The 61677-nt window shown below is 34.0% G+C and overlaps 5 protein-coding genes and 3 long non-coding RNA genes across 12 annotated transcripts; 3 read left to right on the top strand and 5 right to left on the bottom strand.

Moving 5' to 3' along the window:
• Window positions 1-1343: 1343 nt before the first annotated feature.
• On the bottom strand, window positions 1344-4344 carry LOC138125066 (uncharacterized). Its single transcript, XR_011157334.1, has 2 exons — window positions 1654-4344; window positions 1344-1605 (listed from the first exon to the last, which is right to left on the bottom strand). It is a non-coding gene; the product is annotated as an uncharacterized lncRNA (long non-coding RNA).
• Window positions 4345-12597: 8253 nt separating this feature from the next.
• Window positions 12598-27580, top strand: Fatp3 (Fatty acid transport protein 3). Its single transcript, XM_069040326.1, has 8 exons — window positions 12598-12833; window positions 12885-12994; window positions 22519-22907; window positions 22970-23406; window positions 23459-23654; window positions 23705-24053; window positions 26697-26787; window positions 27214-27580. The coding sequence occupies exons 1-8, from the start codon at window positions 12831-12833 to the stop codon at window positions 27523-27525; spliced, it is 1887 nt and encodes a 628-aa protein (XP_068896427.1). The 5' UTR covers window positions 12598-12830; the 3' UTR covers window positions 27526-27580.
• Window positions 14117-17895, top strand: LOC138125062 (uncharacterized). The gene is made up of 2 exons (XM_069040323.1): window positions 14117-14319; window positions 14782-17895. Exon 2 carries the CDS (start codon window positions 14782-14784, stop codon window positions 17818-17820), a length of 3039 nt encoding a protein of 1012 aa, XP_068896424.1. The 5' UTR covers window positions 14117-14319; the 3' UTR covers window positions 17821-17895.
• Window positions 27572-30726, bottom strand: LOC138125063 (Bardet-Biedl syndrome 2 protein homolog). Of its 2 annotated transcripts, XM_069040324.1 has the most exons (11): window positions 30665-30718; window positions 30270-30444; window positions 29810-30223; window positions 29418-29600; window positions 29144-29366; window positions 28858-29102; window positions 28574-28756; window positions 28156-28524; window positions 27947-28110; window positions 27750-27898; window positions 27572-27693 (listed from the first exon to the last, which is right to left on the bottom strand). In XM_069040324.1, exons 2-11 carry the CDS (start codon window positions 30393-30395, stop codon window positions 27593-27595), a joined length of 2157 nt encoding a protein of 718 aa, XP_068896425.1. In that variant the 5' UTR covers window positions 30396-30444; window positions 30665-30718; the 3' UTR covers window positions 27572-27592. The 2 variants fall into 2 exon arrangements, 1 of the variants encoding a protein (XP_068896425.1); XR_011157333.1 differs by having other exon boundaries at window positions 27750-27905; window positions 30270-30726.
• A 3473-nt stretch (window positions 30727-34199) lies between these two features.
• Window positions 34200-35016, top strand: LOC138123245 (uncharacterized). The gene is made up of 2 exons (XR_011156748.1): window positions 34200-34461; window positions 34543-35016. It is a non-coding gene; the product is annotated as an uncharacterized lncRNA (long non-coding RNA).
• Window positions 34696-51219, bottom strand: Swim (Secreted Wg-interacting molecule). 4 transcript variants are annotated; one of them, XM_069037864.1, is made up of 8 exons: window positions 51072-51219; window positions 38684-38840; window positions 38377-38557; window positions 38161-38328; window positions 36821-37009; window positions 36439-36773; window positions 36159-36310; window positions 34696-35289 (listed from the first exon to the last, which is right to left on the bottom strand). In XM_069037864.1, the coding sequence occupies exons 2-8, from the start codon at window positions 38838-38840 to the stop codon at window positions 35122-35124; spliced, it is 1350 nt and encodes a 449-aa protein (XP_068893965.1). In that variant the 5' UTR covers window positions 51072-51219; the 3' UTR covers window positions 34696-35121. The 4 variants fall into 4 exon arrangements, with proteins under 4 accessions (XP_068893965.1, XP_068893961.1, XP_068893964.1 ...); XM_069037860.1 differs by having other exon boundaries at window positions 38377-38587; XM_069037863.1 differs by having other exon boundaries at window positions 38377-38587; window positions 38684-38854; window positions 51072-51199.
• A 6604-nt stretch (window positions 51220-57823) lies between these two features.
• On the bottom strand, window positions 57824-58234 carry LOC138123307 (uncharacterized). The gene has a single exon (XM_069037947.1). The coding sequence runs from the start codon at window positions 58232-58234 to the stop codon at window positions 57824-57826; it is 411 nt and encodes a 136-aa protein (XP_068894048.1).
• Window positions 58235-58381: 147 nt separating this feature from the next.
• On the bottom strand, window positions 58382-60264 carry LOC138122928 (uncharacterized). The gene is made up of 2 exons (XR_011156654.1): window positions 60077-60264; window positions 58382-59962 (listed from the first exon to the last, which is right to left on the bottom strand). It is a non-coding gene; the product is annotated as an uncharacterized lncRNA (long non-coding RNA).
• Between the last annotated feature and the right edge of the window lie 1413 nt (window positions 60265-61677).

The raw sequence follows: 61677 nt of genomic DNA on the forward strand, positions 1-61677 counted from the left end.
AACACAAAGTGATTCTGAGTGCTAGCGCACGAACCATCGAGACAGGCCACATTTTACCAAATAGGAAGGAAACTGGTGGGGCTCCCCGGACGGTACGCACTGTTGAAAACGAAGAGGCTATTTTATATGCCTTTGAAGAAGGTACCGAAAGCATTAGAGAAGTTGCACAGGAATTAAATATTTCGAAAATTTCTGTAAATCGAGTGATGAAGACTGAAAGACAACATCCGTATCATTATAAGCGTGTGCAACATTTGCAGCCAAAAGATTATCCTGCCAGATGGGAATTCTGTATATGACTTTTAAATCTAGAAGAAAACGCCCCAAATTTTGTTTCTCGGATTTTGTTTTCTGATTAATCGACTTTCGGGAGACAAGGATGCTTTAATGCGCATAATTGGCACATCCGGGCGGAAAAAAATCCACATGACCACATGCTCTATTTCCAAGAGCATTTCAAGAAAGATTTTTCATAAATTTGTGGGCTGGTGTATTAGGGAATCGTGTGGTATGTCTTAGGGATGGGCGATATACATCGATGTTAGCCGAACATCGATGTTTTCATTTCAATCTTCGATATTTTGACATCGATGGTATTCTTTTTCAAACGTCAATATTTTATCGATGTTCGTAATAAAACATCGAACATCGACAAAAAAAAAAAATAAAAAACAAACAGGAATACAGTTTCCAAGAAATAAATGGGGGGCACTTTGAGCACTTGCTCTGATTGTATTTATTTTTCGTTTCGTGATTCCTTTTGGCAATGTTGTTTCTGTTGTTATCATTATACCATTTCTCCTTTTTTTTTAACATACCTAAGTTCACGCTTTATAATAAACAAGGTTTTTTTCAGAACCGCCATTTGTTATTTTATTTAACAAACTAAAACTTGATTAAGATGATGGCGAGTGTGATATCTTAAATAACATCTGCCTTAACATAAAGCTTGTTTGACACGATGCTAAATTTTGTAGAAAATTTGTTAGAAAATGAGAGAGACTCTCGATCAGGACCAATGAACGATCAGGATCATAGTCTGTCTTTGTCAGATCCTGATCATTCATTGGTCCTCTCTCATTTACTAGTAAATTTTCTCAAAAATTTAGTATCGTGTCAAACAAGCTTTACATGTTGATGTTGACACTTTAGCGGACATGTCATTCTGACATTATTTAATTGTGACAATTTATAAACTTAGCAACCGATTTTATTCACATTAACACCTCAGAGTTCCCTTTCTGGAATTGGTGGATCTTAGATGTATCACAACTCTCTTATATGTACAAGCCATTAATTGTTCTTCATTTGCATTTTTAGAATTATTTTCTCTGGGGCGCGAGTTCTGGGACACTTGTATATTTAGATTTACAAATAACACACCTTAACACTGTAGTGTTCTCTAAAAACAATAATTTCAAATTCAATAAGTAGTCCCTCTGCCACTAGCTCCTATTCCACCCATTGCTGAAAGGCCTGCAAACGTTAGCACGCTTCATGGGTTTATTCGAATTCTCACCGCATAACCGATTTTTTGGCATCCTGATGGGGCGGCAGCGCTTTACTCTGCGCCTTTGTCTTCTCCGTCACCTTAATTTAATCCACCTGCAAGCAATCAGTTAAAAAGGAGACAAAAACCGCGCGATCAGTTACAGCTCTCTTGTACTCCTAGTCCATGATCTCCTTGATCTTCTGGTGATTGGCTTGTTGATTTTTCAGTCTGTTCTCCCAGTAGTGGTCGTTTTTCTTTAATTCCGCTAGAATGGCTTGTCGAAGTTGTACTGAAGTTACGCTAGGTTTGTAGAATGTAGATGAACATCGGCTGCACCGGCGGAGGCTGCTGCGGGGGTGGCTGTTAGAAAGACGGTTCGGGTGCTGCCGGCCTCGCCTCTGCACGACACAACAGTATTACAATGGTATTATGTAATCAACGACGAGAAAGACATTCATTCATTCATTTTAAAAAATGAACGTTTCTTTCCCGTATCGATGACCTATGATAATGAAGTATTAACAGGATCTTTGTCGATTGTAAATGCCTTTGCAGACTTTTTCCAAAAATCGTATGTAATTTCTCAACCTTCTGATTTGGAGATGTTAACGCAGAATCCTACTCTTTTCATCAACGAATTCGATGAGGAAGCTGTGTATAAGGCTCTACGGAAAGTCAAAGATAAATCTAGTGCAGGTCCTGATGGTATTCCAGCGTTTTTATTGAGGGATTGTGCAAGTGCTTTTGCCTATCCTTTGACCGCTCTCTTCAATCTTTCACTGAAGACAAGCACATATCCTGCCTCGTGGAAAAAGTCCTTGATAAGTCCTATACATAAAAAAGGCAAAAAATCAGAAGTAGAAAACTATCATCCTGTTACGCTACTTTGCAATTTTTCTAAGGTCTTTGAAACTGTGCTCCACAATATTATTTTAAACCACACTAAACAGTTCACATCTAATATACAGCATGGTTTTTTGCCTGGGCGATCTGTTAATACGAACTTGTGCTGTTTTGTGCAATATGTCAGTGAGTTTTTTAATATGAAGTATCAAATAGATACTATCTACACAGACCTGCGAAAAGCCTTTGACACTGTTGATCACTATCTTCTGCTAAGAAAATTCAATGGCTTATACATATGTCTGCTTAGATATTCTATCTAAATAAATGTGATATTAATTACCTAGGTAATATTAAAAATTTTGCTTCAAATATGCGAATGAATATTGTGTGAATTAAAGTTACGGTTGGCTTCAAAAAAACGGGAACTGTCAGAAAAAGTTCTGTCAAATTTTATTAAATTTTTATAGTTTGAAACGGCCTTTTAGAATTTAGGTTAAAAAACTGAACGTATGTGTCAGAAATACTGCTGTCAAACAAGGCACAAATTGACATAAATTGACAAATTAAATTTCCAATTCACATTAGGTCAAATTTTATTTCCCCTTTTTTTTGAAGCCATATGAAAAAAAAAATCAATAATTTTAGATTAACAGAAACAAATTGCTATGTTTAGAAATAATATTTTTCGAATTTTCATTAATAGGTAAATTTACGGCTTTTATATTAAAATTAGTTTAGTTCGAAAAGTTCGGAATAAATTCGATAGAACTGTAGTTTAGGTGTTTAGGTAGTGAGAAGATCTATTAGAAAAAGGAGGAAAAAGTGGGACTTATTGAAAAAAATATTGATGACGTCGTTATTAGGAGATGAAAAGCTGTCAACATAAGTAAAGTACTGAACAATATGCACTTTTTACAAACAAAGTTGACCTCTTCGATGATTTTTCTCAGATATTAATAGTTACAGTTTTATCGGAGCCGAGGGCTTCCTTAGCTACTGCTGGCAGACATCGATAAACTATCTCTCTCGTACCTATGTATACGCATAAGACTTTTTTGTCGCACTTATTTAAAATGTTTATTCGCGTCGGGTTATTATTTAAAACCCTCGTATTAGTCTGGCTCTTTTGCACATATTTTTAATATCAATTAATAAATCTGCCATAAAAATTTCAGACTGCCTAAAGTATATTTTTTGCGTATACTAAAAAAATGACTTTGGGGCAGTCGGGTTGTACTTTAAAACCGTCCAAATAATCTGGCATTTTTATTTCTGTAATCTATAAATGTTAAACTAAAAAATCAATATAATTTCAAGTTGCCTAAAGTATGTTTTTTGGGATACATTTTTTGCAAGTTTCATATGCTGCGCAGTAGTAAAATAACCGCAAACGCCCTTAGCGACTGTCGATTCCAGATTCACTAACTTTCAAATAGTACATTTTTTTAAATTTCTGATTGCCTAAAATACCTTCTCCAAATTCGTCATCAGCTCTCGGACTATAAAGTCAGCGTGTTTGCTCTATGCAGATGACCTGAAATGATTTGTTCGTCGTGTTCTGAAAATAGGCTCTCTCTTAATGTCGGTAAATGTAATGCTGTGACTATTGCATTAAAAGGTAATATACCTACAGGGTGGACCATCGTATGGCATTTTTTAAATTTAACCTATTTAAAATGGTCAAAAAAAGATGAAAATTGGAGGAAATGATCTTCAATTTTGATACTACAACATGGCATAATTATTTTTTTGGAAACAAAATTGATGTGAAAGTTGATTTTGATAGCAATTTATTATCAAATTATTAAAGCTATCAGTTTTTTTTTTCTTCCACTGCATCTACGTAATGCGTACATTATGATGATATGCAAAACGGAATTTAGATTGGTATAATAATTGAATAAATCGAAATATTAAATAATGTCATGCAAAACACTTTTATTTATGGCCGAGTTCTTAAATGACAACCCTCGTCAACTGGTGTCAGGCTGATTTACAACTGTCCCCAGTAAAAGTGGTTCTGAGCTATGAGTAATAAGATCCAGGCCCGTACTTGAATCTTCTATTTTTGAATTGAATTTTTGAAAGTGACTGATTGTTAAAATAGTTTTGCTTACTTATTCAATGCTAAGCATCGAAGAACGAATTACATTTAGCTAGTTATTTTACCCGCTTATTAATCCAGGTAAAAACAAGATTAGTTGAAAATTTAAGTAGCCACTATTTAAATCATATCTACTCAAGGGTATTTTCTCGGTTTATTAGATTTGTTAAGTACTAGAAAAAAGGATTTATTTGAATTTTGAAAATTTACCTGCTTGCTGTTCTTTTAAGAATTTACCTGATTGTAACAAAATGTTTAGTTCACCCGTACCATCTGGAACCACACCAAGAGTTGCATGGTGAAGATTTTGCAAATCGAGTGACTTTTTGCGAATGAGCAGAGGAAAAAATCCGGAATGATGAACATTTTTTTGAAAGAGTTGTGTTTACCGACGAATGTTGTGTGAAAAATAGTAGTGCGGTAAATAAACACAATTTACACTATTGGGCAATACAAAATCCGCATTGGATGAGAGAACAAGACATCTAAATTCGCTGGTCCTTTAATGTCTGGGGAGGTGTTGTCAACAATAGGATTGTGGGGCCGTTTTTTTTTGAAGGGTTATTGAATTGTGAGAGATACACCACCTTTTTGCAAGACGAGCTAAATGATTTGCTAGATGCAATTGTCCCAGTAAATGAAAGGTTTCGGTTGTGGTTCCAACAAGATGGAGCACCTCCACATTTTAGTCGAACAGCCCGGGAGAACAGCCAGTTTGGAGAACATTGGATTGGTAGGGGCGAACCCATACCTTGGCGAGCGAGATCACATGATCTTACACCACCAGATTTTTTCTTATGGGGTGCCATCAAAGAACGTGTTTTCCGGGAGAGGCCGACAACAAGAGATAATATGAGGGAAAGACTAATTGCCGCCTTCCCCGAATTTAATGATCTGAATGTTGTGGCTACCGTTCAAGCAAATTTTAAGAGACGCTTGCGACTTTGCATCGAACAGGAAGGTCATCATTTTGAACATCTAATGTAAATAAAATAAATTAAAAATCAACTATTTGTTTATTTTATCTGAATCTGATTAACAAAAAAATTTTAAGTCCGGTCCTGAAATAAACACTACCCTCGGCTCGTCAGAAGTACCTTTTGTGATTTATGGTTGGTTGTAATACTTTACAGCGGGCATTGTGAACGCAAATTTGTTGCGGACAGAAGTTACAGCAATAAATCCCTTATACTTTCCCGACAAAAATCACAAAATCTCAATTAATTTAAAATCAATGGTTCCTATCAAATTTTAAATTTCGGGAATGCATCCTCCATAATATTTTAAATGTAATTATTAAACGAAACAAAATCCTTGATTAATTATTTAAGTCTAAACATGGCCTACTAAATCTGAACTGCGCTGCGCTTATTACGGCCGTAACAAAGCTCGGATTTTCAATGGAGCAATTGATTCCGCTAACCTCAAAAAATTCACCCTTAACCAACTCCATCTGTTAGCGAAATAGAAAAGAAAAATGTAATTTGAATTGAAATTATCCAATCACAATCACGTAACGTGTTTATTTTGTTAGGTTAACACTTTCTATTTTGTCATTTTGACGCGAAATAAATTTTCACGAATACGTTTCATGAACCTAAGAATACCTAATAATTACAATAATCAAATTATGAAACATAATATTTATATATAAAAATGGAATTGCAAAATCTGAAAATGGATAGAGCACAGTAGAAAAATTAAAAGTAAAACTATCTATCTGCAGGAAGACAATACCTTTCTCGTAAGTTTATAATTTTAGAACCTTCCTACTTGTGAGTTTATTCTGAATGGATTTCGTTTTTATGTAATCTGTTTTTTTTTTTATAAACAAATGTTTAAAATTGGTTTCACTACTAATTGGATAATAACTTTACAAATTTTATCTTTGTGTTTATCACAGGTAAATATGGAATTCTGTATTAAATGTGGATGCAAAGTAGTAACCAGTGGTTGACAAGGATTTTTTGGAATTAAATATGATAAAACTTGTGTGGCAATATTAGCCAAGTCTTTTAAAAGCCCCACAAATTTACCGACCCCACGGTCTTGAAGCCAAACTAATCGTAACAAGGGTCCTGGAGTTGCTGTAGATAATAAAGAAGAAACATGTATTACAGTGAAATGTTTCATTTAGTTTTTTTTTATAATTTTATCAATTTTGGATTTGGTTTGGAGGTTGCTGGGAATTTGAAAATAACTGTTGTTATTTTCTCCACATGCAACGCACTATTTTCCCATGTTAGTACTTCAACCTTGATGAAATTCAAGGAAATTTAAATTATTGTGGCAATTTAGTTGATTTGTAGTTTAATATCTTTAAAGAGATGGCGCTAGTTAAGGGTAGATTTTTTGAGGTTAGCCGAATCAATCATTCAGCTAGTTTGTTACGGCCGTAATAAGCGCAGCGCAGTTCAGATTTAGTAGGCCATGGTCTAAACTATCCATAATTTCACTTTCTATAGATATCATTGATAAATCAGTTAAACGCTCTTGTGATATGCTTGATCGTAAGTAATTAAATAAATTATTTTAAATTAATTTGAGTTCGGAAAAACTCCTTTCCCCGAAGCCACTGATACTAGAGGTGTAGTGTGTAGTGTAGGATATTCTAAAACAACAACCACAATGTTTGAAAAAGTGTCATTAATAGTAGTTTATTTGACGAGTTTCTGTGTAAATTGGGCCTTTTCTGGCACGCGTGGACCATTTTAAAACGCGAGTGAAACGAGCGTTTTAAAGGCCCACGAGTACCAAAAAAGGCCTAATTTACACACGAACGAGTTGAATACAACGTTTTTTTGTTCGACGAGCCCCTTAAAGGCTCCAAATCGCTTAAAACCTTTAAAATTAGCTTGACGTTTCGTTTTGACAAATTGTGACATTTATCAAAATCCGTTCACATAGGAGAAAACTTCAAATTCTGACAGTGTCGAACAAAAAATTATTTTGATATAATTATGAAGTTTAATAAGTCGTGAGGAGATAGGTATTGTTACGTTATTGTTTATTCTTTTGTTGAAACAACAACTATTTCGAAAGAATGATTGGCCCTCTGTCGGTGCATGGTCACTGTCGTCGCCTCGAAACTGTTGAAAATGAGGAGCAAAAGGCTTTGGACTTGCCCGGAAATCGGGAGAAAAACTCGATAAACTTGAACAATCGTTTATACCTCTAATTTAACAACAAGATAATGCCATCGATATCATTTTAATCTTTACTCAATTTTAAATGCAAATCTGTACAATTTTTTCCTCTTTTCATTGTTTTAATGCGTTGACGTTATGGATAATTTTAAATATTTCATTATTCTCGTTTAACAAAATAAACTTGAGTGAGCAAAAAAAGAGAAATTTAAAATTATCTTTAGAGGTATTTATTGGTTCATCATTAGCTTCATATTCAAAATTTTCTGACATCTACAATTAATATTTAAAATTCAAATTTAAGAATATTTATTATTGATTAGATTTCATTTAAATAAAATAATCAATTGATAAGGCAAAATTTAAATAAATTGAATTACGCTGCAAACTTTTACAATATTATAAATACCACTTATATAGGTTTAGGTACCTTTGAAATATACTTTTTTACACAAAATACAAATCACAATACCCCTCGCTTGCAATCAATTCTAGTCGATGCTGATGCTGACGATGTCTATTTGTGACGTGAAAATAAAATGAATACAGGGCCCAAGACGGATATTAATGGTGCAAAGTGTTTTTTTTTTCCAAAATACGTCCATCTGGTTTTTATTGCTTTATGGTCCTTTAAAGTCTAAATACGGTTATTGAGGACGAACAACCTGGAAACGTAGTAGTTAAAAATATAGAGTACTAAAATTGGTTTTAAAAATTCAAGTCAAACAAACGTTTTATTGAGAAAAAAAATTTCAAAATTTTTTTTACTAAAATCCCTAGCAAATAGTTTCAGTTATTTCATGTAGTCACGAATCATTGCTGTGATAAAGGTAAAATATGTAAGTACCTATGTATTAAGAAATAATTGTCAAATACTTTATGTGCTTGTTAAAATAAAATATCGCAGTGACAAGACTAAACCAGATTTAACTCAAATTTAACTCAAGAAAAAGATTACTTTGATTTATGATTGAAGAGTAGGTGGACGCAAAGCCTAGAACTACATTTGTGCATACTTACAGTACATATTTAGTTTCTTCTCTGTTCTATTCCATTATTTGAATTCATGGCTTACAGATGTGTATAATGTGGTGCATACTTGTAAACAAAATTTGCAATCTTTTAAAACATTAAAACATATTTAATTTATTAATGTTAAAAGAATCGAAAAAAATAACATCTGGAAATAATATTGTTTGTAGGTAAAACTTAAAAACAGTAAAAGTTTCCAACTGACCCTTTTGCAAATTAATATCACATACAGAGTGTTTTTTAAATACTAGTGCAAAAAAAACTGAGTCATATGGAGATTCTAAAGAGTCCAGTGTAAGACTTGATTTTTGCCCAAGGGCGTTATCCCTCAATATTTGATAATTCATCGATCAGACTCATCGGTACACATTAAATTAGACAATCTCAGCTACAGTCATACGCTAATCTACAATCGGACTCACCTCCACCTCATTCAGTCATTCAAAGGGTAAAGCACAGGTCCGGACTCGGGTTTGCTCAATGGGACGGTACAAACATGTAAATGATAAACACCTGACACATCTGTCGCGAATCAAGGTCATACAGTGACTCACCCGGGGGATTCCTCCCCCTAGCTTCTATCATGATGAGGGGCTCGAACCACGGGCGTCGTCTTCAGAGCGCTACGTTCCGGGATTGCGTTGGATGTTCTAGTAGCACCTGTAATAGCCCCGTGTGCAGTTTGGGGTGCACAGCCCGCCCGCAGTCTCCACAGAGGAAGACCGCCACGGCCAGAGTATGAGCCTACAACCCACTTCCATACGTTACTATGCCCCCTCAGTACCTGGGGACCGGGATGACCTCATAACCTTTTAATCAAGCACGTATGATCGGTGCATTTGGTTGCCACCACCAGCCGTCTCTACGAAACGCGCCCGGTCAACGGCCTAGCCGTGTCATGAGCCAAAGGTGCCCCACCCGGACATCCGGTGCTCAGGAATCATACCATGGTATAGGGAGGTTTTACGCATTAAGGTACTGATCTATAGCCCAGGTTGCCCAAACCTGCTATCACCCAGTTACCAACACACCTGGTAACCGTATCTCTATTCACTACACCATTTCCGGATCACAATTATTCACCTGCCGTCACTCCCGTACTCGTACCTTGGACAGCCCGTCGGTTTCAGCTGCCAAGCCCACACTGACTCTCTCGCCTGTGGAACTGTTAAAAATCACCCCCGAGTCAAGGACCTTTCAGAACATAATTTATGAGCCACGTGTTTGGGGTGGAAGAGGTAGTTTTTCTGTTGCGTTTTTAAAATTCTCTTACACCAGTAAACATTTTTTTTTTAATTTAAAACGGTAGGGATAAACTAACCCTGTCTACGCCACAGACGCAACAATAGCAAAAAATAGTAAACCATAACAACCCGACAATGCTACATAAACAAAAATACAACAAAATTATTATTGCTGCTTGCCAACCCCAATTACGTTTTTAGTTATCTTTAATTTAGCAGCGTACTGACAATTTTAACCAAAATTTAATTTATTTTTATCTCGAAAACGAAGACTTTTATTAGATAATTTTTTGTGTATGAGTTCTACTCATCCTCACCTATTACCAGTCTTTTTTTGTACTAGCATTTAAAAAAGAGCCTGTATATTTGAGTGACACTTTTACTAAAGCCTTGGCCTACACTGCGTTAAGTGTTATGCTTAAAGTAGTCATCCGATTCACGAGACTCAATTGACAATAAATAAACTTTTGTCATTTATATTTATATCAAGCTTTGCATTCTAATGTAAATGTATTATAGAATTTAAATTAAGAAAAAAGTTGAAAACAATAATGTATTAACAGGTAATAATGAAGTGTTTACAAATTAATTAGTGAGGTAACACACTCACATTGTTCAACTGAATGAACAATTTTCAAGCAACATATTTTTTTATAGTGATTAGTTGACATTAGCAATGAAACTGGAAATTGTATTGACATAAAACATAAAATATTTGTTCACACCATGTCCTTTGGTATGCTCGGAACCGCCGACGAGAATAATAGGTCTAAAATTGCGTAGTGTTAAAATTGCACTAAGTTAACAAGGGACAAAGTTCAAATTTAAATTAATCAATTGGTTTCATCTTTCGACAAAATTTATTTTAGTTACGGATCATACGATTTTTAACTACATTATTATTAAATTGTTCTTCATTTTCTCCCTCCCGTTAACATTTCCTCTCTAGGATATTTCAATTGCGCTCAAGGAGGCCGTCGCAATCTTACACCACTCAAAAATTTTCGTCTCGTGTCTGAAACTGGACGATTGTCTTCGGATTAATTTAAAATTGTAACATTAAATTGTAGCAGTAGTGTCCTCGAGACACGTGAGGTTCAGGAAAATTAGGCACGAATTATACCTGACTCGTTTATTTTTTATTCACATTTTGTAATAATGTGCAGAGTTCAACCTGAACCTTGAAATTTTTAATGTAATGACTGTTGATAAAGTTTTAACAATTTCCACCGCCATGATAAGCAAAGCGCTTTAGTTATATTTTGTCATTTAAATTAAAAGGTGGAATCGCAAGTTCTTATAAAATACATAATATACAGAAAGGTAAGTGCCAAAACAAATTTTGATACGAGTCTGCGTGTTTGTTTATTGTGTTTATTAAATTTTAATTATTGGTTTTAACAAAGTTCACTTAATAAAAAAAATACATATTAAAAATTGAAATAAGGATTGCAGAACTTCTAGTGATAATATTAGTTTGGTCTAATAAGGCATAAGAATAACCTAAATAAGAATAAGAATAAATAATTTTTGGTTAGAAGTTATATAACAAACATTGTTAAAAATATTGGAACTGATTAGATTACAAAATAGAAACAAATCATATCTTATTTGTGACCTTCTTTTTATTAATCTAACTTGTAAAAACACTCGATATAATATTTTGAACTTTTGGGTGTGCCTATATTTTTTTTAGATTTGATTTGGTTAATGAATTTTAAACCGAATAATTATTTCGAAAAATAATCTTTTCAAAATTTAATGGCGATTACTCAACAAATTTCAAATAAACTAGGTACTTTAGTTTTTACACATGTTGGCTTTTTATATATATTTTTTTTGCATAGAAAAGAAAATGAAATTCTCTTCGTTTTTGGTTGCGGATTATCTTTAATAGTAAAGTTAGTTATTTTTTGAAAAGTTCTCAACAATGTTAATATTTTAGAAAAGAGAATTATTTTTAAACCAGAAATTTTCAAATCAACTGATGTCAAAGTTTAAGATACAGAACAGAGAAAAAATTCAGTTTTTCATTTCAATTAAATTGATTACCACTATGCACGTGCACTCAACGTCAAACTAATTACTTAACTGATATGATGATATTAAAAAAAGCAACCGGTTATTAGAGTAAAATTTTTCTTGTCAAGGTTACAGTAATTTTTCATTATAACTCATCGTGCTTTTTAGTTTCAATTGTAGATAAAATATTCACGCGCACGTAGTGTAATACATCTCGCAAGTCTTAAAACAAAAGCTACTCTCGTGTTCTAATTCTCTCTGATTCGTGACTAATTTTATCTAGTGGTTTTAGGTAGTTTTACGTACTTCTACTGTAATATACATACTACATATTTTAAAACGATTGTAGTTTTTACCAACTAAATGTTACAATATGACTCAATTTTGCATATTTCAAACATTTTTTTTGCATTGAATTATTTTTTATTATGCCAATTTTCGGAAATGTTATTCCCATTAGAATATTTTGAATAGAATTTTAAAAAATTAGGTAGTTTCCTACAGATTTTGCGTTCACAAAAAATCTTGAATTTAAATTTGGAAAAATGAAACAAGTATTTAAAAAACACCAGGCCCTAAGAACAACCCACTCGTAAAAATTATTTTCCGAAACGACTGCACTAGCCCTGTCCCACTATTTTTTTTTCATTTTGGAAAATTTTCACTTCCATTATTTTGCAAAGAATTCCATTCAAATGTTTTTATTTTTAGCTTCGCCGCGATCAGCAAAACAAAATATTTGTTTTCGTCTGATAAATCATGAGAGTCACATTGTTCGAAAACTACCGACAATGACCGACTTCATTGCTTACACTCTAAACCACAGAGAACCGGCGAATGAACGTAAGTTCAGCCGTTTAAGACCAGCTTAAGTGTCGCAAGTGAAGGTAGAATGCGTTGACTATTGTTTCCACCGTTTCATTCTAAAGAATTAACGATTCAAAATGGTATTTTCTTGGAACATTCAAACTACCGATTCAGAACTAAATATTTTTCAGATTTATTATTACACAGCGATCCTAGGGATCTTGTCGTCAATTTTTTTATTCACAAATAAGAGGTACAGGTGGTTTTACATCATCTACAAAACTATAGGGAGGGACATTAGGTAAGGAATAATTTTTTTACCAGTTTTAAAACGCCATTTTAATTCATTTATTACACTTCCTTTTTTTGTTCGATCTGCAATGCTCGCCAGTTAGTAATCAAAGCAGAATTTATACATTCACAGTATGTATTATCGTTCTGTATCATTCCGAGTTAATTATCATTCAAAACCTGCGACGTCACTACGTTACACTACAATTAAAGTAGGTCCAGAAATATACTGATTTTATGGACCACGGGAGACAAGGTAGGTAGAGCCTCGGGTAGAGCCCAGTCGCGCGAGGGGTGCCAGAAGTTTATTGCCCTGCCATAACTGACCACGTCAAGTTAATGTACTCCATCCCTCATAAAATCACTATATTTCTGGGCCTACTTTACTACATCTTTAATAATTTTTTAATTAATCCGATCAATTACCTCCAGTCCTTCAGTAGCACGCATTTATTTTGTACAATGAATAAACTCTCCTTTCATGTTTTAAATATTTACTACTTCTTATGTTGTTTATTTAGTGTTGTCGATGATTTTAATATTAAAGTTAATCATCGCTGTTATGTTTGTTTAGTGTATGATTTAGTGAAATGTTATCAGTTTATCAATTTTTGACTTCATTTGACGACCCCTGCGATAATTTATCTATTGTTATAGAACGTAGACAAAGTCCAAAACGCAATCAAAATTCAAATTTCCTATCAAACGACTTCTTTGAATAATTGAATGATAATGTATGGAGTTATTCTCGGGTTAACGATACAGTGCGTCAAACAGAAAAAAAAATCGAATAAACTGGTTAAGCTTGAAGTAAAAGTAATTCATGTATTTTTTTATTGTCGGAGAATCCTATGTAGTGTTGGTCATAGCAGATAACAAAAAACTTGTCCATCTTTGTCCTTGTTTATGCAAATGTGTTTTTATGATTCGCCACAACCAAATATGTAAATGAATTTAAATCTAATCTGATTATTCTTCAACTAGAAAAATGTGTTATAGTTTGACAAAAGATATTCTGAACGCTCGCGTACCAACATTTATAAAATTTTATCCAAACATCAATGGGCAATTTTATAAATGACAGAATTAAACTTACTAGGGTGAATAGCCTAGAGAATGAACACTGACCAGTAAATGAACGAAAGTCTGGTTTTTCGTTGAAAATAAGAAATCAGTAGCTTTTAAATAGTTCGCGCATGCTTTTGGCAAAAGTTACACGTGCGCAGTATTTTGTTCATTCATTAGATTAATTTTAACATCCAACTGTGCTTTGTGGATATTCGTCAGAAGTGGTGTGGGTAAGCAGGCGAAAGGCTGGGAGCCATTTTGTTTAAGGTAAGTTAGATATACTTATCTAGAAAACCATATTTTAAAACCAAATTTGAAGAAAATAATGAAACCTAGAGTAAGTAAAGTAAAGTAAATTGAACAAATTAACAATTTGTGCAGAAACAGGTTGATTTTTCATGTAAATTTGCAATATTAAGCCACGTTCAATAACTGGTTCCAAAGAATGGGTGATATCTAGTAAATGAACGCCCTGTTCATTCACTGGGTTTTTGCGTTTTTTATGAAATCAAGCGAAAATTTGCCTTATTAATTTCTGCTTATAGGGTTATCTTTTAATAAAATTATTTTCAACGTCAATTGTAGTCAGCCAGTTAATGAACGCCGCTTAAATTTAGTTCAGTCACTGAACAAGATGTGTTCATTAACTGGAATTTTATATTTGGACCTAATAGTTTTTAATAAAATTAATTGATATTAATGAAAGTATTTATTTGCATCTTATTTCAGATGAGTGAAGAGAAGTCTGTTCGAAAACTACCTCAGAAAGCTGCCAAAAAATACTGTCGATTCCGGTATGGAGAGGATGTACTTGCTAAAGCCATCCAAGATGTAAAAGACGGCATTGAATCTTTGAATTCGGCTTCAAAAAAATATAACATTCCCAAGTCAACACTTCATAATAAAATTAACGCGAAAACTCCTAACATTAGGAAAATGGGTCCTAAGCCAGTATTAGACGAATTCGAAGAAAGCCGTTTGGAACAGTGGATACTTGCCAAAGCCAAATTGGGATTTCCGATGCATCCATCCGAAGTAAAAGACGCTGTACAGAAGATTTTGACAGAAACTAATAGGCCAAATCCTTTTAAAAACAATAGGCCTGGAGAAAAATGGCTTAAATTATTTTTGCAAAGGCATCCAAACATTGTCAAACGTAATACTGAAATTATTTCCAAGTCGCGTGCTGCGGTAACTGAAACTGCTATCAGAAAATGGTTTCAGGACTTGAAACAATACTTGTTGGAACACGATTTTCTAGACATGATGGAGTACCCCTGTCGGATATATAACGCAGACGAAACTGGAGTAAGGACTTGCGTAAAATCAGGGCTGGTGTTGGGACCGATCTCCAAAAATTTCAAAAATTTTTATGAGATCTCATCTGGAAACGAAAAAGAATCCATTACTGTGTTGTGCACTTACAGCGCTTCCGGAGTTGCAGCTCCACCCATGGTGCTTTTTCCGTACAAAAGGATTCCCAAGGAGCTGGCTTTGTCAGTTCCAGGTACCTGGGGGACTGGACGCTCAGACAGTGGCTGGATGACCGCCGCAACTTTTTTTGAATATGTTGCCAACGTATTTTACAACTGGCTTGTCGAAAAACAAATTACATTTCCGGTAATTTTATTTATTGACGGACACAAAAGCCACTACAGTATCGAATTGTATGAATTTTGTGTGAAGAAAAAAATTATTTTATATTGTCTCTATCCGAATTCCACACACATCCTTCAACCATGTGATGTTACGATATTTAGACCCTTAAAAGTTGAGTGGAAGAAAGTTTGCCAAGCCCACAAACAAAAAACTAGCGCATCTATAACGCGCTACAACTTCTGCCCTCTGTTTAAAGAAGCTTTTGAAAAAGCATCGCAGCCCAATACCATAATAAAAGGTTTTGAAATCTGCGGTCTTTATCCATTAAATCCGGACAATGTAGATTTTTCGAAATGCATATCCACTAGAAGGAATGAACTATTTCCAAAACCCAAAGTAGGTGACAATGAACTGACGTTTCAAGACTGTAAGTCGTGTTTAAAAGTAATGAATCACTTCCTTGGTACTGCAAAACTTGCTGAATACGAGGATCTAGAAAATAACGCCAGAAGCGAAGATACTACTTACGCACTTTGGAAGTTCTGTGCAGATTTTAAGAATAAATCTGACAGTAATAGTTCTACAGCAAACGAATCGGAATTTAATTTTGACAATGGCGGGATTGCTCAACAGGAGCCTACGTACGAAGACTTCACAGAAACATTCTTGAATGATTTGCCGTTTGAAATCGATGGCGTTTTATACCCGGCATTTGACAATAATGACGATTACGCAATTGACAAGAAAAAATTAGAAGAGCTAGATGATGCAAACCAAATCACCTTTTCAAACTGTGATTCGAAAAATAGTGATAATCTAATCAACAGATTTGAACCTGTTGACAGTATAAATGGAACTACTGACTTTCTAAACTGTGATACGAAAAATAGTGATGATCTAATCAAACCTGTTGACAGTATAAATGGAACTACTGAAATAAAAGAATTTGGTGATAAAAATGAAACAACTGAATTCACGAATTTATCTTCAGAAGAATATACAGTAATGATTAAAGTTATCATGGAAATTATTCTAGACAGAGTTTTTGAGACTGTTGAAAAGAAGAAACCGTCTCACTCAACTGTGATTTATACACAAGATACCTCACACGGGGGAATCGAAAATATTAAAAGTGATAAGAAGATACAAGTTCTTTCAAACATTATTGTTAGAGAAAAGACTGATATTGAAGTTTGGGAAAAACATTTACATTGGCCCCATCAAAACGAAAAAGTTTGTAAACGCAAAAATGCTAAAAAAATGCCTTTCGCAATTACATCGTTAAAATGGTTAGAATATTACGAGCAACAAGACAAAGCAAAACAAGAGAAAGAAGAAGCAGCAAGACTCAGAAAACTTAAAAAAGAACAGAAGGCAAGTACTTCCCAAGCTGAAAAAAATATAATAATCAAAAGAAAGCGAGAGAGAAAAGACAAAAATAAAACAGTAGGAACAAAAAAAATCAAAAAGGGAAAACATTTTCAAGCAAAAGAATTGAAAAAGACTTCAAGTAAAGGAGAGAGAAGAGAAGACGAGAGTAGTTCCAGCGGATCCGACGATCTGACGGAAGTAGAAAAGAACCAAAGAAACAGTACCAAAAACAAATCAAAACATGAGAAGGAAGAAGCAGCAAGAGTCAGAACACTTAAAAAAGAGCAGAAGGCAAGTTCTTCCCAAGCTAAGAAAAGTATAATAATCAAAAGAAAGCGAGAGAGAAAAGACAAAGATAAAACAGTAGGAACAAAAAAAATCAAAAAGGAAAAACATTTTCAAGCAAAAGAATTGAAAAAGACTTCAAGTAAAGGAGAAAGAAGAGAAGACGAAAGTAGTTCCAGCGGGTCCGATGATCTGACGGAAGTAGAAGAGGAACAAAGAAACAGTACCAAAAACAAATCGGAAAATTTGACCGACAAAAATTTAGAGACAAAACAAATTCTGAAAATAGGAGACTACGTTGTTGTGAAATATGATGATAAGTTTTATCCAGGATTGATTAAGGCAACTGATCGAGAAGAATACGAAGTTAGCGTAATGAAACACAGCTCTAACGGAAAATGGAAGTGGCCAAAATTAACAGACCAAATTTGGTATAAAAAACATCAAATTATCAAAAAAATTAAGGAACCGAAACCTCTAACCTCTGGGGGTTTTTATAACGTCCAGATGTAGATCTACCTGTTTTAATTCTATTTTTGTACTAATTTTTATATAAAATACAAATTCATTAAACATGTTGTTCATTTACTGGCTTTTTTTCGTTCATTTACCAGATTTTATTGTTCATTCACTAGATTTTGGGACATTTTAAAAACATTATTTTTTATGAAACAGTTATAACACAATAATAATAATTTTTTTGTGCTTGATCATATTTTAAATATTTAAGAATTCCAACAAAAAATTTTAATATCACATAATGTCACAACCAAAAGTAAATGTTGCCGTCGAAAGTTAGAGTAATCCTTAATTGTTCATTTACTGGGCGATTCACCCTATTCGTAATTTTGCTCCAAACAACAAAATATTACCTACTGCTAATTATAACTTGACGTATAGTAAATTCAAAAAACTCCTGTACTGTCAAAATTAAATTTTAAATAAAATGCTTGTTTTGACTGTACTTGGATATAAAAAAATTTGGCTAGAGTGTACCGACATCAAAATTTTGTTACAAAATATATTTAGGTTATGTTTTCATTTTTAATCATTGAACTAAAAATGTTTTGAATCATTCATTGCTTCGAACACTTGAAGCGAAATGCAGCAACTAAATGAATTAGAGCAATTGAATAAGTTTATAGAAAACACGCGACAAAATGAAAACAGTTAACAAATTAAACAACAACCAAAATCATCTAAAATAAACTAATCTGTTTCATTTATTATTTAACACTTGATTAACACTTATCTCTCCAAAATTTTGATTTCTGAATCACAAGAATGAACACCAATTCTTAGTTAACAATACTGGACCGGCTTTGGCACAAATTTGTAATTTCTTCCCGTTATTATCACTTTTTTGTTTATTCCTCACGTAGAGGGATATCCCTCTACGGTTCCTCATAATAATTTCTTATGGCCCTCTTCTCTCGCGCCAATAGAACCACTCTAGACCCTAGTTCGTTTTGAACTTTCCATTTTAACCTTTTTACAAAATACACTTAAATAATTTTTGCAATTTATTTGACAATGTCAATTTAAACAAATGAATAGTTTGAAAAATTAAAAAATCATAGATAACAACGGGGCAATATGAAAATAACTAGTGATTTAACCAACCTAACAACTGTAATTTTGATTTTGACAGTCCAGATGTTTATTGAATATTGAATAAATTCTTAATAAAAAGGAGAATAACATTGGACCCGTATCGGAACCCTGTGGGACGCGAGAAGTTTAGATGCGAACATCTTCATTATTACTTTATTTTTGGTTATTTCTTAAAATAAATTAAAACCATACTAAAGTATCATACCGGGTGACCTCGCTGAAAGTTAGGATGGGTTTATTTTAGTGTCTTTAACATTATAAATTTGAAATTTTAGCATGTGAGTTATCACATAGAGAGACGTAACTTACTATAGTGGTAGAGGTGTTGGATCCTGTCATGGGCTATGACCTTGGAAATATCTGCGCGAAGGCGGAGCGATAAACCAGTAAAAAATCTGTAAATGAAAACTGAAAACGTCGACTAGGTACTATTGCGGGCAAAAAAAGTGGGAGATCAAATTTCTGTCAGTTTTGAAAAATTCGATGTAGTTCAAGCTTTATTGTCATTTTTTGACACTATTCCAGCTGACAGTTTAAAAATTTATTTTATACTCCTATTTCCTTTTCTAAATGCCCTCTTCTTTTGATAAAGGTAGATTTTGATTGGAACTTTGCATTAAATAAATATTCACTACGTGCTTATTTACAATCATTCCCTACAACCTACAATACTTAATGACAACGTCAATCAATTCAAAGTAGGGTTAGAATCAGATAAGGGTTATTTCACATTAAAAGTCAAGACAATGACGTTGATGTCCCACTTTTTTTGCCCGCAATAGAACTTGCAAATTCTAATATATGTACATAGACAAGAGAGAGACGAAACTAACGTAACGACTGACGATGTTTTCCGGTCGGTTTGTAGCGCCTACTTGAGACCAATATTCGTCGTTTGCCCAGATATGACTCATAGCCCATGAGGAAATCCAAGACCTCTACTCCATTACTCCCTCTCCAGCTGCCCCCAGCGACCCCCACTTCAAAATTTTAAATAACGCTCTACATTTTTAGCGATGAAATATAAAAGAGGACTTCTTTTTCAATACGTAATACAAAAAATATAGACTACAGAGGAATGTATTGAGATATTTGACTTTGAATTTTTAAAAATTGAAGATTTTTATCAGTTAGATAGATATGAAAATATTTAAAATAATCTAAATGAGTTTGGGAATGGTTGTACTATTGTTTATAATTACAGTTTCTTATTTAATTATTTTGAACAAGAATCTTTTTTTATTCCTTATTGTTAATTGCATAACTAAACATTTTTCTATCTTATCTAGGCTTTAAGTGTTTTATTTTCATTGCTTTAACCAGACAAACTTGATTATTCTAATCGATAAAAATATTCAATTTTGCATTATTATCGGAAATTTTTGCAGTGTAAATCAAAAATGTTATGTAATTATATTTTTCTAATATCTAGTTGTTAAAGGTGGCTTTCTGGACTGCTTGTCACCATGTAAATAACCTCATAACGGCCGGAGTCCGTTAGGGGTGTCCATTATGAGCGAGAGCGGCCGTTATGAATGACTAAATAACTATAGCAACGTAGATCTAAACTTTATTTTTCAACTTTTTTACAATTGGTACAATAATTAATGTTTAATGTTATGGGACACAAATTGAATTAATCGAAATCCGTATGCCACTAGCAGATGTAGACGAAATCGAAGATGATGCTTCCGAATTTTAACACCAACACAAGCGCGATTTTGCAGGGAATAACGATGATCTCACTTGCTCTGCGGCCATCCGGACATCGAGAATATCTTGATCGCGATTTTTTATTGATTTCAGTCGTTTATTTTCAACGGAAAGTTAAGTGTTGAACAAATCTGACAAACAGCAGCAAATGTAGACAAGATCGAAGATGATGCTTCACAATTTTAACACTAACACAAGCGCGATTTTGCAGGCAATAACGATGACCTCACTTCCGGACATCGGGAATATCTTGATTGCGATTTTTTATTGATTTTATTCATTAATTTTCAACGGAAAGTTAAGCGTTGAATAAATCTGACAAACAACATTGAAACAATTTTTTTTCACAAACAACGGTTGACACGACGACGCCCTACGCACACTTATTAATCATTCGGTTTTTTCGATGGCGTTGAAAAAAATGTATTTCAAAAAGATAATTGTGAACGAATCGTAGAGATATTACAAAAACTATTGTACAATACACGTCCGTTAGGGGGCCTCGCCAGTATTATTCGACTCGCTCTGCGAGCTCGTCTCACAAAATCTTTGGCTCGGCAGTAAAGGCTTTCCTAACGGATTTCTACTGTAAAATACTATTCAATAAATTCTTGACAAAACAATTTAAAACATTTTTAAATCTCAAAAATTTTCGTTTGTAACCTATTACTATTTTTACACAGACATACTAAAAAGCCCTGTCATTATTGGGCGCAGTGTACAAATTGTCGGTGAGTGCTAAATGGTTGACGGGAGAGGCAATTTTAACATTTGCGTTGAATTTTATTGTTAACCTTAGATGTTTGTTTGTTTTCGTTTGAGGTTAATTAAAATGTTTACAATAAAAATTAAATTAAATTTTTTAAGTAAAATTTGTCATCTCAAAAAAATTGTTATGTAAGGTATCAATTTTTTCCATTCATCGTTTAGCTAGTAAGAATGCCTATCACAAAAAGAAGAAAAAAGTGGGGGTTGTCATTTAAAAAAATTATTGATGATGTCATAATTAGGAGATGAAAAACTGTCAACATAATGTGAAGTACTGATGAATATGCACTTTTTAAAAACAAAGTTGATCTCGGAGAATTTTTCTCAAAAATTAATACTTACAATTTTATAGAATTTATTCCGAACTTTACGAACGCACTGTAGGTAGGTACTCAATACTCATGTATAAATAATAAAAGAAATGATATTTTGCAAGTTTTATTTATTTGGGTTAACGAGAAATAATCTTTGTTGTATTTTTAAATACAAATTTATTGATATACCTAGTGCATGGAAAATTCTCAAACAACGGTTTTATCTTTTCAAGCAAGTTTCAGATTTGAATATTTTCTTCGCAAAATTATGACTATTTGTACTATTGCTAATAGATATATGCATACCTTTCCACCTATTTCTATTTTTTTTTTAACTATTGCTATGCTGTTAGGTCAGGTAAAAAAGGACAAAATGAAAACTTTGAAAGTTTTAATGTACTTACTCTCATTCTCCAATTCCAACAACTTCGTCATTGCATGACCTCTAACTTTTCCAAATTGATTTAACTTTCAAAATCGCAAAAAATACCTTGAGTTCTCTTCAGGTACAAATAACTACATACTCCGTCAACCTCAATGGTAATGGTGTCCTGTAAAAGGATCTCTTCATTGTTGATTTTGAAGTAAATTATCGTCAAATTTTCTTGTTCCTTTAAAAATACCGCTTTCTATCAAAATTTTGGTTCAACCAAAGATCAAATGAGCAGTTAGTGGCAGATTTTCTGCATAAAACACTATTTTTCCAAATACGTCAAAGTTCATCGTTAAAAATTTCACAAACACCGAATAAGTGAATCCAACTTCGTCTGTTTTCTTTATTCATAGTTGGTACTCATTCCAGGGCCGGCTTGAGATTCGCAATTTTAAATTTCCAATTATGGAGGTACGAACATGGCAGACAAACAGTACCAAAAATCTTCACAAACGTTGCTTCAAAACACCCTGACAAAGTAGCTTTCTATTTTGAAAACGAGATTTGGACCTTTCGAGATGTAGAGAAATTTAGCAACAAAATCGCACACTTCTTCAAAAGTGAAGGGTACAAAAGAGGTGACACCATCGCTCTTTATCTGGAATCCAGACCTGAATATGTTTGTATATGGCTCGGTTTGGCGAAAATCGGAGTCGTTACGGCTTTGGTAAACAATAATCTTGTCGCCGATCCGTTGCTACATTCCATCAAAGTGTCGGATGCGAAGGCTGTGATTCTTGGAGCTGAACTTACTACAGGTACCTACTGTCGTACACCTTCTTACAAATGTTATGTTTTAATGATTAGAATACGGTTGCAGCGGTCAAAGAAGTGGCTAACAAATTACCAAAAACTAGATATTATAGGTTGTCCAAAGACAACAGCACACCAGAATACCTTGATGGTTTCGTAGACTTAAGAAGAGAACTAGAGGGTCAACCCGACACAGTCCCAAAAACCGATCTAGACAAAGGCAAACCTAAAGACAAATTGGTGTTTATTTACACTTCAGGTACTACGGGTTTGCCCAAAGCTGCTGTCATCACCAACATGCGCTACATGTTCATGTCTTTGGGCCTCCACTACATGACAATGTTATCAAAAGATGACATCTTGTACGACCCTCTACCTTTATACCACAGCGCTGGTGGGATTGTAGGAATTGGACAGTGCTTACTTCGCGGAATTTCTATCGTGATTAGAAAGAAATTTTCTGCTTCCAACTTCTGGAACGATTGCATCAAGTACAAATGCACGGTACTCCACCAACTCAACTAGTTAAACTCTCTTAAGCTCATTTATTTTCCAGGCAGCTCAGTACATAGGAGAAATATGTCGCTACATCCTTCTAGCGCACAGCAAAGACGACAAACCCATCCACCATTCCGTCAAGAAGATGATCGGAAACGGTCTAAGACCCCAAATCTGGAACCAGTTCGTTTCCAAGTTCCACATTCCAGAAGTGTACGAGTTCTACGGCGCTACTGAGGGCAACTCTAATCTAAGTACTGTCGATGCAAAAATGTTGGCTCTTTTTAATTTGAAATTTGTTTAGTTAACATCGACAGTAAGGTTGGAGCTGTGGGTTTCGTACCGAGGTATGCTGGTGCCATTTATCCCGTCACGCTGATTAAGTGCAACGAAATGACAGGAGTACCTATCAGGGGGAGTGATGGCTTTTGTAAACGTTGCCAACCTGGCGAACCCGGAGTGTTCATAGGTATCGTCAATCCTAAAAAGACTGTTAATGATTTTTCGGGCTACGCAGACAAGAAGGCCACCGAAAAAAAACTCATCGACAATGTCTTCAGAAAGGGTGATCTGTACTTTAATTCTGGGGATATCTTAGTGCAGGATGAGTTGGGTTACTATTATTTTAAGGACAGAACAGGAGACACTTTCAGGTAAGGAAAAGTGGAGAAAATATCTTTAAAAGTCCAGTTATAAAGCATAAAGTTAAACAGTGAAAAGTAAAATGAAAATCTAAATCGTTTTTTTGTGCTAACAATTCGGAATTGCTCGATACAAAGTTAAGATCTAATTTTTCTTTGTGACATTTTTGACTTAATAATATTATTCGGTTCCTGGGATCAAATTAAAAACTGAAACAATTTTTTTTAATAAAGAAATAAGTCTGGACGCGAGAAGACAATGAAACTAAACATTTTTTTTATTACTTATCCTCAAAGTACTTATTTACTAATAAAAGTTTCTGATAAGCAGTCAGATAACTTTAATTGACCTCTTGAGAACAAAATATCATTCAGGAAGTTCATAGTTCGGACATGAAGATTATCTAATAATAACATGTCATTTATATTTTTTGTTTTTGTTATGTTTAAAAACAACCATCTCTAAAGTATGATTCAAATCTAGATCTAAAGAGAATTTGGATTGGTGGTACTATGGCGGACAATAAATTTAGGCCGGCCTGTCATTGACTTGACATCAAAATGTGAAGCTGGCATTATGTTCAACTAACCCCATTTTCAATTTTTGTCATTCTTGTCATCGTGACAGCGATAATTAAAATTAAAATTGGGAAAAGAAGCGTGCACCAGAGAGAAGTGCTACTACAAATCAATTATGCTAGTGCGTCATGATCTGTAAGTTACGAAAAGGGCGCAGGAAACGCGAAACAGCTTGAAAACCTTCAATTTGACAAACTGACACATCAGTCATAATGACAATAAATGGTCGCTTGCATTGACTTTTTTGAAATGTCAGAAATTTGCCGGCCTAAATTTATTGTCCGCCATAGTACCGAGTGATTGAAAGAAAATAGTGGATTGGCAACACTGATGCAGTTGGTAGTGCAAGTCTTGTCGTGCATTATCTGTCAGTCATTTCTATTTAGGTTAGGTTAAGTCACGAAATACATTGTCGATTTAGATTTTTTTGACGTTTGTTTCAATTTTAAAAATTACGTGTGTCATGCCCACGATGTCGCCAACTAAAGATTTCAAATGTGTTACCAACATAACAAAATAATTTTCAATCATTTATAGTCACTCGGTACTACCGGATTATCAAGAAGGACTGTTTAAGTTGGCAATACAATTAAGAACATTTTTTTATTCGGCTATTTACAACACTGCAACCGGATATGTTTTATGGGTTTATTTGACAGATTTCTGACGTAGCATTAATAATGACAAAATGGTAGGCAGGTTATGAGTAGACTTAGACGAAAAATAGTGAGCGCATCAAGAATACCTCCCACCATCACGATCCAGTGCAGCGCGATCGTATTATAAAACGATCCACGGTTCACGCTCGCAGCGAAAAGATAGCGGTGCGGCACTGTAGCGGACTGGTGGGGAGCGCCAACTATTTTCCGCCTAACCCTAGTTATGCGAGTAAAAATTAACCACAAAAAGAAATCAAAGTTGGCATTCGGAATAATAATCTAAAAATTAACTACAGGAAATTCTGGAAGTGCTCCCCATTTTGCTCTAAACATAAATTAATTCTTCTCTCGAACGATTCACCAGCATGTTTAATTTAATTTGAAATGTCAAATTTGACTTGTAGTTACGGCTGTCAGTGTGAAGCCGTAATCAACCGACAACCGGAAGTTAGTCCAGTTGTACCATTTAAAAATAAAATGCAGCACTACCAACTTAACAGTCCTTCTTGATCACCCGTATTTCCATGTACTGTCGCGAGCAATAAATTTTGGTCGTCAATGTCATTTCAAAATTTGGTTAGATTGTCACAAATTTAAAAAATTTCCCTGCCTGATAATGCGCATGTCAACAAAGTGTCAAAAAAATGAGAAAAAAATGACAATTAATGTCATACAACATGATGATAGGTTATGATATTTACGACTGTTTTACAATGGAACATTTTCGATTGCGTCAAAGAATGACCTTGACGACCAAAATTTATTGCTCGCGACTGTAATTAATGAGACTGCGAGGGAGTTGGCTTAAACAGTACCCTTCTTCTGTTGCCAATAATTGGTATGATTTTAATACAATTGATTTTATAGTTTGAATCTCGCTACTACAATTTTCTGAAGAAATTATTGCAGAAAAATATAATCAGTCAAAAATTTTGTAAATAAAGTACCTAATCATAAATAAACAAAAATATTCTTCACTAAAAAATTATATGTAAAATTTTCTTCTACGATATCATCTCTTTGCAAAATTTATTACCCACTTTCTTTTATATCAAAGAAAATTCTGTCAAATACAAAAAGATTTAAATAGAAAGTACCTACTTACCAGAAGTTACTGTAAAAAAATAAAAAGCAAAAATTACCGTTACAATTTAGTTTACAAATCTATCGACGGTACATTAGAAATAAAAAATATGGTGATGGTTTTCTAAAGTACTACCCTTCATAACCCAACCAGTTGCGCCATAATCCTTCCTACAGCCCTACTATTTATATTTTGAAAAAATTATTATTGGTTTACTAACAAATTTTTTTAAATATTCTCACTTAAGTCTTTATAGCTTGGCCAACCATATAGATAATAACATTTAAATTATCTGATAATATCTAAATTAACATATTTTCTAAATACTTGCAGGTGGAAAGGAGAAAATGTTGCCACTTCAGAAATTGAGGCTGTAATTAGCAACGTTACCAACTTAAATGACGCTGTGGTATACGGTGTAGAGGTAATAGGTTGTCACTAACTAAAGTCCCGTCTGAGCTTTATTCAGCTTTGCTGAAAATATTGAACAAATGTGCATACAATTTTTTACCAGGCATTATTTTTGCTCTTTCGATGTGAAAGATTTTTATGACCGTTTTATATTTCAACAATGCCAAAATATGCTTAGCATTGAGCAGACAGTAGTGTTTTAGTCATCAGTTCAACCACCAGATTTACATTCACTCAAATTCTATTGTTATATTCCACAATATTTAGGAAGCAAAGTAGAATCATTTCTCAGTTTTTATTTTAAAATATTATTGAACATGAAACTGTAAAAATAAGAATTTTGTTTTTTGAGAAACCATTTGGAAACTGCCCCTTTCGCTATTTCGCCCTTTAGAATTTTCTTAGAGTAAACTTTTTTAAGTGGTACTTTGTTTTCAAGATACCGGGAACCGAAGGCCGCGCCGGTATGGTAGCCCTAGTGGACAACACCAAGACACTCGATTTATTTAAACTTTGCAAAGGTCTAAAGGACAACCTTCCGTCCTACGCCGTACCGTTATTCGTCAGAGTAATGGACTCTGTACCAATGACCGGTACTTTCAAACTGAAGAAAACCGACTTGCAACAGGAGGGCTTCGATATAGAAAAAGTGAAAGATCGATTGTTCCTTTACGATGCCAAAAACGTAACTTACGTAGAATTGACTCACAATAAATACAATGACATCATGACTGGAAAAATTAGGCTGTAATTGGTTGTTAGGTGCAATACGTAAATTTTTAAATAAACACTTTGGAGGTTGTTAAGTCGACATTTATTTACATTTCTCCGGTACGAATAATCTTCAAGAGACCATCAGTATTGTTGTTTTTGATGGCTAACCTGCAGTAGTTGATCATACTGGCAGAATTCGGCCCAACTGAAATAAGTTCAGAATGGTACTAACTGTGAAACTATGTACTGGTTACACTGCACCTCTCAAGCGTGAAGCTCTTTGTATGATGGAATTGATACTTTTCATCGTCTCTAGTCCTTCGTTGTAGTTGTGGAGTCTAATGTTGTAACTACTGATCAGTTCTTTGTTCAGCAACCTCAACTCATTGTAGTACTTTGGCATTTCCTCTCTGAAATCTAGTAATTCGAATTTATCTTTAACAAAAAGTATTACTTACATATCATTTAGTCTACTGTCTTCAGCTCGGATAACCAAAGCACGAATTTGCCCAAGACGATCTGCCACGTCAGTACCTAACCTCAATCTAGCATCTTGTATTTCTGTAAGCTTCTCCATGCAAGTGTTCAAATTTTCTTCTTCTTTTAAAAATGACGCTTTTGACTAAAATTTTGATTTAGCGTTAGCAGATATTTCTCACCCTCTCACCTCCAAACTCTCGATTTTTAAGAACATGGTCAAAGATTGGACCAAATCGGCAGCTAACGACATGTTCTCTGTATAAAACACTGTTCTTCCGGATATGTCAAAAGTCATCATCAATTCAGAACCATCTCTTAAACATTTCAAACGCATTGGCAGGTGAGATCCACTATCCACTTCTATATCAGAAGGTAGAAGAAAATTTTGATTGATCCACATACAGATCCGCTGAAGCCTCTCATTTATTTTAAATTCTACATAGCTTTCGGCTTTCTTGGTGCTTGTTTCTAGAAGAGTGTACATAGAGAATCTGGGGAGTTGTCTTGTGATCTCAAAGACGTGAAACTGGATGCTGTGGGCGTATCCGACCAAAGCCTTCAAGAAAAATTTTAAAAGTTCTAGTGGAGAGTTAGTTACGACATACCTTGATATGAATGTCTACAGGAGTATCTCTTGGGATGAATAAAGGGATCAGTATGTCTGAGCTTAATTTAGACTGAGGAGGGTGGACCACGTGAGTTTCACCTTTGAATATTCCTTCGGCGAAGATCACTACTGCTTTGATGATGGTACTATTGTTAGTAGACACGTATATTTCCACTTTATTCTAAATTCAGAATTTTTTTTAAAACTACTAGTGTTACATCAAATCAAAAGTCAAATTAAAAGAGAACGCTCTTGGTTGTCTTTTTGTCAAAAAGTACTCACATTCTTGGACTTCTCTTCGCTAGTTGCGATTCCAATCTGAAGTCTTGTATTTGCTGGAATAACTCCATCACTCTCATAACTCTCCATTTGATTCATTGCATTCTCATTATATTTGGAATTATTTTCATAATGTTTCAGTTCCAAAATTAAAGCTTGCTTTCTGGCTAAGAGCTCCCTCACAGTATCTTGCTCCAACCCTGCTCCAGGAGGTGTAGACAATGACTTCGTAGTGGTATAACCTCGAACTTTTCCAAACTTATTTGATCCTCAAAAACTGCAAAAATACCTTCGCCTTCGCTCGAGGCACAAATAACGTCGGTTTTGCCAACCGAGCGATAGTCACCCTCCACTACGCCTGCAACCCCAGCAGTCATGGTGTCCTTGAAAAGAACCTCCCCAGTTTTGGTAGAGCGACAGTCGATCTTGCCGTTGGACCAACCAGTGATAAGCTGGGTGGATCCTTGACCCAAGAGGTCATAATTTTGCATCGAAATGGCGAAGTGTTTAGACTGGAAGAAAGAGATTTATCAGGAACCTTCAAATGCGAGTTGATAAAGTACCTTGACCCTCCACAAGCGCACATCCTGTTCGTAGACACCAACAGTTCCGTTAGAGACCGAGTACGCAAATCTGTTTTCCGGAAGAACGGCCAGACCAGTGACCACTTCCGTCTCCACGTGTTCGGCGATAATCTGGTCGCCTTTGAAAATTCTAATGTTGAAGTCTTCGGAACTTACAACCAGCTGGAAGCAAATTAAATTTGTCAAAAATTTTGACGGTGGTACTTCCTAGTCTTGGTAGGTATTGATTCTAAAAGTGTATAACCTTTCGTTCATATGATTTTAAAGTGGGGTGGTTTTAAACCGGTTCTGAATACCTACCATGACAGTTTTAAAACGGTTTTGACTGTCACGCTGCTATTAACAGCTTTCAATTTATTGACGGTTTTTACCTCATTTGATCCATCTTTGTTGTAGTCCATGAGAATCATTGAAGTGACGACGTCACCCACCGCCGTCCAGAAAATTTCATTTCCTTCATGGTCATAACCATGCACTGACGAATTACCACCAACCATCACGATCTGAGCTTTGGAATCTTTAAAAGTACCCATGGTGATGGCTCTGACACCATCTGGACACTCTTTATAGAACACATCCTTATTATCGTGGACATGATAGGCTAAAATATGAGTTTCAGTGCCGACTATTAAAATGTCTTTTTCATCTTCTGGTAGCAGGATTCCTGCTGACAACGCTGTTATTGATTGGTTGATGTTTAAAGTAGCTATTTCCCGATTTGACTCTGACCAAATTATTCTGCCAGTTATGTTTGCATTTTTGCGGTGAGGACTGTGTATTAACACCTAAAAATGTGTCACAAGTGGTAGTTTCTCTGATTATTTTGCTTACCTTGTCGGCTGTCGTCGCAGCAGTCAGACACGGATGTGTCCCGTCGTATTTTCCTATAGTGACAAGGCCGGGAACTAGTTTGTAGTTCAGTTCCAAGGTAAAAACTGGTCTTATGAGTTTATCCATTTTGAAAACCTTTACGTTTTTAATAACAAATGAGGATAATAGTGCACGTCTGCAAGAATGAAATGGTAACCTAGTTACATGACAATACAAACAGTGGCGATTTATCGATTGTTGGTGGAAAATTCCGTTAATCGTATTTATGTGGTCATTCTAGAGAAATTTGTTAAAGAAAATATTGCAACAATATTATTTTTTAATATTTTGTCAATCCTGAACTGTTGTGTCAACATTTTTATTTAGGCTAGCGCCACATCTGACAGATAATTTACCATAGATCATCCGTTGCATTATGCCGACACTAAAATCTTTACACATATACTAGACACACTATATCGATAATAGGTCGCCTGACGGTCCATTTGCAACAGCAAAGGAACGATACGCGATGCAACATCGAGCGTGTATTATCCGTCAGATGTGGTGTTAGCATCACTAGAAAATAAAATTACAGCTAGAGAGTATATTTTGTCATTTTTACTTTTCTGTTCCGTAAAACTGCAAGAAACTGCTGATACTAAGGCGTAGTATATTTGTATTTAAAAATAAAAGTTTTAAGTAAAAGTTGATTGATATCTTAACACCATCTGAATTTTATAACTGTTGAATTCATAGGTGCCGCACAATGCATACATACCTACTCGTACCTGACACCTGAGAAAATTCTTTAAATCCAGTTAAACTTGTCAACGAGTTGTAGAGATAAGAGGGAAACAATTTTTTATTTAAATTTTGTGAAATTATTATTTATTTATTTAAATTGTCTCATAGTTTTTAAGGTCAAAAATTAAGATATGTGACCTAATTTTCTCTTGTGTAAATTTCAAAAGACTTGAATATTATGTCTAGGACGTACGCCATATATCGCCAAATATGGAAAATTTGTAAAGTATGCAGATTTTTTATTATGTACAATAGTCCCATTCAGTAGGTACACAGTGTCCTCGATTGCGTAGTTAAAGATACAGGTGTCTCCTAAAAAACGCCGCAAGTCATAATCATTATTATAACGTATGTGACAACGGTTTCGAGAAAATTGTTCAAATCTAATAATACAAACTGGACTGATTTATCTCTAACTTAAGTGTTCATTTAACATTCAACAATTCTTATAGTATTTTACAAAGCAGCTAAAGAACCGTGGATTTTTATGGTTTGCAATTTTCTTCGAATGCCTTTCATCAAAAAAAAAAATGACTGTCGTTTGACATTGAAGTTCTTTTAAAAAAACTGATAAATTAGAGCCTTTGTATAGTCCTTGCATATTCATTTATTTTGTCTTTTGTTTACTGAAATAGGATAGTAAAGTTATAGATCCATCAGCCATCATCTATTGACTTACGTTGGTTAAACAATAGACAACAGAATTCTATCCAGCAACTGAAATTGAAACGATAATTTAATTTTGCCAAACTGACGCATGTCCTCCAAAGAAAAACTTAGTACAATGCCATAAAAATAAAAAAATGCTTCATAAAAATTTAAAAGTACTTTGACAGGGTGTATAAAAGAATTAAAAAATTAACTTAACCTTTCTTTTTTTCATTTTAAAAATATGTATTCATATAAATATCTACTTTTTGTTTTGCATCAGTATTACACTTTAATAATTGGTGTTATGATTGTAACTTCAGGGTGTTTAATTGGTTGCATAACTCGCGGGGGACTTTTTATAAAATAAAATAGACTATTCAATTCACCTGTTATTTTTCAAATATTAACCAATAAAATAGCAGATATTCCACTAGTGAAAATAGATATAACTGACTATTCCACTACTGATCGAGGTGAATATTTTAAACAATCCTTGATTATTATTTTTATTCAAGGAAATTATTACTTTCTTACGAAGTTAACTGAACAATGAAATCATGTGTAATGCAAATTTGCGAACTAGCTTTGGAAATTTTTATTTTAAACATTGATTTCATTCATTGAATAGTCTGTTGAATACAACTCGTAGTCAAAGATAGTAGGATATTTTTCCGATGGTATCACTAGGTGTTCTGTGGTATCACTCATGGTCATTACGCTTTCGAACACCATTCGTGCTACGCACTCATGGTGTACATAAAGCAAATGACCATTCATGATACCACCACAAAAATATTCGACAATCTTTGACTACTCGTGGTATTATAACTGAATATTGCACTGGAGCAATACTCAAAAAGTGAAAAATTAATAAATAATCCAAAATTTTTCTTGGTAATGTTCATGATTCAGTTTTTAAATAACTGCTTATCTTCATGTGAAATTTTCTTCGGGCAATAGTCCTTATATCCCTCGTATACGCCACATACAATCTGGTATTTGGGGCGCACTAGGTATGTATATAACTAATGAGTATTCCACTAGTGGTCGAGGTGAATATTTTAAACAAACCTTGATTATTATTTAAGGAAATCATTACTTTCTTAGGAACAATGAACAATGAAATCATGTGTAACGCAGATTTGCGAACTAGCTTTGAAATTTTTTATTTTAAACATTGATTTGGTTCACTGAATAGTCTGTTGAATACAACTTGTAGTCAAAGATAGTAGGATATTTTTCCGATGGTATCACTCATGGTCATTACGCTTTCGAACACCATTCGTGCTACGCACTCATGGTGTTCATAAAGCAAATGACCATTCGTGATACCATCACAAAAATATTCGACAATCTTTGTCCACTCGTGGTATTATAACTACTGAATATACAATGCGTTCGTAAAGTTCGAAATAAATTCGATAAAACTGTAAGTTTTAATTTCTGAGAAAAATTCTCGAACTTTGCTTTTAAAAAGTGCAGCGAATTCTCTGCCGCAAATCTCCTAATTGTTTGGTCTATTAAAATAAACCTTCGATATTAACTAAACCCATAGAAAAAGAACCTTAAAAATTAAATTAAAGTTTTGAAATAAAAATTGTCATTTTCTTTAAAAAAATGTTACGTAAGGTACGTAGAGGGTAAGGTACCAGTTTTCAGTTTAGAAAATGATGTGCTACAGGACAAAAGAAATTAATAAACCACAAAGAATGACAGAAGAAATTTTTATATTTAATCAGATAGCTCACGATTGTGACGCTAACAAAAAGTTGGAAGTAGCAACTAACAGGATAATAAATTGTTTCCCATTATGAAAACAATTGTTATGTAAAAAATGTGTTTACATCTGTGGCAATAGATTAGCACCTAGATATCTTTTAGGAAAGGATTTTCGTTTGAAACGCTAGTTGTGCCAAAGAATGTTATACCTACCTACTCGTAGATGTTATAAGCAGGAGGTTGAATATCCACGTTTGTTTGTCAAAAACGAGTGTTTTTGTGGAAAAAAATAATAAATTTTTATTAGTGTGATCACTTGATCAGATATGAAAAGCACTTCACATGTGATGAGCCCATCTAACAGTTTTTTTTATACAGATATGAACCAAATTTGTTACCATTTTCCTACATATTGCAGAATATTCTTTTGAATACATTAAGGAGGATCCATAATTGCTAGTATTTAGTGTTTGACATGTAAGTATTTTTTTTTAATTGAAAACAGCTATACCACTGTCGCATTTTTTTAATAATCGGACCTCCTGTATTGTTTGTAGTGTCTTCAGCGATCTATCTCGTTAGTAATTTATTTCAAACAGCGAGCGAAATTTTGACGTTGCATTTATGCATTGGAAGTTTTGAAGTGTTTATTAATATGAAGCATATAAACTAAGCAAAAATGAATAGGGAATTTTTCCATTTTTGAATTTTTTATGAATACAGTTTAAAATTTGTAATGAAATGTGCTAGAAATATAAATATATACACATCAAATGTAATGTTTCAAGTACCTGTAACATTTAAAATGTATCTAGTGTTTAAGAATAGGTACATGGGAGGATTGGGGGAATTATTTTGCTTTCCAAGAAATATTGTGCAATTCCCTATTCATTTTTGCCTAGTTTATTTCTTGACGGTAAATCCAGCTCCTGTTAAAAAATTATTAATAAGAACCAATAATTACAACCCTAATAAGTACATATAACATTATTTTAGGTGCACGTCTGCATTGTTGATAAAACCCTTCAATATTAACGTGACTTTTAATCTAGAAATCTCTTATTTACCACACTGTGTAAGCTTTCTAAAACTACCTAATTATCATTTATGCTTGCAGCAACTCATATTTTTGAACATTACACCGCTATCCTCGAACTTGTGATTTGCGACACAAAACCAACCATGACATTTAAAATACAACAATTATTTGTTTTGCTTTATTGTCTTTACTTAACGCATTGAAAAGGGCATCAAAAGAAAACACTCATCATATTTGTTAAAATTCTAATCGTTTAAACATATAAAAATATATTATGAATTTATATCAGCACATGAGAACGGTATTACTTATTGTTGCTACAACTGGTACATCTACAGACATTCAATATCATTAGTATTCACACGTAAATAATGTAATGTCAGAAGTGACGGTGATCCTCCATTCATGATGATGCGTCATTAAAAAATCCATAAATTAGAATGTCTTCACATTCATTTTTATGATTGTTTACGCCTGGGCAATCCTCCGAACAGTTCACCGTCACCAAATAAATTACAATAAATATTAACATACGAGACATAATTTTAACAACAATATGCAGATTTGGTCAGAACACATAACATGGCAGTTACGAAGTAAAATGGCAAATTTTCGGATCCAAGTGCATTTGCTACGGCGCAAAAACTGGTGAATTTTCTATTTCGGGTAGCGGATCCGTCTGATTTCGTTGTTCAGAAGGAGTTTGTTCTCGATTTCGGGCCAAGTACCCAAAACGAACGACTCGATTTCGCACTCGTTGGTCCCTCTGGCGATTTTGAAGTAGCCGTTGTCTCCCCAAAGTCGGCCCCAGCTGTTCGCCACTTTCTGCAATCGAACAGTTACACCAACAAATTTTTAATGGGAAAAATTTTATAAATCGATTTTTGCAAAAAAAAAATAGGGGTGGTGGTTGAGTAGGAAATAGAAAAAACTGCAATGGTCAGGCTCGCGCCAGGGCAGGGCAGGATAGAACAGGTCAGGTCAGGTCAGTCTGTGTTGGCTGTACATGTTCTTCCAGGAAAAAAAGTAAAAAAGTTTAGCAATAAACAGAGTAGACCTAACGTTAGTTTGACTGAGTTAGGTAAAGTGGCCCTTGTGCAAGGAAGAGATATCAGCAGAACTTCTGTGGAAGGATGCCCCATGCACAAGGAAGAGAGAAGATCAGCAGGGCCCTTGCGGAACGATAAAAGAAAATCAGCACGGCCCCCTCCTCGCGCAAGCATAAGAGAAAATTAGCATAAAAACCTGCAAGAAGCACCTCCGATACCAGAATCCCATATAGGTGATTCTCGCAAGTACAACCTATTAAATCTGCAAACAAGCTCAACAACTCGATCGTTTGGATTAAATGCAGAAATAGTAGAAACAACACCAAAACGCTGTTTTCTTTAATGTTTAATGGAAAAATTTCACCTTGGACATCGTGTTCGAGATTATATCGATAAAACGGTTACGGAAAACCAAAAAAAAAAGTTAAAGCAACTGTTTCTCAAAGATGGGTGACCCACAAGATGATCAACCAAAGTTGTGTAAAACGAAAGAAGTAAATTGCGATGTTTAGAAACATGTGCACCCAGTTTCTTGGTGATTAATAAAGTTAAGGGACTGTGTAGAGTCGGTGAGTACCTATTGTTTTGATTAATTCGAAAAGCATATGTGGTAAAAAATTATGTTTTAGTGTAGTAAAGTCTCACCCAGTATTTTTTGACTCCTTGAGAGGTGTACTCCTCGCCCCAGCCGACGATTCTGACGGAGTGGTAGCCGGTGCGGTCGGCGGATGACAGAGGGGAGTGCTTGTAGATGCCGGTCTTGTAGGTGAAGAAGTCGTGGTATACTTTCATGGTGGCTGAAAAAAAATCGATCAATTTTACGTTAAAAATATTTTCATTTAATCTGGAAACGAGAGAAAACGTATTATTGAATTTGGTCCTTCGAGTCGGATCTTCGCACAATATTTCACTTCAAGTTTTTTACCTTGAACGGGTCCGGATGTCATAATGTCGTGCATAATGTCGGTTTCGTTTCCGATCCTGTACGCCGGAGCTACCTTGTACTTCGACTTTCTGTCCACAAGCTCGGGAAGTTTGCATTTGGCTTCAGCCAGACCGCCCTTCCTCAGCACTTTACACTTTTCATTGCTGGCCGTGTATGGAAAGCATTGCTCGTCCACAAGCCCGAATTTGCGAATGTACGACCAAGCCCTGTCTAAGTAGCCCCCGTTGCAACTCTGCTGTCCTCTGATGTCGCAAGAGACCAAGTGTTGGGCGCTCAACATTATCTGCTCGCGGCCTTTCGACAAGATGGCGAATCTGGAATCGCTCTGTTATGAAATGGGAGTTGGAGATGAGGGTGTTACCTGTCCGAGGCCACGGCCGCGGTGGAGATGGCCCAAGAGGAACCGCACCAGCCTTGGTCTTGGATGCCGGATATCCATCGGGGCCACTTCATTTCGGATTCGAACTCGCGGGGGAAACTCTGGGGGTCGTAGGTGTGACGGACGGGGGTCATTTTCATTACGAAGCGCTGGGGCTGGAGGGTGCCCAACCTTAAGCGAAGTTAAACAAAGAGCTGATTACTCGAACAACAACAACAATTTAATTATAATAACAGCCAAGGAGTTAATTAATATACCGGTTACGCCACATGTTTGGCAAAATGTCTGCAGAAACAACAGAACATCACAAACAAAGTGATGACAATTATTATTGTCGTTTAAAAGCTTGCACAAGTAACTTTTATTTAGGGCGACGGATCTGTCACATAAATTTCTAAAGTTTTTATCTCACGTCTCACAATAAGAAACACTTCTTGCATAGCATCTGCATGATTACAAAACAAGAAGATGACTAAGTTGGCAAAGCATGCAGACTTGCAGTCACGTTTGGAGAGGCTCACCAAAATCATTCAAATGCAATTTTTTTTTGTATGAAAGAACGTTCAAATGTTCGCTAGATTTCACGTCTTGGAATTTTTATGCCATCCATAAGTATAAAAACAAATTATTTTTAATGGATTCTAGCAAAAACTGATTTAAAAAAAAAAAAAAATTTGTAAAAGAGTACTACAGTAGTACTATGCAATGTTGTTGCTGTATCCAATTTAACCAAAAAAATGTTATATAGAAATGCTGTTACAAAAAAATTGTTTGAAAATAGTATATTAAAGAACAAGTTTTATAAGGGTGATGCACGAGTCCCAGGTGTAGAAAACGAGTCGTAGAGGAGTTTTCTATGGGACGAGTGCGCCAATGCCCTTATAAAACGAGTTTTTTTTATGTTATTTTTTAGAATTTGCACCCTTGTTTTAATTTTTAAATAAAAAAAATCAATTTTCAAATTCTAGGGAATTTCATATTATGTAATTGGTAATTCAAGGTAACGGATGCAACTAGATCTGCAATAGATGTTAAAAAGTAGAGTTTGAATGTTAGTATTAGAAGTTTTTTAGTGTAAATGACAATAATATGTACACTGAAATATTGATTAAAAAATTCTTAGAGATCTATTAAACCACGAGTGCTTTAATAGATAGCCATAAACGATTCCAACTTGAATACAATAATAGACCAGAGGCAGTAGGACTACAAATTAAATTCAAAATACATTAATGGAACCACCAAAAATATTTGGAAAAGTTATAAAGACTTTTGGAATATGTAATCGAAAAATAGAAAAATCTAATAGATTATTTGTTCACCTGAGTTTAATGCCTTCTTCGAGCGTCCTACCCCAGAACTCGGAGTAATTGGAAGCGGTCCAACCATTGCTGGGGTCACTGTTGATGGCATCAGTAATCGTGGGCTCTATAATACACCTGTGCTGCTCGCAGAGCATATCTCCCGACATACCCACCCGTTCGCATTTGCTAGAAAACACCTTGTAACGACGCAACCCCTTAATCAGCTCTACTCACCAAACGTTACAATTTTTCTTCAACTGTTTGCCAATCGGATAGACAGTACCCTCGTAGGTGCACCCTATAATGGGAGCCGCTATCGGCGGTGGCGTGACTCCTCGACAGTGCGACCAGAAATCGGGACAACAATCCTCGTTTCTTGTGCGATTGCAAAAATCGTCACAATAACACAAGGTACCTTTATTGACAAAAGGGACTTCGTTATTGCCTGTAATTTTAACGGGACTTTGTGCCAAGTGCCTTGAAAGGTTGAAAGCTTGGCCTTGGATGTGTGAGCACTTAGCTGTTTTGGACAGGGACTTACCTAAAATTGGAACGGAACAGTCGTCTTGTCTACCGGGGCAGCATCCACGTTGGCGGCAGTAAGGGCCGGGGAGATCGAAGTAGTCGTCCATGAGGGCGGACCCCACGGCTATTATGGTAATAGCGACAAGGCCGCGTGTCCAATTTGTGAGTGCCATCTGAAAAAATAATCCTGTGAAACATGATGGATAGATTAATTGTGTAAAGAAATATTCCTAATGAAGTTATAACAACAAAAGTAGATATTGTAAACATTAAAGTGACTTTGATGATATTTTCCAAAAAGGTAAAAAGTTTAAAAAATCACAAATATGGACTTAAAGGCTAAACAAAACGGTGAAGATGTTAGAAAAGTGCAAAATGGTTAAATAAGAATAAGTAAGGATAAGTGAGTAAATTTCATAAGATTTTCTTTTTTAAAAGTATTTCTGATGCTCAATCGGTTCCATCAAATTCAATAATGTTAGAAGCTTTAGCTTTAATCTTGTTGGATGTTGTTTTTTAGTTTTACAACACAATACTGTAAAAAAAGGAAATTAAAGAAAACGTTTAATAGTTATTTACATTAGAGTGCGGTGTATTTTATATCGCGACAACTAGGTTTCAGGCACGAAGCGAAGCCGAGTGCCTGTTTAGTTGAAACGATTAAACACTCAGAAATGTTTAAAAAAAAATCAAGCAAATTTTCACGGAGAAGCTTAACTTTGTTTTTCAGACAATGTACATAATTATCTTTTTTCTCTAATTGTGTCAACATATCTTTTTTAATAATTAATTCTTTTTAGTTGTCACCTAAAATGTTTACTTTTATTTTTCCTTTGTAAACGACGTTATGTTTCCAAAGACAACTATTTACTCTAATATTTTCAAGGCAAAAAAGAATTTAGAATGAAAGATTAAAAAAATATAAATTTACCCCAATAAATAAATTAAATCAAAATAAAAACATTACAAACCATAAATTAAAGTTTTAAAATTAATTTTATTTTTTTAATTACCAATAAATAATGTTAATCTTGACACTAAAACACTTTAAAAACACGTTTACATAATTTTAATTACGTTCTGTAGAATTCCATAATCCGACTTTACAAACGTAAACGTACGTAAACCTGTAAACAGTTTTTTTAAAAAATAATTCAAAATATGTAGTTAAGAAAAAATTCCAATCCAAAAACTAAATATTTACTTCATTATTATTGTAAGCATTTTACTGTTTCAAATTTTTACAGTGATTTCTTCTTTAACACGATAAATATTTCATTCTAAAAATAAAATGAAAGATAAATGAGAACCAAAAATGTGCACGTCCATTTAGTGTGTAATCCTTTTTTTTGTGAAAAATCACTTAAAATGTTTGAAAGAAAATTGCAACTTAAAAAAAATAACTGACACATCCTGTATGTAGAAAACTAAAACCACCGGTTCATGTCTTGTGAATATTGTACAAATGGATGATATCCAGCTGTTTAAATTTGACAAGGAACAGATCGTTGCGTTTGTAGTGAAAATAAAACAGAAAAAGTGTTATCTGGTGCTATTATTTATAAGAGATTCATTGCAGACTAGAATTTCAGCGAAAGGAATCCAGGCGCGGAGAAATCAGGACGAAACGATGTCTTCTTCAGGCTCGATAGACACCAGGATAATACTTTTTTACAATAAATGCACCATTACTAAGCTTCGGATTAATCTAGTGAAAGTAAATAAATAGAAACCAGTGGCGCCAGACTCTCTAATCGAAAAATTCCTTTTATAGCGCAAATGGCCTCCATGGTTAAAAAAAAGTATATAACCGACTTGTCCTACAATTTTCAAAAAAAGATTGTCGAGAGTTCGATTGATTAAGTAATAATCGACGCGGCTATTAATTTCAATAAAAAAAAATGCCAAGTCACATCAAATCAAAAGTATTTCGTTAAAATGTAATAAAACCAGAATCTTTAATTGAGTCGTTTAGCGTGGTGACAATGTGTTGTAAAATGATGTCATTTTTGAGAGTAATTGTTGCGTATTTTTTACAGCTGTAAATAGCTGAAATGCCACTTATTAGAGAATTATTAAAATACATGAATTTATCCTTCAGAAATTTTCGTTATGTTAATTTGGCCACATTTTGACACCCGATCCACTTCGCTCCATTATCTCAATAAATCGTCTTTATGGCTTAAAACCGCATTACGATCGGAATATTTCCACTCTGACCTAATTCGATATGCAAATCCCTCGAGATAGGTGTGATCCGATCTACGAAGTATTAAGTAAAACGTCCGACATCAAGGCCGATTTCGTCGGCTTTAGAGAACGAGGCCTCCGCGCCGTCCGCATCTTTTCCAACGAAGAAGTCGCCACCGAGCCCCGCCGATATAGATTTCTTGGAGTGTCTTTGAACTTGTGTAATGGTTTCGCGATAAAAATACGCCAGCAGTCGCATAAATCCGGAGTAATTGCAATATGAAGCCTGTCGCTGTGTTTATTTTTGAGTTGGCAAAAATAGGACAATGCAGTTTATCTTGGACGTTATCGATGCAATGGTAAACCGAGAGCTTGATAAATTGGAAGCTCTTGGCATTGGCTGTCACCGTGTTTTGACGGCACCCACACCCACCTTCAGGTGTGCATCGTTAATTATTTCTTGAATTCCTAACGAATTACAGTGTCAAAAACACGTGTTCGATTATGTAAACAACAGGAGCGAGGAATGCTGAACGTTTTTCAAAAGGTGAGGACAACTGGGAAAAAATCGAGAGGAAAGATTGCGATTTGGGAGAAAACAGGTGCAAGATGAGATTTATTAATGAGGTTCTGGCACAGAGCGAGACCAACGTAAAGGTTAAAATTTTCTTCTTCGACGTAAGAGTTTTACTTTCGTTTTTAAAAAAGATATTTTGCAAATTTTTGAAAACAACATTTCTTTAATTATGTAATCTTAGAGTTTACAGAAAAGAATACTTATAAAAAAATCAATTTATAAATAATGTATAAAATATAATTTATAAAAATGCGACGACTAAAAATAAAATTTTCAAAATTAAGAATTGGGTAAAAATACATAAATCTAAAAGGAGAAATTTTAAAAATCATAATCAAAAACTCGCAATCTCCAATCTCTTCCAATTATCTAATTCAGATTAGGTACATTCTTTTTACAGATCACACTCATTTAATTTTATAAATTAAATTTTAGAAAAACATTGAATTGAATGATACAAGCGTAAAGTCAAAATTTAGTAAACTAAAGTCAAAAGGTGACTCATATCAAAGTTTTAACTTTAAATTTTGTTTAAGATTCTACAAAAAATTTCATCATAAGTATGTACAATTTTATAAAAGAAAAGAATACAGGATTTATATTTAGGTTTTTGTGAATGCATATTACGTTTGTTTGTTTTTTTTTTCTCTTTGGGATATCTATTTATTTACGAAATTTTTTTTCTGTATAGTTTGTACATATATCTATAGCAGAATTTTATTTATTTTCTGTATTAGGATGGCATAATGTTAAATAAAGTACATATTATTTTTCGTATCCCACCTCCACCCGGCGAGTACTGGAGTACATCACTATTACGGATAATACTATCAAGTAATAGTGCAGTGCTTATCAACATAATTACCGGCGTCTCGCCTCCACATTTTGACTTTTTTGTGTTTTATGTTCTGTGTCAATGTTAAGGAATTTCCTCACGATATGACATATTATTATTATTATTATTATACAGACTGTTTCCTAAAAAACGCCGTAAGCCGTAGCTCCGTTATTTATTGTCCGATTTTAATAAACAAAAACAAAACAGTATGTTATACACCAAGGTGGAGAAGTCCCTTCGCTCCTTACATCCCTCGGCACGCCTCGGGGTCGAATCTGGGCGCTCTGGCTATAATCATGAACTTCTCCACCTTGGTGTATAACATACTATTAAAATACAATGTTTAAAAAGAGCTTATATTAATAACATAATTACAAAACATTTTTGTTTTATAATACAAAAATTTCCGATAATATTGCGGAATCTGGAAAAGTGCCCCGAATGCTTGCAGCGTTTCCACGTTGAATGGCAAGGGAAATCCTCTCGAAAAGGAATTTCTTTGATTTTGAATCGCCTGATTCCGCGATAAGTCGGTTTCCGATGACATTAATGAAATCGATGGCTTCTTTGCACCAAGGGCCTAAGGTTTCAAATGCTAAACCTTTAAACACGTAGTTTGACGAAATGATTGAACTATATTTGCTATGTTTGCGTTTGCAAGCCATTTCAGCGGCAATGTTTAAAAAACTAATAATTAGTTTAAAAATAAAAATTTTACTTTTACTTTTCAACAGACGTATTTTTTTATAACCTTTTTGAAGTTTTTAGAACAAAACATTTAAAAAAAATTATAATTAATTTAAATTTGCTTTAATTTTGACAAATATCGATGCATCCAAAAAAAAATGTATATGTATTTAGACACATTTTTTTTAAAGTGACGTCAATTACATATTTTATTTTGGGTATAAATAATTATGGATAAAATTGAAAATAAAAAAAAAGAATTAAATAAAACAGTGTAGTTTCTTGTTAATAAAATTCATCACAAGATCCATTTAAAATAATAATACGTATAAAATTAATTTATTGCGAATTATGAAGCCCATTTTAATATCAAAATGGACACCAAAGCAAAAATCATTCAAGATTTAAAGACCTGACACTCGAATTTAATTTTAGCGATGAAATTGTTTCGAAACACAAAATATAAAATTAACAGGCGTACGTACACAAGTACCACTTTGTCGTATTTTTGAAATGAGTTCAGAATTATTTTTATTCAGAAACTACTCACCTGGCAAGCCTTGCACTCACTCACGCACTCGCAATTTCCCGATTACAATTTAACAAATTCCAATTACTCCTCAACCTGTTTTTCTTTATTTTTCACTAATGTGATTGTGAGGCGATAGTACCGTCACTGTGTTACCGCCGCCCGATGATTGATGATCAAGACGTTCTTCAGCTACCAGCATCCAATTAATGCGCGATAAATCATAAGTTATTTTCCTCACGATGCTAACAATGTATGTTTTTTTTCCAACAAATTTATTTAAAGACGTGAACGAATCATTTCTGCAAACTGCAAAAAAATAAACGCCAGTCCGACACATCAAGTGCATCCACCGTAAATATTTTAAGAAGGTAAAAAAATGTGGGTGAAATGAAAACAAGATTCGCGCACGTCCAAAATAAACATGTTGAATTGAAGATGCTTATGCGAATCCTACGGTGTAATTTATAGCCCCATCTTTAAAAATAACAAAGTGATGCTTAAAAATAGAGCGATAAAAACGAGGATTTTTTCTGTTGAAAAATTCTACGATCTGTTTGATTACGTCCAGTGCAGATTTTATAGACATCAAGGCCGGCCCAAGGCTGTTCCAATAGCTACAAATGTCAACAATAGCTCAATTCGAGCCAAATTTCCGAAGCTGCTTAATGGATGCGCTTGTTAACCTTTCCCGATGACCATCATTACAGAGATTAGGAACGACAGACGCACACAAATGCAGTCTGACAACGAATTAAAAATTTGATTGGGCTGATTGAGCAGCCATCGATCTCGCGACAAAAAAATCCAGTGTACAGTTCGTTTCACGATGAAACGTACAGACAAGCGGCGACTCTCACTGCAGGAATTTAGTATGTCTGACTCTGTATTAGCGAGCTGTTAAAGGTAGGTCAGGGTGGCGATAACTGTGAAATTATCGTCGTTAAAATAACTTCAAATGACCCATTTAATGACATTAAGTAGCAAAACGAACAAGTTTGATGAATGGACAATTACAAATTTAATAATTCTAAAAATAATTAATAGGTTACATAAAACAGTCACTACAGCAGAGGTCATAAGTTTTAATTTACTTGATAAGGGGAACTTTAATTAAATTAAACGAACAGGTTTAAATTTATTGCCGTATTATTAAGTCTTTAAAGTAGTCCTACGTGTTTTTGTTTTTTGGGGGCAAAAACGTCCACATCAGTGTATCATCAGATGTGTACTAAATTTCAAATATCGCAAAATATAAATGTCGTCGTAAATTTTTAGTTATGGAGAGAACCGTGAAATATGAGGATGATCGTTTGAAAGACATCAAACAGTTTGTTACTAGGGCAATTTTATTTATGGCAATTTTTGTTTTAGAGCCTTTGGCAAATTAATTTAATTTTGATATATTTCAAGTGGTAATGTCGTGCTGATTGAATACGTTACTAAAATAATTTTTTTTAAATGTGAAGTGATGACGTCATGGGCGCCACAGATTGTGTTTATTGACTGTTCATCAATGTGTATAACAACATTAACAACTACGACAATATTGATTTCTGAATTGTTTAATCTTTGAATGAAGTGATACTAGCTCTATAAAGCTATATATCGATGTTCATTTAAATCCTCAAAGTAGGCGTTTAAGAGTCGATTGTGAACGCACCACGGATCAAGGATCACCCATCAGCTGTTTAAATCTAACCTCAGTTTTTGCGTTGCTTGTGTTTTTACTCTGCAGACTGACGAACGAGTGGTGCGCTCACAATCGAATCTTCAACTCCAACTTTGAGGATAAATTTAAATAAACACCCGATGTGACTGATAAGATTAGTTCAAATAAGTCACATCTACAACGCAGCCTAGACGCTAGGATCTTTTTTGTTCGACACTGTCAGAATTTAAGAATTTTATCCTGTGGATTTTGATAAATGTCACAACTTGTCAAAACGAAATGTCAAGCTAATTTTAAAGAATTTAAGCGATTTAGCGCCTTTAAAGGGCTCGTCGAACAAAAAAACATTGTATTCAACTCGTTCGGGTGTAAATAGGGCTCTTTTTGGCATGAGTGGGCCAGTTGCAAAAAATCAGATACATATGTACAGCGGCGAGCAAAAAAAGTGAAGCATCAAATTCAAAGACTTTGATGTTTCACTTTTTTTGCTCGCAATAGTACCTACAATGTTTTGAAAAGTTCTGTGCAACATTTCATTTTTTTCTTTCAAAAATGAATTTGAACAAGGTTTATGAATGAATTTTAATTTCCACATTAAACTGTTGGAAACTAAAGTTAAAAGATTCTTGAGAGTAAATTGTTCAATAGTTTTTGCAAAACGAAATGCAAACTTCTATTAATATAAAAAAATTGTGTTTTTTTATATATAAAAAAAAAATGTGTTTTTTTATATATAGCAGCATTTTCTATATTGTACAGAACACAGAAACTTAAAAGCCTTAATTAATACCTTTGATAAATTTTTAAATTTTAACAAAAAAATATGTACAGTCGATGGACAAATAATAATTCAAAATTTACAAATTTCCATCGTTTAATTACGGCTTTATCACAAATAGGTTAACTTTGGTATTATGTATATAGAAACTGACAAATATATTGACAATTCAAGTCTGATTTACATAGATTAAATTTTAAGTGTCCCAGTTTTATTTGTCCAGCGACCGTACATACTTAACTAATTTTTGTTTTGGAATATTTTTTCAAAAACAAAGTTTCCAAAAATACCAAATATGTATTTATTAAAATGAAAATAATTTAATTTTGCAAAAGCAATATTTTTAAAATTTTAAGTAAACTCGTACATTCTTCCAAAAGTCGAAGTTATTTTGTTTTAATATTTAACAAACAATTTTAGTTATTTAAAGAAATAACAACAAAATTAAAAAAAAAATTCCTTCATCATTTTCCTGAAAAATATTTCAGTAGGTATTTTATGTAGGTACTTACCACAAAATTTAAAAATTCTTCTTTTTCATATTTCGGTATAAACTAACAAATATTTTTCTGTTAAGAATAATGATTTGCATAATAAGAGAATTCAACATGTCAGAACGCACTTGCACTTTGAACATTGTGCTGACTGCAGCTGTGAAAATGTAATATCACCATAAAATTAGTAATTAGATTATTAAGAAATGCCCTTCAAAGTTTTAAGAAATTTGATAGAAAAACATTCTTGAAATTCTACTTACGTACTGCAGAAGTGTGTATAAAATTTCTGTGTTGGTATATTATTTTTTTTTATATGTATGTATATGTTACGGACAAAGACGATAAATGGACATTGACGATAACGGCCGGAAAATGACGTGAATGTCCATTTTTCCTGGCGATTATCGATAATGACCGGATATTGACGTTATGGCCCGTGGCGGATAGGCAATGTTATTAAAAATGTCATTTTTATTCTAACGTTAATATCATTGCCCGGTCATTAATGATAATGGCCAAAAACGGCTGGAGAATGTTAATATAGGTTACATGATTATTATTGAAACTATGTATACAATATACTGTTTCTTTAGGTTTTTTTATTTATCAAATGTGTTGAAGTAGGTACTATGTGAAAAAATATTATTCACACTTATTAAATTTTACTTGGTAACGTAAATAAATAAAAAAACTAAAAAAACTACCAAAACAAAGTGAAAAATACTAATTTTTCAAATAATAGGTAGAGTAGTCAAAATTATTCATTTTTGTTGTGGCATGAGAGTGATCCATGGTACTTCGAATTGCAAATTTTTTTGTGCAGCGCGCTTGTACAGGCTGAGCAACAATAACTGTTTCAGTTGGCAATAAAAAAAATTACATGAAATTTTCAAGACTGTGGATTGTACCTATTTCGGTTTGTTTTATTGACACTATTGACAGCTGGTATACATTTCATATTTAAACGTCTTGGTTTTTGTATTCTTTTATTAATAAAATGGTTTTCTCGTTGGAACAAGACATAAAAGTCACCAAAAGTCAACAGAATTTATTGCCAACTCAATCAGTAATTGTTGTTCACACGGTATTATGTTATGTTATGAACTTATGAATTATCAACATTGCCCAAATTGCATGGACATTAACGTTATTGGCCGGTCATTATGGTTAATGTCCAACTTGACTGGCCATTATCGTCATTGACGGGCCAATAACGTTATTGGCCGATTGGCCGAATTATCGTCTTTGACCGTAACATATACACATCAAGACATTTACTTGCACTTTTCTACAAAACAATCAGACCATCGTTGTTAAAGTTCAGTTACTGATGCCTGCACACGTTTTCCAAAATTCACGCGTAGTTCTTTCTTAGAACGTGTTTTCTGAATCTAATTGCAAAATTTTTCTATTATAATTATCTAAACGCTTACATTATATGTTAATCTAATCAAGATTTTTTTTCTATACTTTATACCTTGTTTCATTTTCTAAAATTATAAAAAATTGTTATAATTTATAAGCTTCGTATCCCACCTCCACCCGGCGGCACGGCAATTTTGCCGGAGTACATACACTATTACGGATAATACTATCAAGTAATAGTGCAGTGCTTATCAACATAATTACCGGCGTCTCGCCTCCACATTTTGACTTTTTTGTGTTTTATGTTCTGTGTCAATGTTAAGGAATTTCCTCACGATGTGACATGAGTATAATAATATACCTTTTTGAATTTCAACCACCAATTTGTTGTCTAAATCCAAAATTTTTAAATTTTTAAAAAGAGATTGCGGTACTATTCCTGTTGCTGAAATTATAAATGGTAAAATCGAAATTTTTTCTAAACACCAAAGATTTCTCATAGCAACGGAGAGTTCTAAATATTTATTAATTTTTGTATTATATGTCTGTGTTATATTGTGTGAATTTGGAACAGCTATATCTAAAAGATATGCTTGCTTTTGTTGTTTATTTAAAATAATAATGTCTGGTCTGTTATGCTGAATATGAATGTCGGTTAAAACAGTACGATCAAAATATAATTTGTAATTGTCATTTTCCAAACAACTTTCGGGTTTATAAATATAATGTGGTTGTGTATCCTTTAATAAGTTGAATTTAACTGCTAAATTCATGTGTATAATTTTTGCGAATATATCATATCATGACGTTTTTTATATTCGCTTTGAGCCAAAACGGTGCAAGAAGAAATGATGTGTTCAATGGTTTCCCCTTCAGTTCCGCAAATCCTACATTTATCAATGATCGATTGTAAACCGCATATGTGTTTTTTATAATTTCTTGTATTTATAACACGATCTTGTATTGCAAATATAAAACCCTCAGTCTCAGGATGAATATTTGATTTTTTAAGCCATGCATGAGAAGCTTGAATATTAATTTCTGGTTGTTCTAGTTCTTTAAAATATCTCCCATGTAAAGACTTTTGTTTTATATTTGCTATAGTGTCAGGTATATTTGGCTCAACAATATCTGAAATTATTTTATCGCTTAAATTTAAAGGTGTGTAACCTTTATCCGCTGAAACCAAAGCATTAAAAAAAGTGTTATCACGAGCTCTATTGAGAAAATAATTTTTTAGTGAAGCAATTTGATTATGTTGTAGAATTTCTAGATTTGAAAAACCCCTACCACCATTTTCGCGTGGTAAATTAAATCTTTCAATAGCAGATTTGGGGTGATGTTTACAAAATTTTGTAAAGTAAACATATATTTTTTTATTTCAAGCAAAATTTTATTTTTAACTAATTTATATGATTCTTTTGGTTTTTCTCGTTTGTCAATTGTATTTCACTGTTTATCAAAACTATTTTTTACGTCACTTTGACATTTAATAGAGATAGGAAATAGTTTTGAGACATAGTGAAATACAATAATTGGCAAAAGAGGAAAACCAAAAGAAAAAGTGTATTTAAAGTTAATTTTTCATCTTTATATTCCACATGTTTACTGCAATCGTTTATTATTATTTATTTCTGTATGTGTACATATTTTATGTATTTCAAAATACCACAAAATTTACTGTAAGAAATGGGAACGGATGTGGTGCACCTCATCTTTGATAACCGATCACAATTATTGTAACTTTAACACTTAATAGTTACTAAAAAGTTTGAATGAACTTTTCACTCACAGTAATTGAACTATATTTTTGAAAACAAAATGTCAACATTAAATTTAGAACAATACAAAAATCTTTGTTTAAAAGACAATAGGCACTTTTCAATTGTTTTGAATTTTGATGGGCTCTTCACCAAAATTCTATCGACATAAAATCTTTGATGGCACCGTAAAATTTTTCAAAAATTTCATGGAGTTCGAAGCCGTAAACTTTTACATCGACATTTTATATCCATTACGTAAATAAGTCTCGGCCACTACAATTGTTTGATGGTTTTATAGTCATCTCCAACGTCATAAACATGCATAAACAAAAACATATATTTAGTATCGGAACGATTGCTTGGATGATGATGATAAAACAAACGAAATTTAATCGTCTAAACTGTTGTCATGTTTTGAATCGATTTCGAGAACAATAATAAAGAAAAATTCATGAGAACGATTTAAAAATGCATCCGAACTCCCCCTCACGCGTTATAAAAACGCGACGCATTTAACTGGTAATAATAATTGCAAGAAAAATAAATTTAATCAGTGAATATCGGATGTTAATGACACAAATATTTTACGGCGCGCTCTTTCTATAAATAAGTATTAATCGCAGCAATGTGGAAACAATCGAGGTTTTGAGATTTTCTCATTTTTTAACGTCCCAGTTGGCAATGAAATTTGCAAAAATCCGTGGTGACATTTGGGAAACGCCACGCCGACTGGATGAATTACGACCGGAGCAGTATTTCCACAGCTAAGGTCATTTTTTCGGGAGTTGTCCGACTGGTTTCGAATTTAACCAAGTTTTTTTGCTCCCATCTGTCACATTTTTCGAAAACCGAATCGCACTCTAATATTAAAAATGACTAAGTACTCGACCAAGGTAAATTTAGATTTACAACGAGGTAAGAACCAAATTGGCAAGGTCCGTAGTACCTACCTCCAATAGGCAATTGATCGAAATTTATTTTTAGACGACTGGTACTCGTGTTACAATCAATTTCCTCTTATTTATTTTTTAAGTAGTCGAACGGCCTTAACTCTCGATAGATAAATATTTTTCTGGCTCGATAACGACTCGTTTAGATGGAATTGATGGTACACACTTGTCAAATTAACTACAAATGTGTCGAATTAATTATGCAAATGGACCAGCCTTAAGTCGTGTGTTTTGTAATAATTTGCATAGTGTTAATATAAACAAACATTGTGAAATGAGATAAAACTGAATAAATTCATAAAGGCGAGACAAATAATACATCCGTTAGTCGGTTACGTTGGTATTTTTCTACAACAATAATGTCGATAATGTATCAAATGACGTTTGTCAACAAAAAAATTCTTTTGTAATATTTGGACATGCAATCAGGCGGGTCAGGCAGCGTGCACGACCACCAGAAAACTACAAAAAAAATCTATGAAGAAAAAATAAAATTTTTCCGAAAAAGCTAAATTATTTTCGTAAATTGCGCCAATCTGCAAACAATTGAACACTTACTGGACCGAAGTTGAGCGTCGCCGCCTCGATGCGTTTATCACTTGTTACAAAGTTGTCACAGCCAACTACAATCAACAACTGCTGCAAAGTTTGCCGAGATCTAAGGTAATCCCTGGTTAGCACACCAGCGGTTGCCTATGCACCCATCCTGGATAAAAATAATAATTCTCATTTATATAAAAAAAATTCCCGTTCCACACGCACCGCCCGACGTTATCACCGTCCAAACATTTTTTACTTTCATTGTTTTGGTCCGAACAACCATTTCGTAAATCCACCTTCGTGATAAGAAAAAAAATATTTTCACAGCAAATACCACAGATATCCAACAGATCAAATAATGGTCGCATCGTCGACGTTTGGGATGTCGCTTTCTGGGAAACGTGTGATTTTTTCGAAAAGTCGATGGGGGCCCTAAAATAGTCCACGTGGATTATTTGCGAAAATGAGAAATGAACAATGAATCAAATGCCAGAAAGCTATTTCGAGACGAAAAGCTGAGTTAAAATTAGTCACCGACAATTACGGCCCATAAAGCACCAAGAACCAAGATTCAGAGGGCATCAACAGTTAATCTGCTAATTATAGTCCGCAAAACAATGGTACAAAATCCTAGGTATTGAAAATTTGACAGACGCATCATTTTTTAGAAGATAAGGCCAACATTTGGATTTTAAGTTTTGAAATTTTAAAATTAAGTTTTCCAAAATCAAGAATCTGGATGCATCCACTCTCGCGAGCAAAAAAACTGTTCCTTAAAATCATGCTTTGACGCAAGGGAAAATGCTCCACTGTAAAACGGTCGTAAATATCATAACCTATCATCATGTTGTATGACATTAATTGTCATTTTTTTTAACAATTCAAATTTTTTTGACACTTTGTTAACATGAACATATACAGGGTTATTCTAACTAAATGATTGTAGTCGAAGTAGGCGTGAAAACTGAATGTAAAATTTATGGTTGCCGCTCCACATAAAAAAATCATCAAAATGATGTGTAAAATTGGGTGCAAAACAACTCACTATTTTTAAAATTGATTGTAGAACAACTCAATATTTCTGGATTCAATCGTTAATTTAACAAAAATTAATAAAATCCTCATCACCGCACTTTTTACCTAAAAAATGACAGTGACAGCGACACAACTGACAGTTCACATGAAAGCGGCAAAAACGTAATAACATGGGCATGGCCTTCTTCGACTAAAATCATTTAGAATAACCCTGTACATATAATCAGGCAGGGAAAATGTTTTAATTTGTAACAATCTAACCAAATTTTGAAATGACATTGATGACCAGAATTTTTTTGCTCGCGACAGTTACATAACAACACTTGGCCTAAAAATGCAGTTTGCAATTTTTATTTTTTAAATTTGTCCATTACTCATTGCTACGTTTTTCAGCACAGGGTTGGCTTAACGGCTCGTGTGCCTCTGTGCAATTTAATTAAATTTTGTAAGTCACGTCCCTTAATAATGATGATCTGTGACCTTGAATTTAAACACTGGATAAGTCTGATAAAAATGTATTTCGTCTCACGTTTCTCTACTAGCACTGAATAAAAATGGTATTTTATTTCAGTCACTTACTGTACTTGGCAATTATTAACTGCTGATCGCAATTGTCTGCGATGGCTAATCAGTAAACTGCCGTTAACTGAACAGTTATAATTTTATAACAATTTTTAGAACCGAGTTTCTCGAGAAAATTGCTTTGTGTAATTCATGCAAACGCAAACGTAATCTTCACGAACGAATAAATTTTGAACACTGTTGACCGCGAGACAGAAGTTGGGTCACTGATTGATTCACACAAGGTTAATTGTCATATTAGTCGCGCATTTTTGAGGTTAGGTTGCTTTATTCTATCCATATTTTTATTACTAAGTAATATATTATTGGATCAATGTTAAATCTAACTCAATGAACCACAACAACCATAAATAAGTTATTTTTGAAAGTATTAAATGGATAATTAAAAAATGGTGTACACTTTTGAAAATTGACAAATAATTTTTATGATCTAAGTATCTTTTTTTATATCTCTCTTTTAATATCTTGCAAGTCTAAAAAACTAATATTTTAGTTAATGAATTTACGAGTCAAGGTTATGTATTCGATGATTTTTTAAATATGTACACACAAGATACGCAAACTTTTTTATCTTTCCTTTCTTAAAGACTCCATAATTAATATCTGTATGAGTCAATCTACGAACTGAGTACAGTGCGAACAAAAAAAATAAGTTGCTGTATGTATTTGACAACCATTAAGAGAAATGTTTTTTCGACAACAGCACTATTTAAATTAGTGTTGCCAACTGAACTGCCGACTAGTGCTGAATGGCTTACTCTAATTTTTTTTCGATCGCACAGTATATTACTGGACACCTTCAATATTTTTCAATACAGTTTAGAAGCGACACAAAACGAGTAAATTTTTTGATCTATTTCTTGAAAGTCGATAGCAATCAATATTAGTGTGAGTCAATCTAGGAATCACTTTTTATTTGTCGTGACGAACCGCACTCTCTATTTTATTCGCCCATAGATCGTTTCAACTGTTGTTTTATTAGGTCTTTAGCAGAACAGCAGACAAAATAAATACCAAGAAGACATTTGTCATGTAATAACCAGTACATAATAAGCGTAAACAAGATTTTTTTCAGGTTATATAACGTAATAAAACATGATGCATGTGCTAAATAAACATATGGAATAAATTTTAATTAATATACTTAAGTAGTTTAATAATTATTTATAAAAAATACGCCATCGGAATTTATTACCATGGCTTAGTCCCAATTAAATAACATAGTGGAGTCTTCTCTAGTGATAAATTGCGTTTTAAATAATTTCTTAAGTCTTCAACTTGTTGGAAATTTATTGGGTTCAGCACTGTACAATACTGTAATAATTTATCTCTTTACAATTAGACTTCACACTACCTGTTGCTGTCGAGTTTTATCTTTATCTCGACGTAACACGTAAGTTGGCACTAGATCTTTGGCCGGAACTTTTAGTTTTTCGAATTGCTACAACGTTAGTCATGACCTTCGCTATTTATAATTTATTTTCTAAAATTAGTAACATATCAAGAAAAATTTTTCGTAATTAATTATACAGGAAAAATATTTGTTTACAGCAATAAATTGATGTTATTGCCCTTAAATTAAGAAATTTGTCAAGGCAAGTCAAGGTAAAATCCGTAATTTGTTTCTTGAGATCAAGATGGCTGCGAAAGACTTTTCGGGTAGCTGTACAAACCAACCAGAAAATAAATTTCTGAACTCCAGACTCATTTAGTTAGTCTCGCCGCAGCTGTACAGAGCAGCATATTTAAAATGTAACTTAAATTTTCATCCTGCAATGATGCACTCTTTAGAAAATGCAATTTGCAAAAACAAGAGTTTAATTAAAAGAGGCGTGCGTATCATAAATTGCTTCTTTAATTGCAACATGCAGATTTTTTGTTTCGTTTTTCCGAAATCGATTACTCCGTATTCCTCGAAATTCAGAAATAATGTCTGAGCTTTGTCCGGCAGCTGCGTTGCGATCGGCACATTAAAAAAGCAAAGATTGCATACTTCCAGTCATATGATTGTAATTATATCTAATTGTAAACACGTTTCTATTAAAATTTAACCAGAACTCGAGTAGAATTTAATTGAAGTCATAAATCTAATATTAGTTTAAGAATGTGAGCAAACATCGGTAACACATGCTTAAAAATAGCAAATGTCATAGGTGCATCCGTTTAATTTTTTTTTGTTTTTCCTGCCATTAGTGAAGGTGCTTAAGAAATGGAAGATAAATAAAATTGCCTTAAAATATACTCTCTAAAGATTTAAATAACGAGGTTAGAATATACCATTGCGAGAAACACCGTAGGGCATCTTGGCGAAGCAATTATTCAAAGAACAGAGATAATTAAATTGTTAGGTTCAGGTCTAGATAAGATCGAGTTGGTTAGTTCAGATTAAATTATATTTCAATAAAGCTGGTGGGAAATCATTAATCTTCGATCTGTTTATTAACTTTGACATTGTTCGTTGCTCTATAATTTTCGTAATTTAGATTTATGATAAATACATTGTTTACTGCGGCTTTTCTTAAACAATCTCACTCCGGCTAGTGAAAGTAAAAATAGTTCCGAGGCGAAGTATCGAATGCATCTCGATCCTTGACTAATGTAAACCTGGTTTAATTTATGTAAAAAGTATCTAAAAATCTGACACCTGTTTAGCAGATTCCATTAAATTGGAAACATGACGGTTTACATTATCTAAATAGGTAACCCTGAGAATAAAAAAGTGTATTTACATTTCGCTTGTTCGCATATTTTTAAAATTCACTTCAGAATGTTGAAATCATTCTCTAAATTTATCAAAAGAGATTTATGTTTCTGCATATTTTATTAAAACAATATTGTTATCAATTCGTTTCAAACAAGACTAAATCTGTTATAAATATTTGCATGAGCTGAGGTTAATAAAAATTTTAAATAGGTTGGGCTTTAATAAATACGTTTATTAAAGTGATATCATCGCAACTGTTTATTTTACAAATTATTATTTACTTGTTTTATTGGAAAAAAACTTAATGTTACTGGGAAATGTAATAAATTTATGCAAAGAACTTTATCTCTTACCTACTCCACTTTTCATCTGGGCAGCGTAATTGTATGTTAAAATGGTCCGCTTAGTTTAGGGATTGAACACCTTAACTATAGTTTTTACATAAAAAAATTTGACAGGCATGCTATAGTTTCACTAATTTTATACACATTGCGGGTGTAAATCTACAAAGCGGTCATTTAAAAAATAAATCGAGTTTGCTTTGGAGCCTATGCTATAGCATGGGTTGCCATAGGTAACACGCCGACTCGATTTATTTTTTAACTGATCGCACCGTAGAACTATTTGAATAAAATAGAAATTATTGAATTTTATACCGGACAGGTTACCCTCAATTTTTAAAAATGAATTTTTCCAGATCATTGTCATTGTTCGACACCGTATTTTGTTTTCACGTTATGATGTCATGCACAGGTTGTTTTTTTTTTATCATATTTGGATACAATTATCTGTCAAAGTACCTATGACATTGACATGACAGTTTTCATTTTGCAATTTTATATAACACAAGTTAAACTTATTATTAGGTATTATTATTATTATTACCAAAAAAAACTGCACAGACGTAACAGCCACCCAGTAAACAAGGAAAAATTATTGTTTAATCAAGATAAGGAAAAATATGTACTATTGCGGGCAAAAAAAGTGGGACATCAACGTCATTGTCTTGACTTTTAATGTGAAATAACCCTTATCTGATCTAACCCTACTTTGAATTGTTTGACGTTGTCATTAAGTTTTGTATAGTGACATTTTTTTAATAAACAATTGTCAATGTCAAAATTAAGTAAAAAACCATTCTGTACCACCCTAAAATGTGCGCATATGGACCAGCTGTAGAATAATTTGACACAAAATCATAGTTAAGGTTATGTTCACTTCACTTTCCGTACCTACCTTTCTTCCGCGAATTCATTTTCAAAACAAATTGAATGAGAAATTTGCAGAAATCTTTTTCGAATTTGAAATAAACTCTCGCTCGTCAGGGCGCAGGCCCAGTTACATTTAAAAAATGTTGACACTCAGTGTGACTAACCGTATTATCATGAAAAACACTGTTTGGCTCATACCAACATGACAATGTTTTGACAATTGTTTATTAAAAAATTTCAATTATAGGTTGTAAAGAATCATTGTAAGTAAGTCCCAATCAAAATCTACCTTTATCAAAAGAAGAGGGCATTTGGAAAAGGAAAATAGGAGTATAAAATAAATTTTTAAACTGTCAGCTAGAATAGGGTCAAAAAAATTACAATACCTAAAGCTTGAACTACACTTCGCAGCAAAATTAAGGGATATTAAAGAAAATATAATGACGTTTGAAAATTACATGAGAATAATGAATTATATTTACTGGCATTGTCACTAAACATCATTTTATGGAATTTGGAGCTGTTTAATAAACTTACAACTATACTTATTTCAACATTTTAACAATTAGAAAAAGAAAGTAAGTAATAAATATTGAGTAACTCCAGTGTTAATAACGAGTGTGCCCACCTCTTGCTCTTATACAATCTGCAATTCTTGACGGCATACTTTGAATTAGTGCAGCAACCTCCTCTTGATGAATTGCTGTCCAAACTTCTTGCAGCCTAATGGATAGCTCGTGCAACGTGCTAGGAGGATTTTCGAGAGCTCTGATCTTTCTGTCAAGGTTGTCCCAGAGATGCTCAATTGGATTAAGATCAGGATTTCGTGGTGGCCGCTCCAAAACATTGATATTAGCCGCAACAAGTGCCTGTCGCACAACATTCGCAATGTGCGGCCGAGCATTATCATGCATAAAGACAAATCTCGTTCCATGTATGGCTCCAAATGGTTCAACAACATGGACTATTATGTCATCTCTATAGGTTACTGCAGTCATTGAACCTCTGTTTAAAACCACCAAGTTGGTACGATCCTCAAAAGTGATTCCACCCCAAACCATAACTGATCCACCACCAAACCGTTCCACTTCTTGTATGGCACATTGAACAAATCGTTCACCTGGCCTCCTCCAAACTCTTCTACGACGATCATTAGTGGAAAGACAGAACCTGGACTTATCCGTGAACAAAACGTGTCTCCAATCTTCAATTTGCCAATCGGCATGTCTGTGGACAAACTATAAGCGGGCTCTTCTGTGAGCTGCGGTTAAAACTGGTCCAGTAGCAGGTCGGTACGGTTTGAGTTCAGCTTCACTGAGCCTTCTCCTAATGGTGTCTGTACTGACTGTGGTACCAGTGGCGAGCTGGAGGTCATTTTTTAATTCCCTTGCCGTGCAAAACCGCTTTCTTTTTGCACTAATTCTCAATAAACGGTCTTCTGCATACGTTGTCTTCCTTTTTCTACCCTGTCCTTGTCGTCTGTGGTAGATACCAGTTTCCCTATACCTCCGCCAAGCTCTGCTTACTACAGACTGGCTCACACCTAATCTTCGGGCAACTTCTTGTTGGGAATGACCTTCTTGGAGAAGAGTCACTAATTTAACGACCCCGATTTCAGATAAATGACGATGTTCTCTGTTGTTGTTCATGACGTTTACTTTTAATGACGTTTCTAAGTTTTTCATATAGATTCTTCGAAAACACAAGATTGATACTCGTTGAAATTTTAAAAGATTAATAATTTTTATGAAATTTGATTCCTTTTAAGTTAAATTTGGTCTGAAATAACAACAGTATGCATAAAAAACTTATTTTAATTACACTTACATGGATTCACAGAGAAAATTTAAGTTTATTTGAAAATAATAGCATTATCCCTTAATTTTGCTGCGAAGTGTACATCGAATTTTTCAAAACTGACAGAAATTTGATGTCCCACTTTTTATGCTCCCAATAGTACCTACATAAAGTCGACTCAAGTTGCAAAAAACCACTTGTCATTTGCAACAGCATTTTTTCAATATTTTTAAACCAAATAAAGGCACAAAAAGGCCAGAAAATCATAGTTTGGATTGAATATTTTCCATATAAGTACAGTTTTAAAGTAATTTCAAACGACTAATGCCATAAAATTGCTGTTGCAAATCCAAATTGGTTTTTTGCAACTTGAGTCAACATTACCTACAGCGTGATCAACAATGACTGAGTCTGTTGGCAATGAAACAATTGAAAATACTGGTGATTTTTGTCTAGTAATTGGCACTGACCACGCACTGACTGGATTTTTTAACTTGAGATGACATTAAAAACATTCTTGGTAATGCAGGTTATGTTTATACTATTACAAAAATTAACCTTCGTTGGTAAATTTTAAATTTGCCAAATTTCATTGTTACCAACAGACTCAGTCATTCTTGATCACTCCGTACTACATACACTATATTTTCTTATAACCCATAAAAAAATATAATTGAATATTTTATCACTAGAAGTTGATATAGAATATAGATTATAAAGTATGTACAGTCGCGAGCAATAAATTTTGGTCATCAAGATCATTCTTTGACGCAATCGAAAATGTTCCATTGTAAAACAGTCGTAAATATCATAACCTATCATTATGTTGTATGACATTAATTGTCATTTTTTTCTCATTTGTTGACACTTTGTTGACATGCGCATAATCAGACAGGGAAATTTTTTAAATTTTGAAATGACATTGACGACCAAAATTTATTGCTCACGACAGTACCTATCCAGATATTAAAACAAGTTGAAAAATGTACAGTCGAATTATTTACACTGTTTATGCGAGTCTCATTTTCTGTGAAATCTATTTCTATAAACTGTTTCCTTTTTTTTTGCCATTTAGAGTAATGCACTCTGAAAGCCGTTGGCAAGTCCATTTGCATTAATTTGCAGCTATTTAAATGCATGTTTTACGCTCCTTTCAACACCGTGCCGTCGTTGCTTTCATTTATATTCAATTGCACGAGAAAACAGAGTGGAGATGTGTACGATTCGAAATCAAATATAAATAATGTCCAGCAGTTAGATTTGCTCCGGTTAACTTCGTGCAACATGCCCAAGAGCTAACGAATCCGTTTCCTCGTGTTCATTGTCTCGCATAGTAGAAATAATGTCATTTACAAGAGCACCACACAGACCAGAGTCATCGATTCGATTTCTCGAGAACACTATCCTGAAATGATATGGTTCACATTACAACTAACGGATCCGTTGATTCGCTATTTTTATTTTTTCGCATCCGCCCACAATAATAAAGAAGTTTCTTGAGTCGACTGCCAACGTATAGAGTGTTCTAGAAGTGTTAGCAGCGCTCCAACTTTACAACCTACTGAGTCCAGTTAAAAATACTGAAAAGAATAGAAGACAAAATAATTTTAGTCGCACAACAAACAACAATAAATTAATAACCGCTAATTAAACTAAATTAATAATCCAGTCTAACGCTTAGCCTTGATACATACCTATACATAATAATTTAATGGAAGTAAGTTGTAAGCCATTTGTTTGGTGGCATTCTACTGTCAAACGATTTAGTTAGTGCACTTTTACTCTACATAGAGTTAAGTCCAAATAACACCTGCTAAGCTGAACTAAGCTCAGATTTGTTTCTTTATGTTGTTTGCTTTTTAGATAAACAGAATAAAATCTGTTCTAGTTTGTAGTGACCCAGTTTAAAATTTAAATTTAAATTTCCGGTACCGCCACAACAGCGCGCCAAATGTGAAGGTACTAGCGGCTAGACTAGGAACTACGAGCGGAAATATAGCGGGGGTTGAAGCTCGCTCGCGCGGGTGGTAGAAGGAGGGGTAGTTCACTTTTGTTTGGTTTTTTCGAAACGAACAGACCTTGCGAAGAGCGATCCAATATTCCAAAAATCTGTAAGTTACATCTGAACCGATTACACTACCGTTCCGAGTAGATATTTTGTGTCCCCGTGAAGAATTCAACGTTTTTAATTCACCTGGGTAATTTATCCCACTTTCGTTGTTTTTTTTTGTGTTTTGTTTTGGGACCAGGACCACGTGGTAAGGGTATGTTGTAGATTTCATTTTGTTGCATGCTGTTTCTTAAGAGGCGTCCATTTGTTAATTTTAAGCGTTATCCCTAAATTTCTCCCGGGAGGTTCTTTTTTTGTAATCTTGTAATTTCGGAAATTAGGAGCCGTCGTCCGAACCGCGAGCGTCCATTTTGTTTTCTTTTTTCTTCACTAACATTTTACTTTCGCGGCACTCGACCCGCCATCTTTTTTTGTTTAACATTACCAGCGATTATTGTATTCGTGATTTATGTTGTTTCCTGATATTTGAGCCATTTAAAGTGGTTCTATTCTATCGTTATTGAATTGCACGTTTGTTCTCTTTTATTTCCTCCTTGTTTAATGTTGCGGTTTGTTTTTGCTTATGTTATCCTTGTTTAATGTTGCGTTATGTTTTGTGTATTTCATCATTATTTAATGTTGCGCTTTGTTGTGTCGAATTTTCGCATCGTTGAATGTTACGCGTCGTTCGATTGAATTAAACTCGGGTTTTCTTTATGTTGTTGTTAAGCACCGCTAGATTTCGGAAGAGTTAAAGTAAAATGTTGTAAGTGCGCCACTATGGGGGGTTAGGTTTCAATCAGGAAGTCGTGGGGTTGTCTAGTAAATTTCTGGGGAGGCCACGGTTAAGTTACAGCCGTTAGCGGAGGCGGACCTAAGTCCTGCTCGATGCGGCTCTGGGATGCTGACGTGAAACCTCCGTCGCGGTTCTAGAGATCTTAGGTTTTTGTCGGTAAACGGTTGGTTGGGGAAGGTGGAGCAAGCTCTGCTCGAAGCGGCTTGGGAAGCTCATCGTACAACCCCGAGGCGCTCTGTCACTATTGCTGGGTCGGTGAAATAGCCCGACGTTCATTACTAACCTGAGTATCTAGAAACGTCGCTGGTCTCAAGCCGATTTAGATTATTCTTCTGAGTCCCCTCGCGGCCGAGAGTTTGTTACCTCCAGCTCTAAGCTCCCGTTGGCGTACCTTGACCGCGTAGTTTCAAATAACCATTGTTTTTGTCATTAATCTAATTGTGAAATAT

This window comes from Tenebrio molitor, chromosome 2 (genome assembly GCF_963966145.1).
Source record: "Tenebrio molitor chromosome 2, icTenMoli1.1, whole genome shotgun sequence".
Taxonomy (NCBI): domain Eukaryota; kingdom Metazoa; phylum Arthropoda; class Insecta; order Coleoptera; family Tenebrionidae; genus Tenebrio; species Tenebrio molitor.

Bases quoted from the DNA above. Each gene is read 5' to 3' on its own strand.
- LOC138125062 (XM_069040323.1), top strand. From the start codon at position 14,782: ATGAGTGAAGAGAAGTCTGTTCGAAAACTACCTCAGAAAGCTGCCAAA.
- LOC138123307 (XM_069037947.1), bottom strand. From the start codon at position 58,234: ATGAACAACAACAGAGAACATCGTCATTTATCTGAAATCGGGGTCGTT.
- Fatp3 (XM_069040326.1), top strand. The intron at 23,407-23,458 runs GTACTCCACCAA...TTTATTTTCCAG, and splicing joins GCATCAAGTACAAATGCACG to GCAGCTCAGTACATAGGAGA. The intron at 26,788-27,213 runs GTAATAGGTTGT...TTTGTTTTCAAG, and splicing joins CTGTGGTATACGGTGTAGAG to ATACCGGGAACCGAAGGCCG.
- Swim (XM_069037860.1), bottom strand. From the start codon at position 38,840: ATGGCACTCACAAATTGGACACGCGGCCTTGTCGCTATTACCATAATA. The intron at 38,588-38,683 runs GTAAGTCCCTGT...TTAAAATTACAG, and splicing joins CTGTTCCGTTCCAATTTTAG to GCAATAACGAAGTCCCTTTT. The intron at 38,329-38,376 runs GTGAGTAGAGCT...GGTGTTTTCTAG, and splicing joins AAGAAAAATTGTAACGTTTG to CAAATGCGAACGGGTGGGTA.
- LOC138125063 (XM_069040324.1), bottom strand. From the start codon at position 30,395: ATGGATAAACTCATAAGACCAGTTTTTACCTTGGAACTGAACTACAAA. The intron at 29,103-29,143 runs GTATTTTTGCAG...AGTTTGGAAAAG, and splicing joins TGCCTCGAGCGAAGGCGAAG to TTCGAGGTTATACCACTACG. The intron at 28,525-28,573 runs GTATGTCGTAAC...TTTTTCTTGAAG, and splicing joins CTGTAGACATTCATATCAAG to GCTTTGGTCGGATACGCCCA.